Source organism: Erithacus rubecula (assembly GCF_903797595.1).
Source record: "Erithacus rubecula genome assembly, chromosome: 2".
Classification (NCBI taxonomy): domain Eukaryota; kingdom Metazoa; phylum Chordata; class Aves; order Passeriformes; family Muscicapidae; genus Erithacus; species Erithacus rubecula.
Window position 1 is genome coordinate 33,488,816 of NC_136685.1, and position 72,089 is coordinate 33,560,904.

Genomic DNA, 72,089 nt, shown 5'->3' on the forward strand with positions numbered 1-72,089 from the left:
TGTTTGATCCTTAGATAAACTGTAGACAGTTTTCACTATTTAAGTCACCATGAGTGATGTACTGTAGGCTTAGAGAGAAAAAAGGAGCCAAGAAAAAGAGGAGAGAAAAGAAAAAAGTCTGGAGAAAATATTTACTTGCATACTTTTCCTAGGAAAATAGAAATGTAGCTAATGAAACAGACTTGTTTAGATCCTCCGTAGCACTCCCCGAGGGATCTGCAGGAGATGCTTTCCACCTACTCCTAACCTCACTTCAGCAGTCATGGCTGGGGTTCTGAGGTGAGCCCTCGTGGGCAGGGGCTCTGCAGGCTTTTGCAGAAAGCTGTACTGGGGGGACTGACAGTGCCTTGGGGGCTGGAGGGTGGCAGTCGTGCCGACGTGGCAGCCACTGATGCTTGACAGGGCAGCTGCTCAGGGGGAATCCAGCTCAGGGAAACCCTGCCTGGGGGAGCCAGGAGCTGCAGGGAGCCACTGGGGATGGGCTGTCCACATCCAAACAGAGCTACAGCATGTGAGGGGGAGTCCAAAGCATAAATCAGTTTCAATTGTCCTGCCACCTGAGGTGCTGTTGGTGCCTTTCAAGGTGGGCAGTGCTCTTGGGCAAACCTTCACACCCCTTCCTCTGTTCCCTATTCCCAGAGGACACCCCTCAACAGCTACAGTTCAGATATAGGTGACTTGAAATCAAGAAGTCCACTGGAAAAGAAAACAGAAACTGGCACATGGCTTCTGCTCCAGAGGCAAGCAGAGATGTGTGTGACATGAGGATGGACATGGCCCCTTGGCTGCTCTCTACTGCACTCTGTCCAGGGAAGGGATCTCCTCCATGGTGTGGAGCACCCAGAGACAAAAGGGAGGAGACTTTCCCCACATCACACCTAGGAAAGAAGGTGGCCCAATGCTGTGGTTTTCTCCAGCCTAAACTCAGATGGACTATCTGGCGAGCAGGAAAGCTTGCTCGCTCCCAGTCCTAACCTCTGGTTCTGCTTGTGAAATCGGTCTGGGTAATCTCTTTGTGGTTTTTTGGATTTTTTTTACCTGATTGCTCTGGATACCACATTGGTTGAATGTCTCATACATCCTAAGTTTATATCAGATGCAAAAATCCCACTTGGGGGTTGGTTTTTTCCCATAATTAATATTTATTCTCCGAGGTCCCCATGCAAGCACCTTTCTTGGGTGCTTGGCAGATGCAGGGGCTCACTGCAGATGCCCACACAGGGGCGGACCAGGGGACATGAGGAAGCCTTTGGGAGGCCTGTTGATAAGTGTTTGTCAGTGGAACAGACAGCTCACTGTGGCTCCCATTTACAAGCTTCTTAAACTAGCTTCTAAACTAGCTTTTAACAAAGAAAATGTGTCAAAGTACCAATAAAACTGCTCTAATAAGCCCTCCATAGCAAACTCCTAATTGAAGCTCATAAAGAGAGCTCTAAACAGTATTTAAAGTGCAAAGAAAACATATTGGTCCTCAATGCAAACAAGTAGATGTGGTGCTGATGCTTTTTATTTGACCAACATGAAAGCTGCAGAACACAAAAATGTAGGTGTGGGATGTGTGTGGTTAGAAAGCTGATTATTGGACTAACAGGCAGGTTTAAAACCTCTCCTTCAACAATCAGGCAGTTCAGCTCCAGTGCATTCAACCTGCCCAGAAACTTGTACAAATGCCTATTTCACTTGTACCCTTTCCCACACACATGGATGTACCTGCAAATGCAGGACACAGCATGCACACATTTAATTGAGTATTTACTGATTTACTTTTGCATTTCAACTGCTGCAAATTCTGCTTCTCCTCTCAGTGCTCTTGTGCCACAGTTTAGGCTCCCAATATCAGCACAGAAATGGGAATTACTCTGCATGCCACTGAGGCCACAGTGACTCTTTGTGACTCCTGCTGAGGAGCTCCCCCATGAGCAACAATGGTAAGCCTCCTCCAAATCTACAGGTTTTTCTGTGGCCTAAGGGGCAAGAAGCACATAGAGATATTAAAGGGGAGGGAGAAAAGGAAAATATGTTTGAGAATGGTGTAGCTTGGGAGAGAACATAGCATTCATGGCATCCCATTTCTCCTCACTGCAACTCCTCCCCCATGAAGGAGCAAAATTAAAATACATTTTCCTCCTAGTTGTACATCCAGCTATGAGCTCTACAGAATGATATTCCCAACAGAAAATAATTTCTTCGTTCCTCCAGTTGCTGCAGCTCTTTTTTGCACTGAATGCAATAAAATTATGATCCAGAGTTGTCAAGTGTCCTGCTGGACAGGACACACCCAGGGTGTGTTTAACTTGGGATGTGCAGGTAGCACCAAAGCACCTCAGGGAGCTCCAGCTGTGCCTACAGCTTGCAGGGCCCTTGGCTTCCCTGGCTGGTGGTGGGAGCAGCCACATGTGGAGGGCAGCAGGGGTGGGAGTCAGGCTGGTGGGGGCAGGGAGAGTTAAAAATACCATGGGATGAAATTTTGGGATCAAAGGAGAGGAAATAATAGACTTTGAAGATGAGGAAGGAGGGATAAGGAAAACTCAGAAGACACTGTTAAAGTAAAAGTCTTTTGAAAAAGCACTCAAACCTCATTCAGCATATTTGGGCTGTGAGGCTGATACACCTGGTGGTGGCATCTCCTGATCTCTGCCTTCCTCAAGCTTTTTTCAAGGAAGAGCTGCATTAAAATCCATTGTGCTGCTGATGAAACACTTTGTGGTTTTGCCTCAAGTAATTCACTGGTTTCCACAAAAACTAAAGGCATTTTTTATAGGCAAAAGCTGTCATTTCACTGTGCTAAGCTGTTTCTGCCATAAAAAAGGTGTGATTTCACTTCCTGCACATGTGTGAAAATTTAGGATGTGTTCCAGTATAAAAGAACATGTTGCCACATGAAAAGCTGTGTTTTTAACAGCATTTGCAAAATCTCACCCTTGACCAAATCTGCCAGTTCTCACAGAATCTTGAAGACAAGACCATGACCTGGTTTTCTGTGAGTCTACAGAAGTGTAAAATACTGCAGTGATAGGAAAAACAAAGAAGAAGGAAAAGAAGAAATAAAAGAAGAAGAAAACAAAAAGATAAGAAGGTGAAAAGAAAAGAGAGATGAGAAAAAAGAAACTCCATATATGGAATATGGGACTTGACACAATTGTAAGTGTAGATTTACAAAGAACTTCAGTGGTATAAAGAGCTTCTGCCTGAGACAAGGCTGTTGTCCTGGAAGATTAAGACTCTCTTACCCTTCATTCAGCAGGAAGTGGGAGCCCTGAGAGCTCATGGGACTGTGGCATGCTAGAGGAGGAGGGAAGGACTTCTTCCCTGAGCCACACTGCCCACCAAAACAATGCCACAGACTTCCCATTGCACCCAGGACCTGGAGGATAGAGCAGCAGGTTCAAGTGAATGATGGAAGACAAACAACTCTGAAGGTTTCCCTAAAATCAGTCACATACTTTTTGTGAGGTTGGACTCAAAAGTCCCTCCATGTACTGAGAATCCACAGGCTAAATTAGACTGGGATGCATCACATGGAATAAGGTTAAGAGAAGAAATGGTTAATGAAAGCTCTCAGGCCATCAGTACATCCTATGAAATCATCATAACACCAAAATAATTTCTCATTTTCAGCTCCAAGTCTAAAAAAAATTAAAATACAAAAGGTAGATTAAATTATTTGACTACTGAAAACTGAACACCTCTGAAGCAGAGATTGGAATGCAGCTGTTGCTCCACATTGAGTTAAAAAAAAAAAAAAAAAGAAGAAAGAAAAAAGTAAAATGGGAATTTTAGACATTTATTTACTTCAAAGTAACCTTGCTCTGTGTGATACCCATGTTCTACATATGGCCTACAGGATATTCTTCAGTGTCTTGCTAGTACTCAGATGTACTCAATAATGCTTTATAATGCTTCACTGGAAATTATTTAAAACACTATAAAAGGGCCAAAGCACTCCAATCAAATCCACCAAAATCATCAAGAAATGCTCCTTTTCAGTTGCAATTGTGAGTCCTAATAAAAACTAAAGTCAATAGAGAGCCTTGGATCAAGCTGTTGATCCAGCTTTTCAAAACAGGTGCAGAACAGTGAGTTAGTCTAGGGCCAAAGTCAATTAGACCCACTCAGGCTTGGTCAATTAGTCATTCTTTTGATTTCTCAATCTATCAGAAAAGAAAAAAAAAAAGTACATTTTTACTCAATTCCTTAGCTACAGGGAAGGGGGATCCTCTCAGTATTGAAGCAGAAAAACTTGTCAGGAGTTCCTCTTTGTTTCTGTCTCACACATTATTAGGCTTTCTACAAGAGGACAGGTTTGCAGATGCTCAGATGGAATACTGAGGAACAGGTTCCTGAAAGGCACTGGGGGCAGAGCTTCAGGATATTAAAGGAGAGTAATCTGATGTTAAACCAGCATCAGCTGCATGTGAAATGGCACTGGGCTGGGCTCAGAGATGAGACACCTAAACCTGCACTCACTGCAGCCAGTGAGCTCACACCCTCAGCAAACACACCTGGAGAATGAGCTGCAATGGCTCCAATAAAAAAACCCCACAAAAAAACGTTGCATAAACAGGGTGAACTTTATAAATGAAAACGACACAGAGCATGAAGAGGTGGGTCCAAAGAAAAGGTACAGGATTGCCCTGCTGAGCTCCTCAGGATTCATGTCTTCAGGTACAGTCAAGAAAATCACCCAGCTTCCCTCCCCATCACTCCATTCCCCAAGCTGCCTGGCACAGCACTTTCCAGCTCCTCAGGAAAACTGTCTCTACCAAAGTAAAAGTAAATAACTTCAACTTTGCATGTTGAATATTCATTATTTTTAATGAAGTTGTATTTATCTTGCAAGGTAAGTACCAGTATCTGATTAGGGATTTATCCTGCTGTTGTTACATCAGTGGAAGTGCCCAAGCAGAGCTGCTGTTTTGGACTAACTAATTCTGCATGCTTAGATAAGGCCTTTAATAGATAATATCAATATAAATGTGTCTCCCAAAGTAGAGCTAAAGAAGATTCAAGGATTATTTATAGTAACGAACATAGAATTTTGCATTTGGACACAGTCTGCCTCACTGAAACCATTGGTGGAACTACAGAATAATTTCCTGTACCTTGGCATAGTAATCTGTACCCAAAACCACACAGAGCTGTAACCAGACCACAGCTATCCTTGTGGAGAACAAAGGATGGCATCAATACAATATTGAAGGCTTGAGCTGCTGGAGACAAGCCAAAGAACATAAATTAAGAAACATTTTACAGTCCAAATATGTTGGAAACTGTATGCAGAGCTGACCCTTTTTAGGGTGATTTGAAAAGCACATGGTTTTAGATTATTTTGGTGGATTAAGTATTTCACTGAACTGTCTGTCTTAGCAGGCTCTAATTAAATTTCAAAGAATAAAATTCTATCCTGTTTTTAAATATTTTAAATATTTGTGTATTGTGGGATAAATGAAACAACTCACAGAGTGAAAGCTTGATCCTACTGAAATCAATTTTCCTTTTGGAAATTCATGTTGACTTCTAGAATGGCAGAATTTCATCCTTGAGAAAATACCTCTATATTAAACAAACATGGTATGACTTTTCTTCCTATTAAAGGACTCTGGAGCTATAAAAAAACATAATACCTTATTTTGCAATAAATATAATTCATATGGGGTCCTTTAGAACAGAGGAGATGAAGCCACATTACCACAATAGGGTTTCCATATTCCTTCTCCGTACTGTCACACAGCATCTGTTGCACCTGACAGTCTCATCATTCAGTTTCTATCTCTGTGTGCCCCCAACCCTGACAGCCTCAATGTATAATACCTAATAAATCCTAATAAACTGCAGTTAGTGCATCAATTTTTGGATAAGCAAGAGCTGGTATAATTGCAGTGGGGTAGCTGCTAGTATAAATGTGCATCCTTCAAACCTATGTTTGTGTTTCTTCACTGACAGTGAATACCTTGCAATAAGCCAAAGAGAAAAGAGAGGAAGGCACAGGAAAGTGGTTAAACCACTTTGTAACAGAATTGGCCATGGCCCTGCTCCCCCTCCAGCTGTGCCCACCTCCCCTGCAGGATGTGGTGGGCTGGGTGAAGGGGGGGCTGGCTGCCAGCTGAAATGGGCTCCTTGTCCTCTCCCCCATAACATGGCAGTCACAGGGGCCAGCCTTCCACCAGAAAAACAAAAATACCACCTTCCCTACTGAGTCAGCAATCACCTGTACCCTTGTCACCTACCCTTTTCCACTCCAGAAAGAAATTTTATCAGGTCAGTTGTAATTTACCAGCAAATGAGAGGCCAGTGGGATTGTCTAACACCACTGCCTGAATTAATCTGCAGACATATTCCTTTACATTGAAGAAGTCTTGTATCTTCTGACTTGTGTGCCAAAAATGTGGCTGATCAGTTATCTCTCTGGGATAGCTTTGGAATAATACTATCAGGAAAGTAGTGGGTCTCCTGTGATCTGACCTGATGCCACAGGACTTGACTGCACAATTCCCACTGGCTTTGGTCAAACCCTCATGACCCTGCTGAGGTCAGAGAATCCACAGGCACATCTCTAGTGGTCCTAGGACCAGCTGTGCTATTGACTCTGGCATGTTTTTATGTTCAAATGCACATAAAGGCCAGAGCCACACAATAGCTTAAGTACACAACAATCCCACTATTTGATTCTGGAAGTCTGAGCCCAAAATTCATTTCCTGTGCACTGCACTTGACTGCTCATCCATCCCCTTGGAGACCATGAAGTCTACGTGCCCCAATATTTCCTGCAGTTGAAACCACTGGGCATCCAAGAGCCTGCTGCTAAAGGTAGTGGGGAGTAAGAACAGTCCCTGCTCTGCTACTAGGGAGCAAACCTGTGAAAGATTTCTCACCCATCTGTGCTGGGGCATGCAGATGTCTCCTCAAAACTGTAGTATGACTAGAAGGCAGGAATGTTTCTCACTAATGTGAGAGCCTGGCAGGCAGAGTGTGCAGTCCCCATGCCAGGGGCACACAAAGAGCTGCTAACTGGACTGAAGAGCTGAACCTGCAGCTCCTGAGTCCTCTCACCATTAGGGGCAGAGGTGGTCAAGCTTCTCATCTGAAAACAGAAAGGCTGTCTCCAGCACTGCTCCAGGAAAAATGTGGTGTTGCGTATTTCAATATTCAGCTGGAGCTTTTCAGTGCCCCCAGAAAATTGAACTGTGATGGAGAAAAATTAGTTAAAAGCAGCAACAATTTTCCAAAATCTGAGAGAAGGCAGATTGCTTCTTTTTCTACTACTCAAAATCCCAAATTGCTTATGAGCTTGTAATAGTGTATAAACTGGTGGCAGACACAGCTGTTAGCACGGTTAGGGCAGCTGCCACTTTGCAAATGTCCCCATTTGGGGGAGTTAGTGCAGAAAGATGTCCCCACCCCGATCTTACAGTTGTCCTGGAAGGTGGAATTAAAATAAGAAAGCAGTCTATGCCATTTGTAAAACAAATGTCTGTCTGTGCTGTTGCAAGCTGTAGTTCCACAGAGGATTTTACCAATATACACAATTCCTAACAGCTACCACACTGCACACTGACATTACAGCATCAGCAGCAGTCTCTGCACAGTCAGCCTCAGAAGCAGCAGAAGTGGGAACTCGCTTTTGCCAGCCCCTGGGGAGGGAGCTGTTCCATGAATGTTGTACATGTAGAAGTTGTTGATAAGCCCTCTTGCAACATCAATGCCTTTCCCATAGGCACTGGAGTAACCACTTCCTTTCTTCTAGTTTGCAGCTGCCTGTTTAACTCAAGACAGAGAGCAGAGATTAAGACCAGCTTAATAGGAGAGAACACCTGGAGCAAAGCCTGTTAGCAGCTCCTGCATCCCCAGGAACAGCTCTGTGAAATGAAAAAGCCGTGGCAAGGTCCATTCCTTTGACAGGGAACAGTGACATGATCCTAATTGCAGTGGGGAGTGGAGTGACCCTCCCAGTCTGCTCCACAGAGAGCCTGACCACTATAAATTTTTATTCTTGTGGCATTTTGCTTTCCTGTGCTCGGAAAGTTCTGCATTTGTTGACTCTGTGTCAGCTGATTAATTGGGTATTAGCAATGCTTTGGGTGAAATCCTGGTCCTGCCAAGCAGGAGGGGAATTACGCCAGTGAATAAACTCAGAGCTTTAAATTGAATTTCCAAACTTTTACTTCATATATGACAGACAGTATCACAGGATCTCAGGCTAATTCACAAATAGGAATGTACTTCCTAATTGTTGCACCCATCTATGGATATTCTGGATATATTTCACATATTAAAAAAGAAGAGGGATAATTTGAGGAATCATTTTCCTTGAATGCGAAGATTGTATGACAATGTGAAATGCAGTGTGGAAAAGTCCTTGGCTACCTTCTGTAGGAAGTATGTGTTATGTTATTTATTTTTCAGGGATATGAAAACAGAGCCTAGACCAGGGAGAGCCAGGCTGCTGCCTTGGTTTGTGCTTGAGTCAGACCTGGCGAGCGCAGAGGCGACTTGCTCAGTCTAATTCCAGTAGCCAAGCTGATGCACCCTGAGCTTCCTTTGGCAGTGAACTCATATTTTTCCTGCTCCCCTCTACGTGCAACTGTTCATTCCTGCATCCTGTTTGCCAGCCCTTACATGAAGAGGCAAGTATGCATGTGGGGACTCTGTGTGTTTTAGACTGAAAACAAAAATGACCTTCTCCTGGAAAAGATGTGTTGGGGTTTTTTTTTTAACCTGGATTGTTATTGTTATTTTGGTTACAGCATGGCTCCCCAGGCAGCCCCACTGCCAGGGCAACAAGTTGTGAATGGGGAGCAGAAGAGAGCAGCCAGGAACTGCTTTTGTTGCCTCTTTTTGCCAGAGAAAATGTATCCTGAACTGCCTGCAGGCGGGGAAACACCTCATCACTACCTTCTGCAGAGCAGGAACTGGGGATGAGGAGCTGCATATAGCAAAGGCAGAGATGATGTGGGATAAAACATCCCTGCCTTTCCTGAGCACAGAAAATACAGTGTGAGCCCTTACACTTCCTACCTCATTCAGGTATCCTCCAATTACAGCTTGAGGCAATTAAGTCATCTACCCCCAGTTTGCTCCTCCCCTGCCCAATTCACCTTTCTTTATACTTTTTGGGGCCTGAGGTTGTAGGGTGTCCTTGAATCTCAGGCCTAGAGGGATTGTTTTGCCTGACCAAAATGTGAAAACAGTTAACTAACACTCTATATGGAGTTTGGAGTTATACACTAATACAATACAGGATTTGAAAAATACAAAATCTAAAATCCTAAGGAATAAGCAGAGGGGACTGAGAAGCCACTTCAAAGGCAGAGAAGAGCACTGATGTTAGCCTGACAGGTTGCAAATGAATAATGTCAGTATTCCCAACAAGCCACTGCCAAGGGAAACCCTGGCCCACATTTGTTTTTTCAGCTTTCCTGATCAGAGCAACAAACACACCCCCTGCTAATAATATTGGTGGGGCTTTCTGTGAGAGTAAATCTCCCACTCAGAAAGGTGCAGTTGCTCAGGGTGGCATGGAAGGAGTAAAAACAGTCACCATGGAGCCCTTCAGCTCTACTCACTAGTTAAATCTCAGTGATGCAACGTTAGGCACAAGCCTAAAGGATAACTTAAAGATAGGTGCCCATAATACATTTATTTCTTTAGGTCAGATCTTCTATAAATCTTCATCACTCTAAGAATGACTACTCAGCTGGGCTCCAGAAATGTACACAGTTTCTACTAATTGCCTTCCTTCATTGCTTATTAGAAGTAATCACATCTACATTTTCAATCAATGACCTGTGATTTCATTTTGACCAGGGTTCTTCTTTCACCTGAGGATTTCTTTTTGCTGTTGTGTTCCAAGATAGCTTCCCCCTGGAGTTGGAAATTACAGGACTGTTCTTCCAATTACTGTGTGAACTTAGGTTTCTAAAATTCAAAAATGTTTGTACTCGATGAGTTTGACAGGCAAGCAAAACCTGGGGAAAAAAAAATTTAAAAAAATAATCAAAAAGAAAAAAAAAAGTGAAAGAACAGCAAGACAACAGTTTCATAAATTTGGAAAGACGGTTCCTTGCCAGTGTATTTTTATTAACTGTTATATAGGAAATGAGGCTCAAAGTATTGAAAAGATGGTGGGAGAGCAGGATCAGGTAAACAGATTGCAAAGCCACCCCAGACAAGTTTAAATTGGTCCACTGAAGAATCAGGCTTCACATGCCTGAGAATCAATAACCAAGAATCACCACTGGCTGCAAAAGTGCTCACAACTAACCAGGAATAACCAGTAATGGCCATTTGACTTCTTTTTTTTCTTATCACCATAAAACACTCTGAAAGAAACAAATAAAAAGATACATATGAGTTCATGGAGTTGGAAGTCTGCAAGATACAGGAGATATTGAAGGGTACAGCCACTGATAACAACACATTTGAAAGTGAAACAGGCCTGAGCTGGTTTGGGAGGCAGAAGCCATTGTGAAATCTTTCTTTCTGTTTGGGTTTTGTTACTATGGTTATAGGACTAGTTATATTAGTTGGTAATCTAATATCTTCCACAGAAACTGTTAATTTTCCAGTTAAATCTTCCCTTTGATTTCCTTGTAAACCATCCTTGGCCCTCCCAATCACACCCTAATAATCTTGCATCGTGTGCACATTAATCCTTTCTGTACTTACTCCACGGATTTTTCATTTGAAATTAGAAGTGATTATTTTGTTGCTCTGATTTGTCATTTTTCACCTGAAAAAAAAAATCTATATGATTTTTCTATATGCTATAAATAATAAAATATATTCTCAGATTGAATAACAGGGTTATTATTCAATCTTGGAACTTTTCTGCCATTCATAAAGCTTCAAGTTATACCCTGGTGGTTCCCCCTGTCAGTAGAAGACTGATTGAATTCTATGCAGTCAATCAGGGACCACATATTATTCAGGGTATTTCTATAAACAACATGAATGCCCTGAAATATAAAGCAGTGATAGAGTGATATAGGCAGTGATAGGATGTTAGTCATAATGAAGATGGTTATTTTTTATATATTTAATGAGACTGTGATGTGGCTTGTGTTTTTTCTTTTTTTATCCTGTTCTTCTTGGGAAAAAAAATCATGACCACATATAGAAATCATATCTTGTAGATAAAGGAAATGCTTCTCAGTTCATTATCAAGGAAGGAATTAGCAGAGAGGGGAAGAAAAGAATGAAGAAGGGAGGCAGGGAGGGAGGGAGGCAGGAAGGAAAAACTAGCAATTGAGATGGAATGAAGCTCTAGTTTTCTCTTACAAAAAAATCTCAGTAGAGTTACAAACAGGAGGGCCCTGAGTTGCCTGTATGTGGTTCAAGGTGACAAACATTCTTGCACATCTCTGCAGTTTTCACTGGCTGCTCTGTGTTGAGTGCCATATCAGCAGGCAGATTTCAGGGGCACCAATATATGTAATGATGGGCTATCATAGAGGGAACTATGTCAGATATTTCACAGAACCACAGGAAATGCTGAGTTGGGAGGGGTTTACAAGGATCATCAAATCCAGCTCCTGGCCCTGCACAGCACCATCCCCAAGAGTCACACCCTGTGCCTGGGAGCATTGTCCAAATGCTTCTTGAACTCTGCCAGGGTTGGTGCTGTGATCACTGCCCTGGAGAACCTGTTCAGTGCCAAACACCCTCTGGGAGAAGAACCCATCTCTAATATCCAACCTAAACCTGCCCTGACACAATTTCCAGCCATTCCCTTGGGTCCTGTCACTGGGCACCAAGGACAAGAGATCAGAGCCTGCCCCTTCTCTTCCCCTCAGGAGGAAATTGTAACTGCAATGAGGTCTCCCCTCAGCCTCTTGAAAGCATCAACATTGCTGTGATGCACAGTTGGGTCCATCACTGAAACTTCAAATGTCAGGGCCTGTAGATAAGCACCTCAATGATTCACCAGCCACATGGGTTTTCATCTGAAAGCCTTCCTTATTTTTATAGTGGCAAAGAAGACTCACAGTTGTGTTGGGGTAGGGCTGTTTTGAAGAGATTCACTGGAAGATTGTCAGATGATTCTTTGAAATATAATCTCAGACGTGTTTCTGGGAGCAGAACTATTGCACTCTTGGTACGTAGCAACCTAACTTCAATTGGTATTGTGATATAAAGACACATTCCTTTGTTTTTTTGTTAGTCTGCCCAGGAAAAAAAATCATGCTCTTTCTGTGGCCTTCAGAAGTGACCTGGTCCTTTTTCAGGATATAATAAAGGAAATAATTAAAGTCCTGGGAAAGGTTTGTTATGGAATCGCTGTTTCTCTAGAGCCAGATCAAGTAATAAAGTATTTTACTAGGATACAAAAGGCCCTGGTAATTTAAGAGAGGAGCAAACTTTTTTCCAATATAGTTTCAGATTATATCATCTCTCAGGAATCCTTTGTGACTGGTCTTCTATTTAAAGAGAAATAGCCCCAAACTAATAGGATACTTGACCCCCAATTATAAATTGTTCTACTGTCATAGTCAGTACTATTTTTTATTACTGCTCATGTTTTTTTAATTTCTCTTTCAAATAAATCTAGTCTTTCCACTGTTTTCACCAAACATGGGCCAAAAGAATCATTTTTTGATTCCAAATTCCGAAAACCTGATGTCTCAGGAGCTGGTTCCACAAACTCTTCCTCTGTGTTATTTTTAATCTTGGGAAAACGGATCTGTGACAACAGCCAAATCTTCTGTTTCCTGGGTAAGTATCCTCCCTCAATAGATCCCTACTCCTGCAGAGAACTTTCAAAACTTTTTACTTTCCTGTGTTTTGAAAAGGATTGCAGCAGATTTTTTGTTTATTTTTGAGCACTTTGTCAGACCTGTAGGATATGTCCCAAGGCATAGCTCTGCTATCACAAGGATACTTGTATTTATTTGTCTACCATTGCTGACCTTATTTATGAGAGAGGCAGAAAGAATAATGTCACAAGAAGTTTGTGAGCCCTCTGCCTGAGCCACCCATCCCCTGTAGCTCCCTCCCAGTCTCCCAATTGCACACACTTTCCATATGGCAACACAATCCAGGCCTTAAAATAGTATTTTGGGGAGGGGCTTGCCTTAAATGTAGTGATTTTTCCTAGCTCTTTGGCTTATTTCTTGCAGCATTACCAGTTCAAATCACCTGTTTGTTAGATTTTTGAGCCAATGATGTTATTAAAGTTGCAATCATGATGTGCACCTAAACCTAACAAAGCAGCACAGTCTAAATACCAGCTAGACCAGCTCCAGCTGCTGAATAGGATGAATACAGTGCATCACAGTCTTAATATAACAATTATTGCTTGTGGACCAGGTATTATTCTATGTAGTTCCCTTATTCAGCAACATAATTGTGTGTCCTGCATCATGAACCAGCTGCTTCTGTATCTCCAATACTCATAAAATGTCAAGGAATTTTTTCCCAAATCTTTTCTGTTATAAAGTATACATATTCGCTTAATTTTACCTATGGTTGCCTTCTTCACCAACAAAAGAAGATCTATGTTTCTAGTCACAGGTCTAAACTGAGGGCTGAACCAAGGCCTGTCCCCAGGCAGCTGGGGAAATGCTCATTTTGGATAAAACACACATTGAGCCTCCTCAAGAAAGATCAGAGAGTAAATTCTGTGTCCTGTAAACCAATTCTGAACCTGGACATCACCAAGTAAAGCAGCTCAGAGCATGCTGCCTTTGAAACCCAAACCCAAACCAACCAAAAAGCCAGAAATACCAAAACCAAGACTGTTTAAAACCAACTTTGTGTTGTTGTACCATGTCCAAAACTGAGAGCAGCCATTAGCTGGCCTGTCAAACAGACCTTTGTTTGGGCTGGGTTGTTCTGGTCAGTCTGGAGTGCTCTTCTGATATATTTGCATTTGATTACACCTCTTCCTTGTCCACAGAAGTTATCTGAGGTGAGATATTTAAAATTCCTATTAAGACTGCATATTTATATTAATACTCATATTCATAGAACTGTGCAGATTTAAATGAATTTATCAACATTTATGTCAGCTGGAAATAGATCCTTGTATTACCATGAACATTTCAGAGATGTCAGAGGTGAAGTCAGAAATGCTAAAACCTGTCTGAAGTTGCAGAACAAGACACACAACCAGAATTTTTAATAATGTTATGTATAAGTGGCAAAATAGTCAGTGTTGCCATTCTGTATCTCCCCTAATTTCAACAAGCATTTGGATAGCATCTGTGAGATGAAGAGCTATCTCTGCATCTGGCATTTGTTATAAATAATAAAAATACATTTGCAAGAGGCTATTAGAAATGATCAAGAAAAATCCCAAATCTCTTTCTAAATAAGAAAAATAAAGTCATAGTATTAAAACTTTTTAAAGAAGCAGAAATGTTTCAAGGGCAAAGTTTTCAAGTAAGTTTTTATTCTCTGAGATAGAATTATTCTGTGGGAAAACTCCTTTGTAAAGCCAAGATCCCCCGTTTTATCTTGGATGGGGAGATGTCAGGTCAAGTTCCTCATCTGAACCATTGCTCTATCCTACTAGACTACTAAGCTTCTTTTTAAAATGCCTATTGTTTTATTTTCTCCTCTCTCCCTTGAAAAAGAAAAAAAAAAAAAAAAAGAAGAAAGATCTCATATTCTTTCTGAACTGGAATGAAAACAAATTTTGAAACCACAACATTTTTCACAAAACAGAATTCTTGTTTTCTGGCCAGCCCTATTACTTATTATTATTGACCTTTCAGAGACTCCAGTTTGAAATTTTTAGCTAAGTTTCAGAGGGAATCAGTGCCAGAGCTGCAGTCAGCTCTTCAAAATCCCCAACTGCCCATTTTGTAGCTCTCTCACACCAAAGATGCCTCCCCTCCCCAGAAACAGCCCAGGAAGAAAAACCACTAATGATCCTCACCCTTGCAAAGAAAACCATCTGAGTTCTGCATTTGGGCAGCAAGAACTTCTTCTTGTCCTTTCCCATAATAACCTGCTCAGATATTTTTTAAACAGCTGTAACCGATGCCGTCCCCAATAAAATGAATGGAAGAGAGGAAAAACACACTCCACGGCACATTTGACAGTCAGACACCTAGGAGAGAGGTTGGTTCAGGCCCCAGGGGACACAGCATCAATGCTCTGCTGCTTGAAACTCCCCACTCTGACTAGAGTTGGAAAGTGTCATGTTTTTTACACCTTTCTCTCAGAAGTGCTCCCCTGAGAAAGATGCTGCTGTGATTAACATTAGGGAAGCTCAGGATGAGCATGACATCATTGTGATGTAATTCCTCCTGTCCCTGGGGCACTTGGGAAGCAGAATTTCCACATGCACTGCAGCACCCACAGGCACCTTCTGAGGCAGTGATGCTTTTAAAGCCTGTCTCTGGTCCTCTCACATCCTCAGGGTTGGCATGAGCATCCCAGCCAGATTTGCACTCCCCAGTTTATTAGCACACCGGGCTGGGACATACCCCCTAGCAGAGAATGTAAGGGACTGTGTTACTTGGCAAAGGACAATTTCTCTGAGAAACTAAAGATCTGAGGGTTTTTACAGAAAGTACTTTTTTTCCCCTTGAAGAAAGGTCAGAATTGAAGCTTTTGGAACAGCCTAACATGTTTCCCAGATCTGTCTGATGTGCGGTTCAGTTCCCATCTTGCTAACCACTAGTCCTCCTCCACCTCATCCTTTGTTGGAAGCTTAAGAACATCTTGTGCATGTATGCATAGCTAGAAAGATGCTGAAGCCTTCAAAATAGTCTGTTGACTTGGAAAGAAAAACGGCAGGCAGTGCTTTTTTTCTTGGATCATCTCCGTAACGAGGACATTTGATTAAAATGTTCTTGGCACCTCCCTTTAATTGCATCCAGCAAATAAAGTCTCTTTGAAAAAGTGTCATTTTCTTGTATCAGAACTCAGCATCTTTTAGAGAAAACATTGCTCCAGCAAAAATGGGTCAGTGAAATTCAGGGGTCATGCCCATTCCTGATGCAATTCAATTACCTGTACCAACAGTCAGGGGCTGAATTCAACCTATTAAAACATGTAGAACTAGATCACTCTTGGGCAAGAGCCCAGAAAATTTCAGCCCTGCCAACTGAAAGCAAAATCAGAGCATGATCTTGTTCTTACTGCATATACCTAAGCATCTGGTGAAAAATACTTGGGGCCCTCTTGAGCTGGCCTCAGGGAAGATAGACGTGGTGGGTTTTTTTAAACTTTTAAGGGAAGTATTTTCTGAACAACAGCAACAAAAAAAAAAACCAGCTAGAGACCCTGCCTGCAGACACTCTGAAGGAAGCTGAATCCTGGACATTCAGAACCAAATAGAGATCATGTACACATGGCCAGAACTCCACTGGTGTCCATCATTTACCTTAGGTTTGACTGTGTCTCTATAGGATCCCTGCATGTAAATGTGAGGCTCAAGACCTGGATGGTTTTAAGACATTTGCCACTTCTGTAAATGATACAGTCAGTAAGAGAGAGATTTCTTCTTTGTAGCAGAGTGGCTTTCATATCACTTTTGCTGTGTCATGCTTTTTAGTCAACTCAGAGAAGACACTACATGTCTGGCTTTATTTCATATTTGGCATGTCCTCCTTGCAAAAGAAAGGTAATTCCCTGTGACTCACCATAACTGTTTAGAAAACACAAAACATTTGTGTTTAAAAAAGACAAAACATTTCATTGAGCAATGGTCTGTTAAAAAGACTTATCCTCTGGAGAATAGCTTTTCCATGAAGAGAAGGTGGCCACTGGAGAGGAAAAGTAGGAGGAGAGGTGCTGAGCACTGTCAGATGTTGAAACCACAGACTGGTTATAAATCACAGAGATATCCTTGGCTGTGATGAGGCTTGGACTCAGAACAATTCCCAACAAGGGGTTCTAGATGCATGTTATTTCAGGATCTTATCTTGATTAATGGATGATGGCACTTCAGTGGATATTGCATTAGCCATTCTGCACTTTTACTGCTAATTGGCTGTAGGGTGAAGACAAATTGTCTCCTTTCCCCTCTGAACAGTGTCAAGATTAAACAGTGAAAGGACATGGAAAGAATAATTGCTTAAGGCTCTGGCGTGATGTTTTCTCCTGTACAAACATACAATTAGGCTGTCTTAACCTCCCAATGTAGCAATAAACACCACTTCACAAACTAATTTACAGGCAAAAGTCAGAGACAGGGCTGGAGCTGTGCTCTGCAAGGCGAGGGCCCTGTCATTCAGCCAAAGGGGCAGTTCCACTAATTTAAGCCAGCAAAAATCTTTGTATGCTTTCCTCCAACTCAAATGAGACTGAAATAAAGTCTATACATTTGAATCATTGAGCAAACTAGCTAATAAAATCTGCTTTTCTGACTGGTCATAAAAAAAGAATGTAATTGGTCATACTCAAGAAACTACTCAGAGCAGGGAAGCAAGGGGAGCAAGGTCTTAATAATATTGACTTTTCTAACACTTTGACATTTTTCTGCCTCCACCACTATCTGTCAGTCAGTAACACGTATGGACAGGAACTGCCAGCACACATTTCTTCAGCCAGGCTGATGCATGAGAGACAGTGCACTTTCATGCAGCCCATGCTGCCCTCCTCTCACTGAGGGGTCATTCAAACCACATTCAAAGACAGGACCAGCTTTTTATTTCCTAAATGCAAAGAGCAGTAGAAACTGTGAAATATGAATGGACAAACCATGGTGTGGGCTCAGAAGGAAAGCTACCCCAGGAGCTCTCTGGGCTGCAAGGGGTCCCACATCCATCCCTGTGTCACACTGGGCACCTCTTGCAGCTGCAGGCACTGCCTTGCCTGTATGGCCACTGAGCCACACACAACTCAGTAAGCACAGAACTCTAAAGAGATTCAAAAGTTTCCTGGACCCTAAAGCCTTCTGCCTGGTTTTACCAGACTTAGGTGAAAAGAGCCCCAAAGCCACCACAGCCTGAGGAGCTGCTCCAGTCTCCTGTCTAAACCTGGTGCTAAGACACAGGCATTGCCAAAAACCAAGTCATGTTGTTTTCCCAGCGAATTCAGATTGAAAGAGCAAAGTTGGATTATCTTGCCAGAGTTAGGCAGAGTTACTTTATTTGGCAATGATGGACCATCTGTACCAGATCAAATCTGTGCTAGACCAAGAACTCCACTATGCAAACTTTGAAAATGTAAATAATTCCAGTCGTTGCCTGTGAGCCCTGTGGCACAGATTCTCTTGAACCTGACTGGAATCATAGTGTCAGTGCTTACACTGGAAGGAATCCAGTGCATCTAATCCTTTGGATTCTGACTTGGGTGTGTTCTAGTTTTAGGTTTCAGTCCTGTCTCAGGTAGCAGATGGAGCTCCCCTCATCTCCACAGCATCTCCATGCTTGGATTCTGCCAAAACCCCAGGTGGAGCTGAAGCTCTTCTCCAGTCACACCTCTGGGTCACAACAGACTTCTGGGATGGTGTGTGGGGGCAGATGAGCATCCCCTTCCCAGAACTAGCACTTCTGGCCACTAACATTCATTCTCCAGGATTCTTCAGCCTAAGTGGGGAAGAACCTAAGGAATTTAGCTTCCTGTGAAGCTGAAAAAGTGGCTGGACTAAATTCTTTGGGTGTTAGGTTCTCTGTTTAGGATAAATGAATCATACACTGCATAAAGAAGGAACACAAAAATATTCCCTTCCTCAAGGGGATCCACTCTCTGGCTTAGGCAATGTGCATCACATGTTATTCACCACATTCATCACTGACTATTCACTGCAGTATCATCTCTTTTTTCATACACTCAGCCTGCACGATAGGTGTTTTTACTTTCCACGACAAGTCAGGACAATCGATGGTTTTGCCATTTGCAAAGCTGTAAAGTACTGACCTTTGTCAGCTCTCTTTGTGTCAGCTTCACAAAAGCATGGGAAGCTTTATTTCTTTCATTTATTTCCCCCCATAAGTTGTCAGTGTGGCCCACTGTCCATTGTTTTTTCTAATGTGTCCCCTAAGGGTAAATATGACTCCAGATGAAAATAGCATTTTGCTGAGGCTCCAAACTAGCCCTTTCTGTAAGGCTATGCCTGGTTTTGTCAGAAACAGTACCACTTTATTCAGTAAAGTATCTTTGAAAAGCAACTGCACCTCTGTATATTCAAAGGTGAGCCAGCTCTAGCTGTGCTGCTGAGACACTGCAGTCTTTCCATTCTTCCACAGCCTACAACAGTATAACAAATAATAAGGTTACCACAGGGTATGCAGCTGAGTGTGTAAAAAAAAAAAAACTAATCAGATATCTTTATTTCCCATAAACACTTACAGCTGCAGCTTCTCTGCCAAAAATAAAGGGTGGTTTTTCCAATGGGGTTGCTAAATTCAGCATCTCACTGGGAAATTTCAATGGAAAAGAGGGTAAAAGAGCATATAAGTAATGAAGGCAAATCCTAGGAGGAGTGGAAGACCTATCTCAAAGTAAAAGCTACCTGTACTACTCTGGACTGGGGTTTTACCATTGGGTAGGCAAACACTCATCCAGTAGCAAAGACATAACCTAAGAACAAAATTGTTTCCAAGAATTATAAAACTGATGCAGAGGTCTTTTATTCTGAAATATCAGTAAAGGTTGTAGGTGATGCCACATCATCAAGGTGGGACAGGCTAACTTACTGTTTTTTTCTTTTATAGACAACTCAAGTATTCTGGGAATAACTGTTCATCATCAGATTCCTGGGACTGCAGATTCACCCAAATCGCACTTGTGAGGGGTTTCAAGCTTTCATCTCTATTTGTGATAATCAGACATGTATTTTCTGTCTGTTCTCATAGCAAAATCCTCCTGATGGAGTCTGTATGAAAGGAGTATTTCATCTGTGCAGGTAAGCTAAGGACACAGTCAGCCAGAGAGAGCTAAGAGCTGAAAGACCTCTGGGAGGACACCCCAGTCACTCTTTTATTCCTGGTGCAGGTGCTGGACATACATATTTCTGAAGAATAGAGCAATATCCAAAGGGAAACCACAAAGAGACTCAACTCCCTTGTCTGCCTCCAGCACTCATCTCACCCCACCCAAATATCCCTCATCTGGCTGAAGCCATAATGCAGTTGTCTATATGAAATCATTGACTTTGAGTGTCTGCAGATTCTTCAAGGTCCTATGTTGAGCTGCTGTGGGAGATCCAGTCCCTCAGCTTCCACTGTCTTCCCAGGCTTTGAATTTGGGGGAACTGCAAATTATTCTGGGAATCTGCTTTGCCTGGAAGCACGTGCCCTCAGTCCCAGCAGGGTTAGCAAGCTGTTCACAGCCCACAGTTTCAAAAGCTTATGGGCCAAAAGTCAATGAGACTTTTTTCCTGAGTAATAAGGCTGGGTTATCCAATATCAACATGCAGCTATTTCTGCAAATGTGTGACAACATGCCACAAACCTACAGAGCAGTCTTCCCAAGAAATGCCACCAATGTATTAGGCTGTCTGCCATGATATTCTGGGCTTATGAACAGCAGCAAGGCAGCCTGGGATCAGCTCAAGAACTGAAACAAAAGAGGGGGTGTTCCTGTGAGAGGCATTCTTCTCCAAATTAAAACCCTGATATTTTATACTATGGAAGTCAGTCTTGGAAAATTGAGGATTCATCAAGGTAAGGAACAATTTAATAGTTTAATTATGAGCCCTTTAATGTCTTTTCATAATCAGTTAATAAATACCTTAACAATAAAATTGAATGTAAGCTTTTAATAGGCTGTGTTGGATTGAACCTAAACAAAAGAATTAGCAGCTCCAGGCATTGTGCAATAACTTCTCACTGCTTGGTGCCAGGAGAAACAAAGCATTTCAAGTACATTTTTTTGTACCTCACTATAATAAACGCTTGTAATATTCCCCAATTTCTGGAGTGTAAGATGCAGATCTTATTTATCACAGTATGTGACACATCTGGCACATGGATCAGGAAACAACTGTTTTACTTCATTTCTGTCATCACCTTCCAACAGATTTCTTTCACATTCCAATTTGGACGAGAGAACTTGGACTTTCTCTCCATAAGTTCTCCATTAACAGTTTCACAGCAATGAGCACTATTGGTTCGTTCTCCTTCCACAGCAATTAGTTACACCAAGCTGCATATTTTGACTTTTACTACAAGCAAACATGTAAAATCGCTGGTGCTTGCTTCTATCTGCTCCCAGTGCCTCCGAGGCAGGCAGAGCAGGGATGTTTGCTGGCTGCCATTGCCTCTCCTTAGTGCCCCTCTCAAGTGGCATCGCTGCCTGGGTGTGCCTTGCCGTTTTCTGTCACTGCTGTGAGCCTGTTTTATTTACTGTGGGGCTTTGCTGTGTCCCTGAGCACTTTTCCCAGCTGAAGGGAGTGCTCTGTCCTCTGCTGGAGCAGGGGCAGGCATATCAAACTCGCTGAGATGGGAGCTTTGCAGGCTGCACAAACGACTGTGCACTAATAAAGCTTGAAAAGCTTGAATTACACTGGAACCCACAAAAATTTTCAAATTAAAATTCCATATTTAGAGGCCCCCTGTGGGCCGTGATTTTATTTAGTTTAATCCCCTCTTGAGGCCAATTAGGTAGACACTCTTCTGCACATGCACACACTAGCACAAAAAAATAAATATATAAGACTAGTTAAAAAGGAGAGGGTAGTATATCACTCATCCATTCAAAGACTGAAATTCTTTTCCCTTCTGTTGTCCCTGAAAATAGCATGGCTGTCAGAAATCAATAAAAGTACATACAAACAGTACTCATTTTTTATTTCTGGGCTGTACTTTAACTTTCCCTTGCTTCTTTCTGCAACATCTAGTAAATTTTCACTGTCGCATACTGTTTCACCAAATGTATAATAAATGCAAAACCTCCAGTGTTACTGGCAGAGAAGGGCTGGATGCCTTGTTTCTTAGCCTGGGAAGTAAAGAGGTGCTGTGAAAATAAATTCCTCAGGCAACTGATTGAAATTTATCATCACTGCATAAAGTGCATGCAGAGAGTGGGATAAGGATGCACTCTACTCTCCCTAGCTGAATCCTATTAAGTGCAATAGGTTGGTTCCAGCAGGAAACCCAGAGAAAATCTGACTGCATGTGCAGAGATTGAATTCACCTATCCCCACAATTTTTTAGGGGTTTTTTTTTGCATAAACAGTTGGGAAGGATCCAGCTTTCTCACTGTCACTCTTCACCTCTGAAGTGCCAACTTTGTACCAAGTGGCAGACACCACATGCCCCATGTGAAAAAGGAGTTAATAAAATGCATGCGGAAAGTATAAAAGAAGGTCAGAGGTGATGTTTAAGTAATGAGGATTTCTCCAAGTGAGGAAAACAAAAGAACAAAGTTGTTATAACTGTTACAGCTGTCTACAGCAAGGGAAAATAACAACTTGTGCTTTCACTAACAAAGTAGGTTCAGAGTCCAAAATTGCATATTCTTTGATCATTGTCAGATATTTAGCAGTGAATGCACCTTTCCCAGAGGTAACACACTTGTGTTGAAGTGCCTGCAGGAGGAGGTCTGTCCTGCCTGGATGAAACAGCCACTACAGTGTGCTCTGGATTGAGCAGCCTCCTGGCATGGGTGGGGGGCTCAGGGCTAACATGAGCTATGGCTATGAGCTGCTGGCTTCCACCATGCCACAGGGAAAGCAACCCCTGGCATGGAAAAAGAAATGCCAGTTCGTGAAATTCAGCAGCTCAACTGAATTTTCAGGATAAGCATCTTTTGGATTATCCAAGGAACTGCATGAAGCCTGTGCTCAGATATAGCAGCTTAAGTCTTTGAGAACAACATAATGAAAGCAAGAGTTAAGGAAATGTGCCTGAAATAAATGCAATTTTATGGCACTTAAAAAGAGATTAGGGCAAAAAGTCTATTTTGTTTTACAGGAGCTCTCATCCTGTGCTCATTGCTATAGTGTTGGAGCAGCATTTCACTGCTCCCACATGTTGATTATTCTCTCATCTGCCACACAGGGGCAATGCATCTGCAACAACTGTCATGTCTGGGGAGGCTCCCACTTTGCCTTTTTAGAGAGATTACACAGAGACATGGAGGGGAGCACTTCCTGCTGTGTTTGGGATTTATGTTCGAGAAAGGTGCAAAAAAAGAAAGTTTATTAAACAAAAACAAAGAACGAACCCAAACAAAACCCAAAACCAACCAAATAAAAAACCCACTGAAGAAAATTCAACCTTTTCTTCTAGATCAAGGCTAAAACTGCATGGGAGAATCCTTATTCAATATACACATAAGGTAAAATACCCCACCTAAAGGGAATAATCTTAAAAGAATAAGGTTGTCACAACTTTGCAGATACTTTAAAGCATTCAACAGACATACAAAGAAAATGTATATACCCATTTCTGGATCTGATTCAAAGTCTGGGAAAAAAATGTCTCTTAGGCTCAAACTGAGATGGGCCAACCGAAGGAAGAAATTTTGCTGCAAAAAATTACCTTTGGGAACTCAGACTCTGCAGTGTAACACAATTTTACCCTGGTCTTTCAGCAAGCCATCATTGCAGAGTGCAAGAGGGAGGAGGAAAGGGTGGAAAAGGCTAACATGCCCACAGACACATACACCTCAAAGCTGGAGGAAAATCATGGAGTGAATTGTGGGTCTTCTCCTTTCCCCCATACAGAGCCAGCATCTGCCTCCCATCAGACACCTCCATGTGCACAGGGTTGGGTCTGGGGCAGTCCCCAGGCTCAGTTTGTGGGCTGAAAGAGGTAGATGCTGCTGTAGTGACATCAGTCAACAAATGCCACTATACCTGCACCAGATGAACAGGTTTTCTTAGATACTTGAGAGAAATTACACAACCCCTGTCTTTGTATGTAGGCATAAAGCACACACAATGTCAGGAGCATTAAACCCATCTGGCATAATGTTATGGCAACAATGCAATTGTATTTTATTCAAAAACACAGCAGACCTCACAGTGCCTGTTAGGACTGCAAGAACTCAGAGGTTGCAATTTACAGCCAAACACTGTGCTGGTGTGAGGGTCTGCCAGGGTGCCTGGAGTGCTGCATGGACACAGAGCTGCCACCCCTCTTGTGCTAAGGCAATACTGGAACACTCAGATTATTTGCCTGATATTTTCTGAGGGGCACCTAATGATGATTACAAAAGCAGTCTGTAGGACAACTAACTAGAAAAGATGTTCCATCTGTGAGTTAGGGAGGCAGATATTTCTTTTGTTCCATGGAGAATGTGTGCACTAAGTCCTTACCCATCCCCCTCCCATGGAGAAATGAGCAGGAAGCTGCATGCTGAAATTCATTGAGTTTCCTCTACCCTGCATGTGTTATTCCCCTGTAGGGGAGAATGGGGCCCTTTATACCTCCATAGCTCTGGGCTCTTTGAGTAATGAAGGGAACACATTTATTGGTACAAGGTTTGGTGTTTATTGATGCTACCCATTTTTCACCAGATTTAGCACTCTGTGGGGAAGGCACATGGACTTTCCAAAACACATTTTATAATCAAGCCATTTCAAGGTTTATGTGGTATAATACGTTTAACTGTTAAATTGTAAATAAAAGTCACTGCCCAATACTAAGCTTCCTTCAAGACATTACAGTCAGCTTCATCTTTAATTATCTGATTTATAAGCAACCCTGTTGCATGTGTTACATGCACGTGCTATTTGCCTGACAGATGTAGCATACAAAATTATCCTTCTAGAAGAGTTTGTGGGCTTAACAGCCCTCTGCCTCACTGCCCTGAAAAAGGGATGCCCTCAGCTGTGGGGATGTGCTGTGTCCCCATGCCTTCCCCAGCTGCTTCACTCCCTCTTGGGGCAGCACAGACCCCAAGGAAACCCCAAGCACAGGGGATTTACTGCCAGGGAGCAGCCAGGAATGCAGCACAGCTCTGGATACACGGAGGAAAGGTGTTCCAGGAGGCAAAACTACAATCATACCCCACCCTGCACCAGACATTTCCCAGACTGCACTCCTGTTATAAATCAGTGGGGAATTACCCTGCTGTGTGTAAAACTGTTGTGCTGTAGTTTAACAGAGGAGACCCTGCTGCCCAAGGCACACCCAGCAGAGCTCCCTGGTTCTCCTTGAGGCTGTGCAGGAGGGTCCATCCAACGAGGCATGAGCAGTGTTAACCATTCCCAAAATCCCACATCCAGTATTGATTTAGCAGTCTGGCCCTGGCAAACACTGCTAGCACAAGGAAGCTTACAGGAATTATTGCTCTGCCCTCATCTGTCTTTTGCCTGCCAGCTTGGCACTGCATGTTCAAAGACAGTCAGGTACCCCAACTATTTACCTTGTGTGTTATTTATTCTCACCAAAAAACAAACCTTCTAATGAAGAAATAAATTAATAAAAACATACTATCTCAGATTACAGCTGAGATACGAGTATCCTTTGAGTTTTAGCTAGTAAATCAAAAATCCCCAAAGATGATGAAATAGCTCTTTTTTTCCTGACAGCACACCCAGATCAAACAGTTCTCATGGCAAGACAGAAACCCGCAGTGGGAAGCTCTCCTTTGCAGAGATTCATTTGCTATCTGGTATTGATGTGCTACTTAATTTATACATCCACAGAGGAATGAGAACCTGAAGGCAATACAAACTTCATTCTGCACAGGTTCTTTTGAAGAAAAGAGTTTTAACTCCTCTTCTTCCTTGTAACTACTTCTGAAAATGGGCATCCCTGTCAAGTTCTTACTGTATTGTCATGGTATAAAAAAATTCCAGGTCATTTTAAGCCTAACAGCTTGTCAATAGGTTTGCACAATAAGCCTTACTCTCCAGCCCATTCCCACTGTTCACTTTGTTAGTTCAAAATCTGCAGATGTTCATTTAAAGAAATAAATAACTTGCTTGTAAACATGGTCTGTAGTCCTTATTCTTACTTATAAAATCAAAAACCCAATCAATGTAATGGGAAAGTGTTAAGGGGACAACCCAAAAAACCATAGAGAATGGTTTATATTTTGCCTTTTTTTTTTACCATTTTTGTATTGTTCAGAGGTTACAAATCCATGCATGTGAAGCTTACAGCACAGTACAAAGGATCCTGTAAAATGAGGAAAAGGATTCAGTAAAACAGTTGAAGATGTGTGAGGGTAGAGGATGGAGACTTCCACAAAGGCTCCACAGCATTCATAGAGAGTTTAATCTCATGCTGTTGTTTGGGGTAGTCTCTTTTTCCCCTAACCACACAGACAGAATTGGCATCTCTCCTTTTCTCATCTGGGAGCAAGGGCAGGTGTAACAATAAGAGTTGTCTCCCTCAGGGCTGATGAACCCCTTGGTAAGAAGAAAACACGAAAGATGTGCACTCTTTCCCATTGCAGGAACTGGATGTTGGTAGGATCAAGAGATACATCAGTAAGATCAAGGTATACATCCTTTCTCCTATCTTCTTACCCTTTATCCAGGTAAAAGGGACTGGACTTCAGATTGGTTGAAAAATCATACCACTGCAGGAACCTGGCTATCACCTGAGCATGAGCTCTTAATCCTGTGAATCATTCATCAGAAGTTGTGGAGCTTGCAAAGGCAAAGATCTCTGTAGCTTTCATTTTTCCCTGTGCTCAGTGACCATGCAAGTGGTGCCCATCTGGCCTCGAAACAATGCTGCTGTAGAAAAGCAACCTATAAACAGCATATTATGTTTCTTGCAAACTACAATTCAACAAACAGAAGATGCAATTCAATACAGAACTCAGCAGCAGATGAACAGTCAAGAACATGGATACTGTAATACAATTCTTTGTATTGTTGGCATCACAAAAACATGCATTGATCTTGCACAATTTGGTACCTTTACGTGTTCAGGATATCAGTAATCTTGGGTGCTGGGCAGAGGGCATCACTCCTACATGCCTGAAATCTCTGGATGGTGAGGACTCAGAGAGCAGGAAACCAAAGAGAAATCTCACAATCATATGAACTAGTGGCTCTCATTTGTCTCTCTTCTGCCAGCAGTATATTAAACTTCTGACCACAAACAAAATGTGTCAAGAATTGTATTTTTTTATTGTCCACCCTTCTCTTGGTCTTGAATGATCATTATTATTTGAAAGTCCAACATATGTTTGCATTAAAGTCTATCAGGAAATGGTATGATCTCCACCCATCTTCAGTGGGATTTCATGACTATTTATCGCCATGATTCTGCTTCCATTTCAGGGAGAGGTAGTTTTTCATTTACTTGAGCAAGAACAATGTTAGGTTTATACTGAGAGTTTTAAGGGAGAAAAAAAATAGCTGATTACAACAGGCTCCAGACAATAATAGTATCACTTTCTTATATTCAGAGCAGTAAAGTAAATATAAAACAAGCAACAAAAAACTGACAAAGAAAAGGGAGTTCATTCTAAGTTCAGTTCATTAGGAGTTACAGTTTGATACTGTTGATTTCCCTTGAGTTCAATGAAGACAAGCTCACAAATAATAATAATAATAATAATAAAAAACAATAACAACAAAAAACCACATAGCTATCATTTCCCAAAGTACATTCATGGAGAAAGGTAATGATGAGATCCCGCTTTATCTAGTCAGTGAGTAGCCCCAGTGATACAACTTCATCTCCTGAAGTCATCAAGCTGCTGACAATCATAATATAAAAAACTGCATGATTTTTTACTGCATGTAAAAAATCATAACATAAAACTGCATGATGCTGCAGTGATCCTTTTAATTAGCAGGTTATCAAGGGCAAGGGATCATCTTCACACACACACACTTAGCACACTGAGGAGTGGTTACTGTCTGAGATCAAATTTCCCACATGGAAATTCCTACATGCAAGAAGATGCCCGGAGTTCCTGCTCCATGGAGATCCTAGTACAGTTGGAGGAGCCTCAGCAGTGATTAATCTCATCCTTATCTTGGCACTGAGAGATCAGTCCCATTGTCTAACACAGCTGTCTAGTGTCACTTGAGACACTGCATGGTATCCAAGACATCCCCCTGGGGCTGGCAGATGTGACATGGGGATAACCATGTCTGTCTGAAGCAGAATCTGAAAGCTGACAGGATATCTCTGGGCAATTCAAACACCACAAAGTGCCTAAACTTAACCAACAGCTTTACTGGCCCCCATAAGAACACCTAACTGTAAATTATGAAGTTAAGGTATCTTATTCCTAAACTTTATTCCACCAGAATCAAATGGAAACACCACAGTTCAAAAAGTAAATAACCTTAGCAATACCCCATTTCTGAATGCATAATATTTGGTGCTTCCCTTCATCAGGCTATAGGCAAACAAGTAAAACAATCCAGCCACCTTGGCAGCCACCACTCATCAGGTGAGTGTCTTGTCCCAGTCAAAAAAAGTCTCAACAAACCTAGCTTCTCACAATATGCACTAAATACTTATTATTTGGGGAGTAAAAATAAATTTATATTACAGGAAAATAAATTATATAGCCGGTTTCAACAAAATCTTTTATACTCTCTACTTCTATCAGCAATCTGAGTCCACCTCATGACTGACCACAGATTCCTAATACCTTAGTGAAAAGAGCAGAATGTGTCAGCTCAGTTTCCAAAAGATTAATATAAACATAATCTGTGGGCAAGTTGGTGGCAGGTGCCAAGTACGATTTGCGTTGATTTGGAAATTTGGGGAAATTACTCTTGCTTCTACCATCACTGTTCCCTTCAAACCAAATTGGAAGTAGATTGCAGAGGTAGTTCTGCCATTCCTGGTTCACACACAAATGAAGGACTGGAATGTCTCATCATATCATAACACTGAAGAATATGTTGAATTTAAGAATAAATGCTGTGGGTATCCACAGGATTTAAAAGATACTGTCGTAAATAGTGTTGCAAATAGTCAACAGAACCCACCTTTGGCACACAAAGCCCTTGAGTGGCAAGTGGTTGGAGGCTGGGATGTGCTTCTGGGAGGTGTCACATAGGCTTCTCCTTACATGCTCAACTCCAGGTACCTGGTTTTGGTCTTGCTCAAAAGCTTAAGGATGCTTTTTGCATTTCATATTCACGAACACATGCAAAAGCCTGACACAATACTGGAGCATAAATGAAAATACAAGGCTATCTCAAGGAATAGAGTGAGGATTACTAGACCAAAGCTGTCAATATGTTTGAAAAAAAGACACCCACACTTGGAGAAAATGCATGTCTGACATAACTAGTTCATCTAAAATATACCATGAGCCAATACTCAAGGGCAATTGATGAAACAGGCAAGATTTTTTTCCTAGAAAGGGAAAATTATCTTTAAAGAAATATCAATATGTATGACAAAATTTTTGTAAATCTGATAAGCATTGCAGAAGACAAAGACTATCTGCAAAGTAAACCTATTCATCTTTAAATTTAATCACTACCCTAAGGACTCCATGCAGAATCAGATGTAAATTTAGTGGTGGTATGGATGGCATGAGTGAAATATGTTCCCAAGTGACATCTTGTAAATACACTTACATGAACTAAAATTTAATATATTATGGAGAAGAAAGTCTTTTGCACTTTAACAGCCTGATCCAAGCCCTGAAGACAAAAGAAATACGTCCGTTCACTTGTGTGAATGCTGGCCCAGGTTGATACAGAGAAAATAACAGCCCATATGTTTCTGATTCCACTGGTCTTTTGGTGGTGAAGAACAGACACTTCTTTGACTAAGGAAGTACTAGGACTCTCAAAGAGACCAGTCCCTGATTTACTCCATTCTGGGAGGAGAGTGTGACCTGCCCTTGAGTGCATGCTTGCTTAACTCCTTAACACATGGTAGTAAGTAAATCCTGCAGAAAAGCTGCTGAACTTGCACATGCAGTAACTTCTAAAGTAAACTCCATGGCTGCCAAAAAGTGTATGAGAAGTCAGAAATAACTTACAGTATGGCAGGTGTTACAGTGCAATAAGGGCATATCTTTGGTACATTATAAAACACAGACTGAAGTGGTTCCAGGATCTAAGAGTTATTATGATATAGACTGTGTAGTTGCTATTTAGATTAAATTCCTCCTACCATATCTTCAAACCAATTTTTTCCCCATTATTTGCTCCATTCACCACATTTAGGTGCCACCATCCTGGATTTCCTTCTCAGTGAAGGAAATCCCCACTTCTCAGCATGAAACTTGAAAAGTTTTCAGTCTTAGGAGAGCTGCTGAGCCTACATCTTAGAGCCAGGTAACCTAAGCCATGTGGAAATACAAACTGTTCACAACCTTCAAGACCTTCACAGTGGGCCAAGCTCAGGACCTGAGCCAACACCATTAATACCTCAAGCAGCAGACAGCACCAGTCAGTGGGGAAAGAGGAAGCCAAGGAAGTGGGGAGCATTGCCAAAGCACCAAAGAATCTGTGTGCATGAAAGCACCATTCTTGGAAAAGAGATGCTCACGTTAGTTCTGCACATCTCCATGGCAATGTTGATCCAGGAGATGCTGACTTTGTCCTGTGAGCAGGATGCTGCCTCTCTGTTAACCAGAGCTGTCTCCATGCTGCCCCTGACTGATGCACCTTGCTTCCCAGCCCACTGCAGCATCACTCCTGCACAGCAGCACAGACTCCACCAAGCTGGCATGGCTCAGTACCTGTGGAAAGCACATCTCTAGGTAGGGCATATGGTCTGCAGTCCTAAAAATCTAGTTTTTGGGGGAACTCTTGAGTCAATGCAGAGGGACTTCACAGTTCTAAAAATTTGACTTTTTGGCCCTTTTGAAAAATCTCACACTAGATCTTACAAAACTGGCAGTATTCACGAGAGTATAAATTGGGGCTTCAAAAAGAATTCTTCCAAGAAATAAAACCCAACCTTTCATCAAGCCAAGGCTGCATCCTGCAATAGCAAAATCAGGGCCACTTTTCCTCATCTCTAATGTAAAACAAGAGATTTGGAAAGAGCTGCAGGCAGGATTTTGCTTCACAGAGGAAATCCAAGATGGTGGCTGCAAAGTGACAAATTCCTGCTTGTGCTGTTTAATTTCTGCTGAACCAAATGAAGCTGTTTAACGAGCCTGGCATTAACATAAAGTGGCCTCTTACACCCAGATGGCCTCATGTTTTTTGGATCAGTAGCACAGGTATCATGAGAAACATTCTTCAGTTTCTGTAGAAGGTAGTAAGAACATGGAGGGATAAAGCAAAAGTTTTCTTCTTAAACATGGAACTAATCTCCATTTCATAGAAAAACAAATTTTTTCACTTATTGATAGCAAAATCGTAGCCCTTACTCAGAGGTTTGTTGCTTTGGTTTGTTTTATTCTCAAGGAAGCAGAACTGTTTCCTCTCCCACCACAACCCCAAATGAACACAAGGTGGTTACTCTACAGGGCTTGTTTGGGGAGAAAGGCTGTTTATTGAAGCCACTAAGGTTGTCATTCCTTCTATGTTCATTCCTTCCTTTTTCCTTCTCCTTGCTGGAGATTATTCCTTACTGGCACCTTTTTTCTGTCAGGAATCTGTTCTGTTTGGTCTCTCCTCACACTTTTTTCAGGTTGCATTGCAGCACATCATATGAGAGCTGAACCACAGAGCAGAGACACAACGAGCACTGGAGGGTGGCTCCCTTCTCATCCAGCATCTCAGCTTCATTTGGCTTGTGATGAGTAGCCACTGACTCCCTAAGAGAGAAGTGGACTCTCTTATGTTCCTTCTGCCCTACCCCCCTTTTAAAAACTTTCCACTGTGCCAAAAAAACCCCAAACTTTGAAAGGTATTTGGAAGCTTTTTGATTTCAACGTTTTTGAAGGTGTCAGGCTGGGACTTTCCCCAAAAGTAGCAATAGTTAAGTTAGCTAGCTATCATGTTTTAAATGTTTGTTATATTTTTTAAGAGGTTTTTTTCCTTTTTTCTGAAATGTGCCAGAAACATGGGGTTTCTGTTCTATACAGTGTTTCCCCTCACTTTTATTGTCCTGTTTTTAGTAGGAAGAGTGATTTAGGAAGACAAGAAAGAGGCAGAGCAAATAGTAAGCACAAATCCTTGATCTTCCCTTAAGAAAAAAAAAAAGAAGGCTCATTTGTTTCAGACTTTCTGTAACAAATAGCTAAAAGCATCATAAGTCCCATTCCAGCTGGGCAGCAGATATATCTCAAAGTGTGACACAGATATATCTCAAAGTGTGACAACCTGTTCAACCTTGTGGGACTTTAAGTTAGACACTAAAAGACAAGTGTTTGCCCTGTGCCTGCAAGCAGCTGCATACAGATGGTGACACACTGAACTCACCCAGGAGAGTTTGAACTGCAAAGAAAACAGTAAATCCATTTGGGAGCTTAAACACCTTTTTTTTTTTTTTTTTTTAATTCCTTCTAAATTTCACTCATCCTGGGAAATTTTTGCCCTTATTGAGCTTCACAAGTCAAATCAAGCAAGCAGGACACTGCTTATTTTTAACTCTAAGTGATGAAGGGTGGAGAAAGGATTTGTCATCACACTAAGTTCTGGGAAGGGCTTTTGGTCCCAAACATTGTAGTCAGTGGAGAGAGATGGCAATTCCCATCTCAAATTGCAGGTATGTGAAAGTACTCTTTGGGAAAGCTCCTTTCTCTCTCCATGATTTTGGAAAGAACCCAGGTGATGAAGACAGATATAGATAGACAACAGCTGTAGGAAAGAAAAAGCCTCTTTTTTGTTTTTTTGTTGTTCTTTTTTTTTTTTTTTTTGGTTTTTTTTTTTTTGTTTTTTTTTTTTTTTTTTGTCATTGCTGTACAGAGGAAAAAGCTCACAGACACACAGAATCTTCACTGGAAAGAGAACAAGAATTACATCCCATGAAACACAAAAGACTTCTGTGAGACCTGGAGTCAGACCCGTACTTAAATGTGCTAAAAGTGCATAAATAGTTGTATGTTTTACCCAGCAATATGCACAGCATCAGGTGCATAACTCAGCTTTGCGTTCATGCTACCACAGTGTTTTCAGAGTAAACTTGTGTCTTTGCACACCAGCCATATGTGTGTCAGGAAAATTGTGACTCAGTTTAGCTTGGTGTAACTTGCACTGAAAATATGTTTAGGTAACTATTGTAGGAGGAACACAGCCTTATATCCCAGGCCATGGCTAGGATTATGTGTCCATCTGACTTGGCAGCTCTGGGGCATTAACTGGCATAGCATATCAGGTTAGGTTAATAATCCACCACTTGGTTCTGCTTGAGCAGATCTGTGTGCCCAAGCTAGGGATCAGTTGACAGACCTGGAGACTCTGGGGAAAAGGATTTGTTGCTCTGTGATCAGCAGGATGGCACTTGCACCACAAGATGTTCAGACCTGGATCTGGCATGGGTCAGAAGCTACATCTGGAAAGGAGCAGTACAAGTCCAACTCTCCAGGGATGCCCATGGCAATGAAAGCAGGCTTGGATGACAAAATGACAGATACTGGCAACTTGGATGAGATATTGCCAGAATGGGAGAAAAACTTACAGGATATAAAAATACCTGCTTTTTTTAACAAGATGCCCCAAGAGACTGGGAAGACTTTCCCTCACTCCAAACAAGTTGGGAATTACCTAGTAGGCAAAATGATCAACAAGGGTTCCTTTGCCAAGGTGATGGAGGGACTGCACATCCCCACAGGGGAGAAGGTAAGCTCAGAACAAGAGGGTAGCATGCACTAGAAATTGCAAGTAACCTCACACTAATTTACTGCAGAAAATTTCAGACTGTTTAATCTGAAAACCACAATCTACTCAGTGAATTATCGTGTGAACCTTATCCTCATAAATTAACCTCATAAATTCAGTTTATTACTTATGTATAATCAATCACATGTGTGAATACATATTGAGTGCAACTATTTTCACAATTATAAAACAAAGATATCCTCCTGCTGAAAGAGAAAAGGAATGCTGGCATAAAAACAATTTCAAATCTGCTTTGCCTAATTAATCCTCATAGAGCAATTAGTGCCATCTGATCTTTAAACCTATGGACAACACCGAGTGAAAAGCCAACCATTCCAACAGCAAATATTTATATGGCAGGACACAGATAGCATCAGTTATCTCCAGCTCAGTTGGGCTAAAATAACACACCACAAGTCACAACTGTGGAAAGGTGGGCTACTCTCAAGTGACTTTTTGACTTGTATTTTTCTACTGTGGCTTCAGTAGCTATACTGTCTGGCTAGCTCCCCAAACTGCAAAGAGTCCAATCCCAGCCCATAAAAGCCAGTATCTGGTATGACTTTTAGACTAAGTCAAAAGAGAGCATGTTAGAAAAAAAAATTGTTACCTTTCAGATGCAGGTATAAGTCAACCATGAAGGGATTTTTGCATTGCAGAATATTTCATATATGCATCTTTATTAATGCAGTGGGAGTGGCAGGTATGACAGATTTCAGCCTTCTTGTTTTGGCCTTCACTAGAAATTAAAAACACATTCTTCCATCTTCCTCTGTGATTTTGATTATTAACACCATGTCAAAAAAAGCCACTCCCCCATGTCATCTTATTCCATGTCCTCCTGAAAACTAATCCTTGTCGCAAAGCTTGTTGCTAATTTGCAAACATCCTGCCATTTAGGTAGCCATAAAAGTCATTGACAAGAGGAAAGCCAAGCAGGATTACTATGTTTTAAAAAACATGAAGCGCGAGCCACGGATACACCGGATGATTAAGCACCCCAACGTTGTTCGGCTGTACGAGACCCTGGAGACTGACAGCTCCTATTACATGGTGATGGAGCTGTGCCTGGGTGGGGACCTCCTGGACAGAATTTGTGACAAAAAGAGGCTGGTGGAGCCCGAAGTAAGGAGATACACCAGGCAAATTCTGTCTGCGGTAGAGCACCTGCATTGCCAGGGGATTGTTCACAGGTAAGATGTCTCTCCTCTTTCAAACAGTAAGAAAAGGAAGCGTGCAAGAAATAGAGTGCTCTTCTTCACCATTTCTTTATCTTTCCATCATAAAAAGAAGGATTACAAGGAAGTCGATATTCTCTCAGCTCACATTAATAAAGCATTTTATTCTCAGTAGTGGTTAGTCCTGTTGTGAGTTGTTATGAACAACTTGGGCAGTAAAGTATAAAAGATAACTTATCCCAGGGACAAGAGCTGATGAGCACAACAAACCAATACATTCCCACAATTATCTCAGAATTAGTTCATGACAAATGTGTATCTAATTCAAATATTTCAGTGTGGCTATGCATGTAAATATTGTTGTCCTTTGGTTAGCCACAACATACTGAAATAACCATACGTCACTCAGAACAGAAATCCAAGGAACCACAGCCCACTGCTTGTGAAGAGGACATGTCCTGCAGATCTGGGTCTGTGACAGGTTGATGACTCTCCATCTTGGCTTTTGCATTATGAGGACAAATCATGACTTCAGTCACTGCTAGAGGAACCTGAGCAGCCCACCTAAGGAGAACTGATCTTCCCCTCTATCAGGGATCTTGGCAGATACGCCAAGAGCAGCAGGAGAAGCTGGAAGAATTCTTCCTTTCTTCTCCATTCTTCTTCTATTCTTCCAGTTTAACTGTAAGAATAGGCAAGATGCAGTTTTTCCCACCATTTTTCTGTTTTACTTAATGATTCACAATCAATCAGATTCCTAATTTTAAAGGGTAAATGCACTCACCAAGAAAGCCCACAGGACCTAAAAAGTAATCCAGTTGACTACATTGTTACAGCAACCATGAAACAAATACACTGTAAATGTGATGTCTCAGCATTTGCAAATGCTTTGTGACTCTAAATGTTTGCAGTCCAGCACTTCATTATATTGGATTTGTCAATTAATAAGGAATGGTCAAGAAAGAAGTAGTCAGTATCTGACCTAAAGAATTTAAACAAACAACAAAAACAAAAAAAAACCCCAGAAAACAAACCCGAGGGGCTTCACCCATTTAGTCAAGGCTGACCTCCCTGCCTTGCTGGTTCTCTAACTAATCTATTTCACAGCATTTCTCCAATGCTCACCCTCATAACATTTATGTTCTTCCCATGACGACATTCACCATTAATTTCTCGGGTCCTGTTCCCATCTTTTTGTTTGGAATAATTCTTCACATTGAGCTGGAGACTAGCCTGACTTCTTTATTTTATTGCTCTTCATGCTTTTCTGGAAAAGTTTTGTGAGAGTGAAGAATTTTGCTGCACACCCTGAGAATAGGCAGGTAAAAAGTGACGTGAGCTCCTCTGGTGACTTGATTTACTATCAAACTGCCCTTACTAAAGGAAAATTCATTCCTGGCTCTCCAACACTTTGTCACAGGGTTTATGAAGTTGCATGGTCTGGCAGGAGCCCAGTCACAGGTGTAGGTTCAGTCAGCAGTACTTCAACTCGTGACCTGCTGCTAGCTTTGAGATTCAGAGCTGTGGCCTTGACCTCTTACCAGAAGCAGATTAGGAAGGATCTGGAAGGGCTTCCCTGCTCAGCTCCAGCTGCAGTGATTTATTGCAACTCACTGCAAAAGTTAAACCAGCAAGGATAATTTTGGGTGTATCCTCTTCTGAGAAGAAGGCATCAATGTTTCCAGAAAGATGAGAGAAGGAGTAGGAAAGTTACCTTACAAATCCATTCTGGTTTTCCCATCTAAGCACTGAGCAAAGCTCAGCTCCTTGCATTGCTTTAACACAAGGAAAGGAGGGTACACAAGCTGCCTACTGGGAGCAGCTGCTGATCCATGGGGAGGATCCTGGTAGAATGACACCAGTTATGAATTCATGAGATGGATAATTGTGTGGCAATGCTTGGGTCTGTGCCAAGAATTGAGGTGTCTGCTGATTGTAGGGTCTATTGCCTAAGGTCATCACTTAGGAATGTGATAATTTAATTTACTTTTCTCAAAAGTGTCTTATGGGCATTACTGATTTTTAATCCTGCATGTGTCTCAGAAAAAACAATACTTTCTGCTGTTTTAGCAATATACTTGATTAGAAACTGGCCAAATTTGTAACTGTTTTTAGTCCAAATTGATATATTGTTTGTTGTCCAAATTGATATATCTCAGCAGAAATTCAACACTATGTTCAGACAGCTATTTGGTTTCTTAACCTTTGCTTCTCCAATTCATCACTAAAATCAGCACTGATGCAACAAATCCTTACAGGTTAAATTGAGTTCACATTTCAGAGTAAAGGTAATAACCTTTCTTGTCCATGCAAGAGCATGGGTGATCTTCTGTCACAGTTGCCAAAATGACCCAGAAGACAGAGCATTGACTCCCAGCATTTTACTGTGCCAGATATAAGAAGGCTCAGGCACAAGATCTGGCTCAACAGCTCCACAAGCTAACACTCATCAGCTGAGTTCTGCTTACTATCCCTGTGCCCGCCCTGGACATGGCCAAGTGGTGAGGTAATGCATCTGATCTTAGAAACCCCAAATTAAGACGTGTAAGCTAAATTCCATTGCCTTGCAATGGGATTGGGGTGGTGCATGCACAGTCAGCTACCAACCCTACAGCTGGTGCTTGAGAGGTGACAGTAACTAACTTGTTTGTACAGCTCCTAATTTTTCCTGGCTGTTTTTCCTGGATATTTTCCCTTCCCTCATATAAAAATGTCATATATCCCTTTGAATGCCTACTGAACCAAAGTCCTGGAGAAACATCACAAGCTGCCCTCTAGGCTCTCTCTCTCTCTGAAGTCCCCATGGGAATGAGGAGGAAAAAAATCATGGTGTTGCTTAAATTTACAGCATTCCTTGGAAAGTTTCCTTTGGAGGAAAAAAGGGAACATGATGTATCTTTCATGTAAGATAACTTCTGACATTATGTAAACTTTCATAGTGACCGTTATCAGGTTTTTCAGGCAAGAAAGTCTACATTTTTATTAACTCTGTGAGTAGTCAGCTCAGCCTATAGAATAGCGGTTGCAGCAATCCAGCATAACATTATTTAATGACAATGAGTAAAAGCCATCAGAGTGCACTGTGGGGTGCTAGATCTGATAGAAGTGTCACATTCACAGTAGCCTGAAACACAAATAATTTTAAAGTGCAGCATTTCAGTACGTAGGGTTATGACACAGACAGGCTATGAACAAACTTACCTTAAATCTGCCTCCCAGCTTTTGGGCACTGGCTAATTTGCCACTCCAGAAAACATGCTATTCAAATTAAAACTTATTAAAGAGATATCATTAAAACCATCCCCATTCCCATTCTCAGCCTGGGGCAGTGGAGGGTTTTGAATGCAATGCTGTCCCATCCAGAGCCATGGAGTTAAAAGGATGCTCCCCTAAACCACCCATCATGACCCCCTCCAGGCTGGATCCCCTGCAGCAATGCAGTGCTCTTCATGCAGCACCAGCACCAGTCCATCCAGCCCTTGTTCCTTGCTCCTATCACTCCTTCTGGCTTGCTCTCCAAGGTCTGACAAAAGCACTGCACACCTTCAGAGCAGATGGGAGGCAAACTCAGGACCTAGCAAAGCATCACAGGCTCTTTGACTGGCTCCCAGCTCTGAAATTACACATCCTCAATGATGAAAAATATTACAGTTATCACTTCAGGCACTCCACACAGTGAGGCATTATCTGACTTTTGCTTTTAATTTGGATATATGTAAATGCTCACACAAGTACCTGAGCCAGCATTTTTCTTTCAGCTTGAGTTACATCCTCCTTGATCCTGTTTACACAAATGTCAATGCATTTCATTAAAAAAAGAGTCTAAATCAGTAAACAGATGTTTCCTAAAATGAATATTTTTATTTTAAATGTATATTCATAAAATATAAAAATATTAAATATTCCCTGAAATAAAGATAGTGTCCATATTCCTGACCAAGAACTTCAGGAAGGAATAAGGATCTTGTTACAATTGTAGGCAGAGCTTTGCACAACTATTGTTTATAGTTTCAATTAAATTTTGCCAAAACCTATCTGCAAATGTTTAGCTGGGACATCAGGCATCCTAAGATTTGTTTTCTGTCTTAATTTCAGGGACCTAAAAATAGAAAATTTTCTTCTTGATGAGAACAACAACATCAAAATCATTGGTAGGTGCATTGTTATCTATGAGGTTTGTTTTCTGCTTTTTGTGTGTGTTTGCAGCTTCAGCTACTTTTCAAACACCATACTTGACAAGTGAGCTTGTGATTATTCAATAAACATATCTGAGCTTTTAGAATAAATTCAAGTTATGAAGTATAACTAAACAGCTTGTTTATTTAAACTTTAACTGAAACAAATTTTTAAGAGAGTAAGAAAAACAATTTTGCCTATTTTTTTCCCTTGTGTATTGCTGGTGAACCAAGGAACAATTACAGCTTTTATGTGTAGAAAACTGTTCCTAGCAGAAGTGATTTGTAGACCAAGAAATAAATCTTCTGGGGTGAAACACAGGTATGGATACATTAGTTTCTGTTGAGTCATTACTTCAGCTAGAGACCTCATCACTTGGTATGTGTTAGGGAAAAAAAAGAGAGACTGTTTTGGTCACTAACAGAAATATTGCTAGGGCTGTGAAGCAAGCATTTTTTAAAATGAGAGAATTTGCAGCAAGCAGTTAACACAGCTCAGAGAAACATTAATTTTATTCCATGGAAACCTCACAGAAAAATCCCCACAAGGGATGCTAAATCTCAGAGAAGCCACATGTTTAACCCAGTGTTTCCCAAACTTTTAAAAGCTTAACACCTCAGAAAAAAAAAGGCACCAACTCTTCACCCCTGTTTTATAGCCAGCCAGTCCTTCACAATCACACCTTTCTCTTTCGTGCCCCTTGCACACATGCACATGCACAAAGAAGCTCAGGTTAGCATTTCCCCCCACATTTACCATGGGCTAAAGCACAAAGGGCTGAGCCCAATGTCATAGCTTATTAAGCCATGCTAATGTGGCTGTGTTGTTAAGCTTGTGCAGTCAACAGAGGCAAACCAAAATAATTAAAACAAAATCAACCAAACCAGGTCCATGGCTGGTTAACTTCACTGTAAGTCCCCTTCTAATTCATGACATGTTTATTCAACCCAAATTGGCATCCACAGCTGAGACATCAATAGATGCTACCATTACCTGCTGGTTTCTCCTATTTTCAGATAATTGGTAAAGTTAAAGTAATTTGGAAAGAGACTGAAACTTCTTTGCCTTTGGCTTTGTGACCATCAGATTTTGGACTGAGCAATACTGCAAGGTTTGACGGTCTCTCCCAGGAGCTGTTACATACCCAGTGTGGAAGTCCAGCTTATGCTGCCCCAGAACTCCTTGCTCATAAGAAATATGGTCCAAAGGTAGATGTCTGGTCCATGTAAGTAGACCTAAAAATGTACTACTGAAATACTCTTAGCACTTATTATTTTAGATTAGACTGATATAAATAGGTTGGTGGCATTCAGTTGTGGAGCATTAAAGACAAAAACAGATGTATCAGGGAACGGTTGCCAGAAAAAAAAACAAAACAAAACAAAACAAAACAAAACAAAACAAAACAAAACACCAAAAAAAACCACCTGAGTATCTTGAAATGTGCCTCCTGTGGATTTCAAATAGCTCACAAGGCTTCTTAGAGTAATAGCACCTTTTGGTTTAGAAATGCCTCCTCCCATCTCACCCCACAAGGATATTGATTTAAAGGATATGATCTTATGTTTCTGAAACACGTTGTCTAAAGAAGCTGTGGATGCCCCATCCCTGGAAGTGTTCAAGGCCAGGCTGGATGAGGCTCTGAGCAACCTGGTCCAGGGGAAATTATCCCTGCCCATGACAGAGGGTTGGAACTAGAATATGTTTAAGTCACTTCCAACCCAAACCATTTTATGATTGTGTTTAGCACACAATGCTGCATTTGATCTTCATTCAGGACACCTGCAAAAAGGAAAGGAAAGCCTGGATGTACACAACTGCTCTGAACTGGGATGGCACACCTGACTATTTATGAGGATATAGAGTCTCCTTGAGGAGTTCTCAGCAGTGAAGGGGACTGTGTAAAGAACAGAAAAGACTAAAAAGTGTGTTCACAAAGGACAAAGTTTTAATTTGCTCTACAGGAATCTTGTTCAGGTGCCTAAAATAGAAGTTTTCCTATACTATATTCCTTTATTCCTATATAGGAATTTATATAAGAATATAAAGTACATTATTCCTCTCAAGACCTGTTCTGACAGACATACTATATATTTGGGGGTTTATCTAACCATGATTCCTATTCTCAGCTTCTTCTAAATTTACAAGGTATGAATGGTACAAAAAGTTAAGAATGAAGTTAAAAGTTAAACTACTTCAATGTATGTCTGGTTTTCAAGAGTGCTGCTCTGAAACACAGCACAGATTAATCAGGTCTAGAGGATGCTGTCAGCACTTAAATAGGATGGTATTGATTTCACATTTCAGATATCGAAATGAGGGCAAAGAGGTAACCTTAGAACCATTTACTGAGTTCACTCTGTTAATAAACAGCAAATAACAGGTCAAGGTATATTTAAAATGCCTATATGGCCCTCTGTGTGTTTAACACAGACAGATTCTGCACCTCAGGCATAAAGCATATTAAAAATTTAAACTGGAATTTTTCACCTTATCATACTGGGAAAGGGAATTCTGATGGACTAAAATATTTGTTGAAAAGATAAGTTACTTCTATTGTCATAAAATAGGTAAAGGACTACAAACTGATAGGGCTCTAGAATCAAAATATTTCAGTGTAGTGTGGAAAGACAGATTTTATGCAGCAGAACCAACAAGGAGTCATTACAAGAACCAGAAAGCCAGTCAGTCAAAAACACACTCACAAACCCAGTACAGCCAAGGCTCCTGAGATGCAACAGTGAACTGCAGTGCCTGTTTGCCTAATCATGACTCCTGTGCAGAAGATTTTAAAGGTTCTTTGGAGACTGCAAAGTGATTGGCTTCCATGCAACAGCTGAATTGATGAAACAGCTGCTGTATTCAAACAAATCCAGATAGCTCAATAGGACAGAGGAGAAGCAGTTTGCTATGGCTAATAAACTTTCACATTTATCGTGCAACAGATTCCATCTACAATTAACTACCAAGTGTGTTAGTGTTTACTAGCTATAACCGTGTGTAATGTTTTAAAAGAGATTTTAGATGGCAGCTCCATCACGTTTTTCAATTGTTAGAACACATTAATAAAAATCATAGTTGAGCACACCACAGATTTTTTTTCACAGATATCATCTGCACTAGTGTAACAACAAGCCAATTAAATCAGAATTGCCACAAGTCAATTAAATTAGAATTGCCTGAATTTCTAACATTATCATCTCTGCTGAGCTCAGTAGAGAAAAAGTGAAGGAGAGTTGGAGGGAGGTCTGAGCAATCTGATCTAGAGAAAGGTGTCACTGCCCTCAGCACAGGGATTGGAACTGCATGACCTTTAAGATTCCTTCCAACCCATTCTATGGTTCAGTGATTCATTCTGTGGTGAAGAACAGTGCTGCTGTGGTGGTGCAGTTCAGCTGGAGCAAGGAAGTACCATGGAGAGTGTCCACAAACTCAGGACAGCTAAACAAGTTTTCCAAAGGTTGGTGCTTTTCCAGACTGAAGGCAAACCTTCACAAAGTTTGCTGATTGCTGCTAGCAGGCTGTTAGTCTTTTGCAAGAGTTAAAGTTTTTAGTCTTCAGCCAACAGCAAGCTGTTACCAAACTAAAGCCTTCTAGGCACAAGTCACACCTAATTTAGCAATCTGAGCAAAGCAAGAAGAACTGAATTACTATTTGGAACAAGATCTATTGCATCAGTCCCAGTTCCATGTTGTCACTCAGCCTCCAAACCAAAATGCTTTATTCTGATGGGCTGGGTACATTACACTGTCACTCCAATTAGCTTATTTTTAAAATAAACAGCAGGTCTCCACTTTCAACACTGCAGGCTTTCCCATCACTCACTGCACACTATTTTATGCACACTTCCCACAACATTCTTTTCTAGATAAAATGGCATTTACACAAAGAAAAAAATAAAATGCATAAGATGTGTATTCAGTACAAATTTCTGCTTAGAGGTAATTTGTAACCTCATTTGTGATGCTGAAAGCAGCTCTCTGCAAACTGACTCATAGTTTTGTGAGATTTTTAAATAAGTGTTTATCAGCATTATATGGAGCTCTGATGTTTGTCTTTTCTTTTGACAGAGGTGTGAGCATGTTTGCTATGTTAACTGGCACATTACCCTTCACAGTGGAACCTTTTAATATCAAGCAATTACATCAAAAGATGCTAATTGGAGAAATCAGTCCTATTCCATCAGATATTTCCCCTGGTAAAGCATTTCAGTTTTTATAAAGAATACCAATGCAAAAAAGTTTTAATGTAATATAATTATGTGAATTTAGCAATAACACAGTCTTCTGGAGATTAAGATGTACCTTTTCCAGTTGCCTTGTTTGCATTTAGAATTAACTTTTTGAGGCTGTGGCAATATCACTTTATCCCAGACTACAAGAAAAACAACATTGTTGTCTTTTCAAAAGACCATTATTCTTGGTTCTTATTTACAGAGGGAATAAAAAGTACATTGCACTTACATAAATGGAGGAGCTCTGCAATAAATGAGAACACTGCCATATTTAGTATGTCCCATGCTGTGTGTCACAGCCAGGCATTCTTTCCTGTTTTTCCCACAAATAAGTTATCTAAACCTTAGATATTTTCTTCCTGGAGACCTTATCTTTTGGCTGCTGACAGACACTACAACACTGAGATTATTGAAGACACAGGAGGGCTATTTTTGTGGAGAATCTGTTCATATTTTTCATGAGAAAAAGCTGAAATGTAGCATTTTTCAATTAATTTTACTGACAATCTTTATTAAGGTACAGTCAATGAAGTATTTTTGGGACAACTAAGAAGGACAGTTCTCTAAAATTCTAGCCTGAATTACAACCTGTGTCTCTCTAAACCCCAGAATTCACATTGAAGTGCATGTGCTCTTAGCCAGCAATGCAAGGTTAACTTCCTCAAAGTTCAAAATTCTTCTGCTTTACAATGATTCTTATATCATTCTGGCTTTAGTCTCTATTTTCTCTCCACCTGGAGATGGAGTAGCATCCTCTCTGTTGACCATCCCAGGCTCAGGCCCCTTGTCACATCTGTTAGGGTGGAAAGCTGGAAAGCAGAGCAGAGTGAGGTTTTGTCCAGCTCTCTACCAGCAAGAGTTCAGATCTCCCCATGGTTTTGAGCAGCATGGCTATGATGTGAGGCAAGAATGATTCTAGTAACCAAGATTAGCTTCAGCAGCTGCCTGCAGCCAGGCACTGGGAAGCAGCAGACTGTTCCAGACCAAGCTAGCTGCATCTAGTCTGGAGAATTAAGATAATGTGATGATTCCATTTCTTTTTCACCCCTAGTAAATGGAATAAGGATATCTACCATAGCTGTCAAGAATGTCTGTGCATTGGTCTCTTATTTCTCTTTTTTTGGAGATCAGTTGCCAGATAGCAGCTTCATTTTTGTAGAATCCCTCCATAGCTACAGTTATTTTATTTCTAATTTTTCTTATTTATGATATTGTTATAGTTTCTACTAATAAATGCATTATCTCTGCTTTTCTACAAAGCCCACACAGTTAGTGGATGATTGTGGATAACTCCATTGTTCCTTTCCCACTGGGAATTCACTGAGAGAGCAGTAATAAACTGGCTTTGCATACTTTAGATCTAAATTCTTCTGAAGGAGATTACAAGTGAAAGGAGCAGTATGTTCCCAGTTTAATGCTCACTTGCCATTTTATTCATTTCAAAACTTCCCTAAGGAATACAGAAGAATTCAGTAAAGTTTTCCCAAGAAGAAATAAATAAATAAATAAATAAAAATTTAAAAAAGAGAGGGGCTTTATGCAGTGTTGGAGCTGAGTGATTGACATACAGGAATGTTTGAGCTCTCTCTGTCCCAACTCCAGGGAGCCAAAGCACAGCACATCATGTGAGCACAGGAGAGAGTTTTATCCATGCATTTGGCTTCTCTGTGTGGGGAACAGAACTCCTGAGTAGTCAGCTGGCACAGGAGTGCCCCTTCTCAGGGGCCTGATCAAATGCTGAGCGAGCATGATGCTGAGATTACAGCTGGTGCCATAGGCTGCATTCACTGGGGTCAATCAAGCAAATTGGGAACTGAGTTCCAGTACTGTATCTACAGCAGCATCCAAAGGTCCCTAGCAGGCATCCCAGCATGGTTTGGCCACTGCTGCCTACCCTGTCCTTGGGGGAAAAGGGTCACCCTATGGGACCACAGCAGACTCAAAAAAAGCCCTAGAGACTGAATTTTAGCTGAGGGTCTTACAGTGTGGAGAAGTAGAGCAAACACCACATTTCTGAAGCAGGAAAAATATGCAGTGGTCAGATAGTGAAATATTACTAGCAAACAAGCCATTTTGTTGGAATACTGCACAGGAGCTGTACACTTCATGCAGTCTCTACTTGAGCCCGACCCTGCTAAGAGGCCTGGAGTCAAAGAAGCAATAAAAGACAAATGGTTGAATGAAGGTTTCACCAGGACAGTACTGAATGCTGCTGCCTATGAGAACAGGTAACAATTTTGCTATCTGTCTTCTACCTTGGGATTTCAGGATTGGAAATTTGGGAGGAAAGTGGTTTTAGGATTTCTTTTTTTTTGTTGTTGTTTCTTTGTTTTAGAAGATTTGTGTTATCTTGTATGTGCTGTTCCAAAATGACAGTTTTACTTCAGAAAACACTGCATCAACACTTCTCACTGTGAGTAAATTTTACTTAAGAGGAAACATCCTTATAGAATTCTTTATATCCATTGTATCAATAATTTTGTTCCTAACATGCTTCACAGCTGCCACTAATTGCAGTGTGCTTCTAATCCTATCCTACAAAACTAGGTCTCTCATGCCCACCTGAGGAAATATTTTTATATTACCCCAAAGTTATTGTTATTCTAATAATTTTTATTCTCATCCATCTTTGTAACTAGTTTTTAACTAGTCTCCATTTTTTTTCTCAGCAAGGCACTTTATGGTTTAAGATTATTATAAAAGTTTAAAGTAGATATGTTCAACATAACACTTCATAAATATTGCCAACTCTCAAGATGTTATTCATCTTTCATATTGGGAGGCTGCAAAGCACACTTTTCATGTCTTTAAATGCCTAAATTCAGTGATGGACTTTTTACATCATACTCACTGCTGAAACTAGCTAGTAATGGGTCACATATTTTATTTCTAAACTGTTCTGTAAAGGTCAGTATTTCACACTAACTGAAAAAGATAATCACTTGTCCTGTGTAATCTGCACCATCTGTATTGATGTCTAGAGGACTCTTAGCAGGTTTTCCTGCCATGGTGATCCTCTACCAGTCACAGCCAGAACTGTTAGAAATCTCTGTGCAATTTCTGTGAGAATTCTCCACTGCTCCTGCCTTTGCCCTCCTTCCTTCCCTCACCTGTCTGTTCTCATTCATACTGAAGTTTGAAAAAATGTCTCAGGACTCTTATAATCAAAGGATGATTTCTATAATGCCTTTGCTATACTTTACTACTCACAGAAGCCCCTGAGTAAAACAATTATCCTTGTAACAAAACATGTTTTATTTCACAATCAGATTTATATGAAAATTAGAATCCTACTGTACATTCTTTAGTTCTCTTTTGTCCTTCAAGATTTTCCTGCCTTTGATACTTTTCTGTCTTCTTATGTACATGCACACACACTATCTCCCTTTTGATTCATTTGAGGCTACTGGACTGAGAACTGAAATACATATTTGATTAAAATGAGAAAATGCTGTTTTCCATATTTTAATTTTTCAAGCTTAATCCTGGTGGGTGTCTTTTCAGAGTAATCAATTATATCAACAATAGGATGTTTAATGATGCAGTAACAGAGCCTCAGCCCAGCAGTGAAGTTAGCATAGCCAGACAAGAAGATTATTGCACAACTGTGGATCACAATTTGCCTGTAAAATTAACTTAGCCAACTCCAGCTGCATCACAAGAAATGTATTGTCTGCTTACTGTAAATTCTGACATTGTACCTGGTCACATCATTTGTATTAAAATACTTTTTCCTAATATTTCAGATTTTGCCCCTGTGGATTGAATTCTGTTGTTTTAAACTACATGACACACATTATGGAGTTCAGTCTTTCAGAAGTTATCAACAGTTTAATAAATAACAGACCCTCTCCTGCCATGTCTTCTTATTGCTTGTTGCTTAAGAAACTGCTCAGGTACCAGAAAGACTGCAAAAGAGCTCAGGTAAGATGTTGTGGCCATAGGAGGCATAAAGGGCTCCCTGGATTTTTATGAGGAGCAATGCAGCAGCTATGCAGCACACATTAAAAAGGTGATTATCCAAGAAATGGGGAAAATTTCATCAAAAAAAAATTATTAAATTGCAGATCCAAGTGCAGTCTCAAAGCTACAGTCAGGCATTCTCCAAGGTGATTGATTTATGAGTTTTTTATTCCCAGAGATAAATATACTTTTTTTATGACTAATGAATTTTTAAAATGAGCTGCCGGTTGTAATGGGATTGAGAATTGTTTTGTTTTATTATATGTTTTACATATAAGATTACTTTTCCATTGGGAAAAGGAGCATTAGCATCTCAGTGACCTTGCCATCTCTTTCCTTTCTGACTGGTCTGTGAGGGTTTAATCCAAAGTCTGGGGAGGTGAGTGGGAAGCTGTGAAAGTTGTAAAATCTTTTCCCAGCATCTTTTTTTTTTTTTTTTTTTTTTTTTTTTTTTTTTTTTTAATATTTTACCCTTGTATCTTATTCTCACACTTCAGCTCCAGCTCATTTGGGGACATGAAGTGAGATCAGAGGGGACAAACATTTAAAAAATAAATTTAAAAAATTATGGCAATCATTGGTAAGGCCACAATTAGTCAAAAAGGCTGTAAGCTTTTCTTTTACAACCGTCTCCACTAAGGGGTTCACAGCTCAGCCATAAAAATTTTGCTTCAGGCAGAAACTAGGCAGACAGGAAGCCAAATTCCAGCTTCTAACACACAAGTGCAATGGGAAAAGTTTCAGCTACAAAAACACACACATTAGCGATTAGCCTCCCATTCAAAGCCTTCACCCTGGAGAAGCTGTATTTTGAGAAGGTCCAGTTGACTCCTCTAGAAATTATTCAGATGAGCTTGAGCAGATCCAGATCTCCATGCCAGCACACAGCCCCAAGGTCGCAGCAGTCTGTGCAGTGTCTGCAGACAGAGCCATAATTCAAAAATATGAGTTGGAGAGTGTGTGTGTGTGCATGCTTAGGGAGAGGAGGCTTTTCTTCACATATGTGATGTTTTTCATATTACAATTTTAAGTAGGATCTGCTAAATCATAAGTCAGTCAAAAAGACCTATATTGTGAAGGCTATTGACCAGCTTTCTAATACCTCTGGATATCAAGCTGATTTACAGCCAGCAGAGATGCAACCTTCCAGGCAAGTGGCAGTGCTTCGTGTCGTGGATGACCTCTTTCACTACCTGAGTGGGAGAGGGAAGTGATCATGTACATAAAGTTGCAAGCTGATTAGAGGTCTGTGATCCTTCCTGCCACTCCTGACATCCAAAATGCCCTCTAGGCAGAGACTCAAACTGAATTCAAGCTCAAACCCTTAAAATAGCTATAATTGTAAGTTAATAACACTAAAAAAATATTGTTTTGAAGTCCTAGTAAATACATTTCCCAGGCAGAATGAAACTTTTGGTAGAGCAAGGAGGAAAAGAGGGGAAGTTTAACAAAGGAGTGATTGACATTTTCTTTCTCTGTGTTGACATTTTTTCAGTTAAAGGTTTAAACCCAAACCAGTACTGACGCAAAATAATCTGACCAGCTTCCAGCACAAAACAGTGATGACTTTCACAAAATCACAGCATCACAGACGGGCTGAAGTTGGCAGAGATCTCTGGAAACCATCTGATCAAACCCCCATGCTTAAGCAGGGCCACCTACAGATGGTTACCCAGAACCATATCTGGGCAGTTTTTATTGTCTCCAAAGATGACCACCAGCATCCCTGGGCAAATTGTGGCAGTGCTTGGTCACCCTCACAGTGAAAAATTGTTTATTGATGTTCAGAGGGAAACTCTTGTGTGTTTTTCAGCCTCTCAATCATCTCTGTGGCCCAGAACTCTCTGCAATATGTCCATGTCTCTCTTACTGAGCAGTGCAGAACCAGATGCAGCGTTCCAGATGTGGCCTCACCAGTGCTGAGCAGAGGGGCAGCATCACCTTCACTGACCTGCTGGCAACACTGGCAACTCCTGTTGCAGCTCAGGGTGCCATCAGCCACATTGCTGATTCATGGCCAAAGTGGTGTTGACCAGGACCTCCAGCTGCTTTCCAGCCTGATCGCCCCAGCTCATGCTGGTGCCTGGGAACAGGACTTTACACTTCCCTTGCTGAACTAAATCCAGCAGGGACACCTCTTAAGCACGTGGACTGGATTTGCACCCTGGGGTCTATTCAATTGTGTAATATCACAACTCCCCATTTCCACACCTTCCCCATAACTCCCAGGGGTGTAGAACTTTCTTCTGCATCACAAAACCATGCTGGTACACAAATTTTCTTAAATTTGCAAACAGATTCTCCCTTTGATGATTGGACAAGAAAATGACTCACTTTTAGTAGGACATGTTTGCTGAGAACTTAAAATACAGGAACAAGATAAATGTCTAAATTTGGAAGAGTGGATTCTACCACAAATAATACCTTCCAATATCTCTTACTAAGACATACAAATTAGGAAATTAGAACAGACCAGCTTCTACCATCTTTTCATGTCATTAAAAGTTTGTTGCCCTTTATCCATCAGCACAATGTTTGTAAATGCTACCTTTAAACTCATGGACACAAAGCCTGCTACTAGCACAGTTTAGAGATCATTCTGTTATCTAAGCCTGTTGGTAAACTCATTATTTTTTCTCTAGATAATCACTCTACATAACTTGTTTCTTATTTTTGTCCCTCTATTCCCTCTTACATTCTCCTCTATTATGGAAATTAATTTTTCTCCCTTGCTAGTAGTAAGGCTCTGCAAGTTTTTGCAGTTAGTAATGATCTCTTTATTGTTTCTTATTCAAGTCTTTTGCATAATTAACCTGTGCAATCAGTCCTCCTCAGGTGCTTTATTAAATCATGGCTATCAGTGCTACCACTTTATACCAGTTTCACCAACATTCAATAATATTTGTATTTACCAGCAATTCGGTTGGTAAATTTGGGAAAAACAGGGAAGAAAGAGAGGAAGGCTGGCTCAGAAATCAAGCTGGGCATTCTTACTCAATCAATGCTCTTATTTTTCCAGTATCCTCTGGCCTGTTCTTCAGCTAAAGCTACTTTATGCACATCCTTGCACAATGGCAAAACTTAGCCCTAAGCATATGGGAAGTATATAGGGAAAAGAAAAGAATGCATCCCTTGGATGCCAGGGCGGAGCCCCACACGCGTGGCATGACGTTTTTGGGCAGAGGCAGAGCCAAGAGCAGCCCCAGCCTCCCTGGAGACTGGCCCATGCCGTGCAAGGAGGCAGCTGGCAGGGCATTATCTTGGGGGAGGATTCTCTGCTTTGGTCCAAGAGAGGCCAAATTCAACCACCTCTTTGGCAGGCTGCAATGCACTTCTTCGACCACCCAGCCACAGAGAGCTGAAACTGAGGAAGAGGAGCAAAGATTGCTGACTGAATGCAAGCGGGAAATTTCCCACTTTTTATTCATCTTCTTGTTGAAATCCTGATGTTACTAGGGCTTAATTACAACAGCATGGGTATTTGATATTTGTGTCATAAATTATGCCAAGGATATTTCAAAATGCATAGATAGATGTTCTCTATATTCTGCATAAAGCCAAGTATTTGCTATTTATTACTAGCAGTGTGTGATCCATCTTTAAATCACATTATTTCATTTCAGCTCTCCAGATCTTGCAAAGGCATGCAGCTGCTTTAACTTTAAGGATATGGATAGTTTCACTGAGCTCAACAAGACAGCTTGTGTGTGTAAAATTAAAGCACAAAAATTAGAATTTGCATATAGATCAAATCTAAATTATAGAAACAGACAAGTAAAAATTAAGAGTCACAGGTAAAATGAAATAACCTGAAAACGAATTGCCATTTATTTACACTATTTCTTTCTAGGACCATAAAGACTATTGCATATTTCTGTCTGCCTATGAAAAGAGATATTTACAGGCAGCTAATATCTATAAAAGAGCAAAATTATAGTAAAATAATACTCTGGTATTTTGGAACAAAATAGAAACCTACTTTCCTCTCAGTGACTTGTATTAAAAGTTGGCATCCAGCTCTTCTGAATATTCTGTCCAAAAAGAACAAAACATATCAAATATCACCACAAAAAGAAAAGTTCTTGCGTTCATGATAAAGCCTATGAATAACAAGCAATAAAATATTCTACCAACACAATCAGCCCAAACATTGCTTAGAATTCAAATGCATATTCACAAAACAGTACATTCAACCCACTCCAGGCAGCAGAATATGATTTTTCACACAATACCAAGGAACATACAATTTCCAGGGGAAAAATTTACAGAAGAAATTCTAATCTAAAACTGAAAAAAAGAGTCTGTTGAAATTACTTTTCATGTACAAGCCCCCTGCATTTGAAAAACCAGTATGATATGAGTAATTGTATTTGCACCATCTCCTTGTACACAGAAGTTAGCAGTTGAACATGCAAATAATAGTTTTGTTGGATGCAAACAGATGTGATTCTCATTTTTCTGGCTGCAATTAGAAAAGTCTGTTGAAAGCTTTACCCTTAAAGAAGCATAAGATCCTTTCCATGTTCAAATTTAAGCCATAAGTCATTGGATAAACTTAAAACACAGCCTGTCCTTTTATGCATCGTAGTTTCTCCAAGCAATGTATTTACATTTTATGTGTTCTGCTGTGGAATAGGGAGCCTTAATGATTACAATTTGCCATCCAGAACTTTATAGCTAGTCCTTGCAGAAAATAGCATTTCTGCCAAAAAGCTTCCTGCCCAGGTGCTTAACCAATTAGCTCTTAAGAGGTCTGGCAGTAAAACCAGTCATGGCAAGTTTTCTGATATACTGTATATAAGGTGACAGCTTGCAAAATGTAAGATGAAAATTTGTTTTCTTAACTAGCAGTGTGTAAAATCCTGGGAGACTATTTGATTGCATAGCCTAAAATACTTATGACATCTCAAATTCCCAATTGATCTAATGTGGTTTTAGCAATATGTTGTCAACTTAAACGTGTTTTGTTTCTTTTTCTAAATACTCTTAAAATAATTTCCCTAATTGTGATTGTGTACTAGAAATATATAGGAAGGATGGAGTGACCCCACAAATTGGAGGTTTGAGGCCTTTCAAAATTTTCCAAACATTTTTGCTAACTCACAAAGTGCGTTCAAGGTATCAAAAATGCCTTTTCTCCACAGGTTACACCCAGCTTTAAAAAAAAAATTGTTAGAGTAAAAACATATTTTTCACAAGGGGAGTACTTTGAAATGCAAAGATTAGAAGAATACCATGAAAAATATAAGCACACCATAGTAAACTTAATTACCTCTCTGATTCTGGAAGCAAGAAGTTTGTATTATATGGGTATGGCAGTAAAAAACACAAAAGTCACTAGAGATAATCATTGAGGTGGTAGCCATGTGACAACAAAGTGAGTCTGTCAGAGATGATATGGAGAGCAGCAAAAAAACCTTAGTCTTGGACTGGAATATCCATGTGGGTAGTTGCCTTGGTTTCAGAAACTACATTTCAGAAATTTCAGTTTCAGTAGTGCCAGACCTGCCTGGAGATGTTCTATGACAGAAGCAGCACACAAAGGACTCAGCTCATCACAGAGCTTAGTTTAGTAGGAAGGGTAAAGACTTGTGTGAAAACAAGATTTCCCATTACACCTTATGGTGTGATTTCTTGTAAATAATCAAGGCCAAGTAGCATGGTGCTCTGAGATACCTGATCTAGAGAATGGTGAATGGGGATTGGAATAAAATTGGAATAAAATTAATTTTTTTCAGGAAGAAGCTCTGGCATAGGGTCTGTTCAGACGAAATGTTGATGTGTGTATCTAAGGCTTATATGAGAACAAGATTTCCCATTACACCTTATAGTGATTTCATTTAAAATTTAGGTGCTTTTTTTATTCCCTTCAAATCAAATGGTGTCTGGTCATTTTACAGGGGGAACATGAAGCAGAAAAACACAATATTGATCCTGATAAAGAGCTGAGCAAAGAATCAGAAACTAACATTTCCCAGAAGGCTGAAATGGACACTGTGGAAAACCTCAGATATTATGGCAGTAGGGCATTTTCCACTGCACTAACCCTGGCAATGCAAAATGCTATTCAAGAAGATGAGATTACAATTGCATTGGGAAACCGAGAAAATTTGTCAAAAGGTACTGTTCTGGAATAAGTCTCAGCATATTGGTTCAAAAGGGTAAAAAGATATCTGTCTGAGGAAAAAAAGGGAACAAAATTCCTGAAAATGCTACAGAAATATCTTTGCATTTTGTTTTGAAATTCCGGGTATTTTGAGCAATTGTTTCCCAGGCCCAAATCTGGTGATAGATTTCATTTTGATCAGGTGAAATAATCAGCACTCCACAGATACTGATCACAAGTAGCTTTTCTACATCCATGTGTAAGTTATTTCCTCCAAGAGCAACTCTGGAATGGTACTAGTATCTCTAAGGACTTCCAAGAACAGACATTTATTGGTACAAAAGGGCATTTTTCTACATTCCCAGGATGAATGTGAGCATGGTGCAAGTGTCACAACTTCACTATACTCAGTGAGGGGTTGTACTCATATCATGATATCATTTTCCACAGTCTCAAAATATAGAAGACACACAGCACTGGATAATCAAACTCCATATCCTAATTTACTTCTGCTCCAGTTATTGCACCCCCACAGCTATTTACATATGTGCCATGTTTAAACCAGTGTGATAAAAATCCCCAGAAGCATAAATGTATATGATGCCCAAAGAAGCTGTGGATGCCCCAGTCCTGTAAATATTCAAGGTCAAGTAGGATGGAGCTCTGAGATACCTGATCTAGAGAATGGTGAATGGGGATTGGAATAAAATCTTTAAGGTTCCTTCCAACCCAGACTATTCAATGATTCTTTAGTTCTATAGTACTCAATAAAACTAAGCCAGACAATTTTATGCAGAGAGACTCATTTAAGACTGTTCACCCACCCAAAAAACTGACAATTGCCTGTCTGCAGATCACCATCTGCCTGAAATCATCAGTGCAAAATTTCATTGTGTCAAGATCTAGTTTTATTTATGCCTTTACAAATGCTGATTTTTATTACAGGATGAAGTTGATTTGATAACATGTTTTCTTGAAAATACTGTTCCAGCAGAAGCTGATCTGATTTGTTCTATATTCTATTTAGTTTCCAAGTTTGCAGGTGAAGAGTTGGTCTGCTGTGGGCCTCCTAAGTCGTTAAGAAAAAGTATTCCATGTGAGTATCCCACTTATCAGCAACTTTTGGACTCTCAGAACAATCAGAATGATTTTGAAGACTTGACAGAGACCAGAAAACCATGTCTTAATGAGAAATCCGCATCAGCAAATAAGCAGTCTCCCTTTTCAAATGTTCAAGCAATGATGAGTACAAGCAAAGTACCTCCACGGTCCCTGATGGAAAACAGAATTATTACCAGAAGTCCTTTTCCTCGTCTGGACATGAGGTTTAAAGACCTTCTAAAGGCTGTATGTGACAATATTCACATCCCAACACAGAGGCAACTTGACAAAGACAGCGCTGATCTCCTGGTGATCGACTCTCCCCAGCTGCCACCTTTCCCCAGGCTGCAACATGCTACCCTGAGAGAAACCCTACCTAGAAAGATTTCCTTGCTGGGGACAACACAGGAACATACAGACATCTGCCCTCTTGTTACAGCCAATGGTTCAAAAACACCAGCTTTCCCCACACCCCAACAGAAAAAGTTTACTGTAAGAAGTATGAGGCAATTTAAAGAAAGCCCAACTAATTTTTTCAACAAGAAAATTAAGAAAAACTTTATTCAGCTCAGACACATACCTACAACTACAGACGTAAATCTTCCAGTTTTATGCCCACCATACCAAACCAGGTCAGGAAAAAAACCAAAATCACTAAGATTAAACTTTGCATAAATAAAACATCCACAAAGCATGAGAAGAAAAAAGGGTGAAGGAGGAGGTAAGAAACAAAGGCTGACAGAAAGACAGGGCAAGAAAATGAAAGTGGGAGAGATTAATTTGATCTTAAAATGAGAATCCTTCAAACACAGAAGAATCCTATTATTCAAGCTGTGTATCCTCTGCTATCAACCAAACACCATGCTACAAATTTTGAGGAGCACACCAAAGACACAGAAAAAACAGATGCACTGTAACAGAAGAAAATCACATATATTTAGGCACAAAAGTGGACACTGAGAAGACATGATTTAAAATATTTTGCATCAATACATATATTGTCCTGAACTTGTGTTACTTGTATTTATGTATTTCATTAGGGAAATAAACCCAGGCAAGCAATTTTCATTAAGCTGTGAACATCATGCAGAGGGTAAAAAACCAGCAACAATGAGGGAATAAACAATTGGCAGGGGAATTGCTGTGACACAAAAATAGTCATGTCACTGATATTTGTTTGTTTCTTTGCTTATTAGTTCTAACTGTGTGTATTCCAATTAATGGAGACCATACAACCTAACTCCCCTGAAAGAGAGTTAGTTGTATTTTCTATGTAAATTTAACAACTCAATCAGTATTGCCTATTTGTAACTGTTTGCCTTTGCAATGTTCATGCCTTACTATTGAAAACATGGACTTGCTTTCAGTTTCAATGTGTTGTGGTTCTCAGGTTGTCATAGTACTAAGCTTTAAGCCTGTTTCTGTCCTCAAACAAGTTTTTTATTAGTTTAAATCCCTTAAGTTCAATGGATTTGAACTTGACTGACATTAACAGAGGTGAGAATACAATGGGAATCTTCATATTTGCTGCTCCGCAGGCTCCACATAAAAGATGTGCAAAGGTTTTTTCTCAGAAAATCTGCTTTCCTAATAATTTAGGAAATGTTTATGCCTTGAATATGTTTTAAGATTTGCATCACCCTTAAACAATATTTTTCTGTGAACATACATTTTGAAACAAATGGATTCAGCTGTAAGTTCACATTTCAATCCGGTATTTCCCTTCACAATACTGAAATGCTTCATTTTGGACATAAATCATAGAATTTTCTAGTAGGTGAGCTTGGCTGGCTGCCAGGTGCCCACCAAATCCACCCTATCATTTCCCCATCTCAACTGGATAGAGTAGGGAAAGTATAATGAAAGTCTGGGCTGAGATAAGGGCAAGGAGAGATCACTCATCAGTTACCATCATGGGCAAAACAGAGTCAGCTAAGGGAAATTAGTTTAGTTTATTACCAATCAAATCAGAGTAGGCTAATGAGAAATAAAAATACATTTAAAACACCTTCTCCCCACCTCTCTCTTCTTTCTGGGCTCAATTTCACACCCAGTTTTTTTCTACCTACTCCCCCACAGGGCTGCAGGAGGACAAGGACTGACGGTTGTGGTCAGTTTATCACATTGTCTGCTGCTCCCTCCTACTCAGACAGAAGATCCTTCATGTTCTTCCACTGCTCCAGATTGTTAAACAGGTTTTTCCCCCCATCTTAAGTCTGTTATTCCAGAGGCACATCCACCACCCCTGATGGGCTCAGCCTTGACCAGCTGTGGGTCCATCCTGGAGCCAGCTGACATTGGCTGTGTCAGACATGGGAAAGTTCTGACACTTTCTCACAGAAGCCACCCCTGCAGCTTCCTGCTACCAAAATCTTGCCATACACATTCAATATAGGTTTCTTATTTCTAGGACTCTTTCACTAAAAGGCTAGGAAATATCCCTTCTCCTGCCATCCATCCCTTTAAAAAAAACAACAGTTTCCCAAAGAGACAGTTTCTGAGCATTTATCTGTTTCATTACATCAATAGCAATTCCTTGTACAAAATAACTTCACGTAGATTTGCTGCTGGCACAACACTGGATCTGTCTTCAGGTCCTTCAAGTCAGTGTCTCTAAGTGGATACTGCTATTTTCACAGTCTGCAGATGCAATCACAGGAGATTCCCAGACCTCAATTTCATAGGTTTTCCATTCACACATAGGAAATGGCACCTTTTACTTCTATCCTGTTTCTGAGTCATATTAATAAGTCCAACTGCTTTATGTATTACCAGTTTCAACTGTTCTGTTTATCAAATCATAACTGTTTTCATGTCAGCAAAAGAATTTCAAACCACAGGAAATTCTGAGGATGAGCTACAAATATACACTTAGAGCTATCAGGAAGCAGAATCAAACCTGCAGTTGGCAAAATATGAAAAGAATGTCACTGCTTTCATGCTCAACTTTTAATTTCACTGTTCTTTAAAGGCATAAGTGAACAAGATTAATAATTCAGACAGTAAAGAAAAGTCTTTGAAAATGCCTGAATAATTCAGAAGTTCTAAGGTTTATATAGCCTTTGTCATACTGATCCATCCACCCTGGATAAGACTCTGAAGAGAGACTATCCAATTCTCTCACAACCCTCTCATATTACAGTTTATGAACAACAAAACTCTGCACATCAGAAGGTCACAAAGAGAGAAAAGCAGCTCATGTTCACCAGTGGTCTATACCAGCAAGATGATGAGAAATGGCAAATAGGAGCATCATAAACACAGTGTTAAAACTACAAGACCTGACCTGCAGCCCAAGAAAATCCACTACTTTGACTTACCCAGGTTCTAATCATAAAGTATGTGAAAGCTTTAAGAAATTCAGAAAATATTCATCATATACAAACCATTTTAAAATAAATCAAGGTTTCCCAAACAGAGAGTGAGCCTGAGAAATATATAAATATATATTTCTTTTTATAAAACAGTACTTAGAATTTTTATGTCTCCTATAAGTAATATGCATTTGCCTCATCCATCTAACTAAAATGAAAATCTTTCAATATCATAATGAAAAAAACTTTATATGCATCTTCCTCTCTTTCCCCTCTTTTCACTTATGGTCAATATTTTGGGTCACAGATCATATAATGGATAATAAAGAAAAATGTAAGTTGATGAACTTAAGAAACCTTGTCTTCTTAAGAATAAATATTTGAGATTTCTGCTAGAACTCCTGGCATAAAACTTTCCAGAATGAGAGTCATCCACCATTCGCCTGGCTGTAGTTCTTGGGCTCCAGTCCCTTATAAACACATATTTTGTGGCTAATCCTTTAGAGAGAAAGCCAAAGGATGCTTTCAGAAAAGAGTTATTTTCAGCTAGGAAGCTGGAAACTTCCTAAACTCTCTGTTAGAGAGTTTAAGGTATCTACCACCACCCAGGAGAGTGGGCTGAGGGGCAAAGGGATTAAATAGAGCTAAACACCACAAGGCATACTCAGGTTGAGATTTTGAGGAGCAAGGAGGTCCTGCAGTGACCTTGCTTGCTCAGCATGAAACAGAGGAGACATCTCTGACTAAGGTGGCTGTCCAGACTCTTTTGTAGTTGCCTGAGATTATGAACATCTGGAAAAGAGGGAAAGTAAACGTGATTTGGAGGTCCTTAAGCAGACTCTTCAAAGGTCATCCTTCAACAGCACTGCCATAAGGATGATTTGATCCAGTATCTGGGGCTTTGAGTTTCCACAGACTGAGGAATTCATGTCATCTCATGAGCACTTTAAATGGCAGGACTCTTTCCTGACCTCTGCAGAAGCACAACAGCAGCATAAGTCATTATCTGGAGCATATATCAAAGGTTCAGAAAGGTAAAAAGGAGGATCAAATAGGTCCTTAAACCTAATCAGCTGCTGCTAGGCAGGCAGATATTTCACTTGGAAGACCTGTATTAGTAATGGTAACAGCCTTCTAAGGCGAGTAAGACTGAAAACAACTTTTTACAAATCCTTTCTTAGAAAGTAAGTCCTCTGTAAACCAGAATGAAAGTGCTCCTCTAGACAAAAGAAGGCTTTGAGTATCAAACCCATCCATTGTAACAGCTCAAAGCAATGAAAGCATGAGGGACTATGTTGCAAAAGTCTTTTCTAAGCTAATAAATACTTAACTCACATCAGCAGCTTCTACAGAACACTTAAATGGGACCAGAATGGAAAGCCAGTGTTCCCCTAGCAAAGAAGCTCTTTGGTTCAGGCTGTCATAGTGTCTTTTCTGTGCAGTTCTGGATAGAAGTTGACATGGGCATGGCAGTATTTCAAAATACTGAGAGGTCTCATTCACAGAACACAGTCTGTACATCTGCCAGACATCCATTCTTGGCCAGCCTACACCCTTTCCTAGAAGGACTGTGAATTCCCACATCATGGAGACCCTGCTCTTCCTAGGAATTTCTACTTCCTGCTTCCCATTTGCTTTGGTAGCTCAGCATTTCTTCTGTCACTAAACTGAAAAACTACTCCCCAGGACGATTGACATCTAATTATTCACACACATTTACAGGCCTTTACACACAGGGTAACATAGAGAGGTGCAGAGGATATGCTGTTATATGATGATGTGAAAGATCAAGCAACACATTGTGTTTGTTCATAATGCCTCCCTTTTATTAACACAAGGCCATCCCTTTCCTCAGGTATAGAGACAGACAAGTCATAGAGATGATACAGTCTTGTTATTACAACCTTCTAGAGAAAGAAATCATGTTCTAGTCACTTCACTATTTTCATCAGGAGTCATTGACCCAATCCTGCAGCTGAGAAGAAAAATTATGTTTCAGAAAACCCACCACAAACTGTTGGAAACCCTGTAAGTGTCCCCGGCTCCAATATGCTTTTCTTCAAATAAGTTAATTATCTTCCTTCCACAAAAAAAGCCAGCAAGCATCCCTTGAGTTCCCAAAGACAATCATTTGAGAACAATGGGCATTTGATAGACCTCTGTGCTCATTAACTATATAGTAAAGATGGAAAAAATTCCCATAAAGCCTGAAAAATATTTAGCAGTGACTGAAAGTCAGTAAAATCATGACTGTGATATAGATATTATGTTATCCTGATAGCTGTCAGTATGTGAAGCTATCAGCTATCAAACAGCTGAGCTCAAAAGTACAGCCTCCAACTACAGATCATATATTACACATCTCTATGCAATACCAGAAAGAATTCACACTCTGCCACTGCTGCTGTCTCTGCAGGGATCTCTCTGCTTCTATGTCTAATTCTGCTTTTGCCCTGTGGATATGACACAAGAAATGCCAAGCACAGATTTCAATGCATAAGTGTATTATGTGGCATGGTAAGAGAAGTACCTCGTTATACCCCAGTTTGGAAGTATTAACCAAAATTTGCTTCCCAATAATGAAAAGCTGGGACTTTGACCCTTCTACAGAGGCAAGGAGAGCAAACCATGACTCTAGGCTTAACCAGTTGTATTGAGCTTAGCACCACTGCAGTGACTGAGCACATTTGTTATATTTTCTGCCCTTGTAGCCTGTGCTCTCTACAGATATTTTAACTTTGATTCACTTGTGAAAAGGAGCACCTGCCCTCTCCATTCTCACTTTTGCTTCAGTGTCTACCCTTGACTCAGAATTTGCCTGTTGGAAAAGCCAAGTTCAGTTCTGTGCCTGAAATAAAAATATAACTTGCCTCCAAATGGCACAAAGCTGCTTAAAAATGTTAATCTCCCTTATTTTTATGATGTGTTTAATATTAAACGTTCCCATATGGGTACAACACAGCAAATTATGTCCTTCCATTTAAATAGCCTGTTTACTTTAAAATCTGAAACTAGCTACAAATTTAAACCCTTTTTGTTTTTGTCCACCTGGAAAAAATTATTAAATTCTTAAGTCTGCATTGTAATAGGAGCAAACACTGAAGAGTATGATTTCTTAAGTTTCAATATCTATTTTAAAATAGTTTTGCATGTAAGCTTTTAATTTAGATTTAATAAGAGTCTAATTGCATTTTTTTAAATACCAGTTGATTATTGAAGACATATTTCTGTAGGATTAACTTACAATTTAGAGTTTTAAAATATTGTTTTAAATAATAATTTAGTATTTTTTGATTTATGATACTAAATTTAAATATAGTTAATGTAAAATAATTACAGAATTATTGCAAGAAATAAACTTATTGAAGATTAAGATTTTATGAGAACTGCACATCTCCTGTGTAATTATTCCATGTCATTCAGTGTCTTCAGAAAGCTGTGGGCAATTAATGTAAAAAGAGTGCTTAGTTATAATTTAACATATTGTGCAATTAAAGACAATGAAAAGTTTTGCAATTTTCCATATAGTTCAGAAGCAGGAAGAAAATGTATTAGAGTGTTAAACGAAATGAGCTGTGCAGTTTCAATTCTCAGGTCTGTCTCTGCTGCTTTTTGCCACTTCAGCAGTGCAAAAGAGCAGAGACCCAGCAGTCTTGGTCTCCTGATGGTCTTTCCTCAGGGGAAATACTGGGTAATTCAAAGCAGGAATAGTGGCTGGGCTGCATGCCACCTTCTCTTCTTCAGCTGGAGGGTGCAGTATCAATACCACATTCCTCTCTTGCTGCCAGATGTACTCTTCAGGGTCACAAGTAGCCAAGATTAATTTATAATAGCTTTACAGCAGCCTAAAGATCTATAAAGTAATTTTTGCCTCGCTAATCTGGCACTGCCTGCTATGGAGGATCTGGGCCTTTAAGCACAGTAAAGTCTTAATTAACTGTTGTCTTGGGCTAAGTGTAGGCTTTAGACCTGGATTGAAAAGACATTAAAGTCACCTGGAACCCGTTCCTCACCCTCACTGGAAGCTGCACAGACCCTCAGCGTGTTGTGTGCTCCGTGGAAACACTGCTCTTTTGGCAGGCAAGCATCTCCTGGAATAGTTATTACTATGGATATTATGGAAGGACTGCACTAGCAGAGAGGGTAATGAGATAATCTCTTCCTTCTTTTTCACCAATTTATTTTTACCTTCTCACAAATCATATTTCTTTTCCCACTCGCTATTGTCATGACACACCTCACTATACCCCCTCAAGTAGTATCTAGAACATTCTCTTTAGGAGTTTCAAGGTAGAAACTGTCTTTTACTCTGTAAAAGTGTCTTTGTAATGTAAGTGTCTTTTACTCTGTAAAACTGTCTTTTACTCTGTAAAACTCAGGTTAATTCACATTTTGATTTTTGTTAAATTTATGTCTAAAACACAATCTAAATCAGACATCCAAAAGCACACCCAACATTCAAGAGGCACTGAGCATGGGAAGAACAAATAAACATAATATCTGCCTTTACTCCTATGAGTAAAACTGCCTCAAAAAAAACCAACATTGCAGAACAGCAGCAGAAGAATTACTTCTCTTAAGTACTTCTAAATATGTTAGAGGCACCTTCTGTACCACCTTCCATTAGTGCTAGTTCATAAGACTAATTTAATGTTTGACATCTTTATTTGACTTAATACCCCTTCATGTCAAAAATAAAACTTACAAAATTCCTGTATGTGATAAGTAAGTCAAGCACACGTCCCTCTGCACACCATCAGGAACCTGCAAAGAGCTGGAAAACTTCTGCTGATCCACACCATCTCAGGCTCAGTAACTGCTTGAGACGGCACTGATGATGGAGCTGTGTTCCCCTGCCATGAATCACTCTTCAAATAATTAAAACCATTATTCAAGTCAGTACACAACAAAGCATAAAAGCCTGGAACCCCAGTTTTTGATGCTTGATCAAAGCCCTTGCTGCTTGTGCAATGTGGTGGCTCTAGCCTGCCGGGCTGCTGAAGGCAGCTATCAACCACTGCAAATATGCCAGCAGTCCACTGCAGGTTGGTAGTGGTAACAATCACTCACAAAACAAGGGTTTATTTGGAGCTGAAATACGATTGATGTCATTGTTTGCTAGGCTTTTGAAAATTAATGAAGACTAAGCTAATCAGCCTGCTCTGTCTTTATATTTATTGAAGAGAAATACGTCCAGTTAGGAAAAGATTAATGTGAATGTGGGATGTTGCTCAATGGAGTAAGGGACTGAGTGACAACAGGCATGAAAAAGGCAGAGGTTCTTCATCTCTTTTTTTTCTCCTCATTTTTCACTAGGCAGATGTGTCCCAGGCATTGCAATCCCCAAAGGCTACCAGCACAGTCTATGGGAATGACGTGGAATCTGCAGTAGAGGAAGGCAGGATAACTTCAGCAAACTGAGCTCATCAACCCGTGGGAGCAGATCAGCTGCATCAAAGGGTGCTGAGGGAGCTGTCTGACATCATTCTAGAAAGAGATGTCATCTTTGAAAGGTCACTGCACTCAGGGGAGGCTCCTGATGCTGGAAAAGGTCAACATCACACCCATCTTCAGAAGGGGCAAGCAGGGTGACTCAAGTCAAACTCATCTCAACCCGTGAGCACATTATAGAGCAAATTCTCTGGAAAGCCACTGCTGATCACATGAAAAGAAAGAAGGTGATCTAGCAAGGGCAAATCATGCTCAACCAATGCCACCGATTTCCATGAGGAACTGACGAGCTCCGTGGGTAATGGAAGAGCAAAAGATACTGCACATTTTGACTTCAGCAAGGCTGATACTGTCCAGTCTTTACTAATAAGTGAAGACAGCCTATTTGCAGGTAATACCAGACAACATGCAGGAGCACAGGCTGCAGTTCAGAGGGACCAGGACAAGCTGAAGGAATTGCTCTGATAGGAACTCAAGAGGACTAAGGCAAAGACAAAGTCCTCTATCTGTGAGAGAATAGCTCCAGGCAGCAAAAAGAGCTGGGGCTCAAGCATCTGGAAAAGCTTGGCAGAAAAGAACTGGGGCATCCTGATGGACAATATGCTGAATGCAAATTGGTTCTGTCCCTTTGCAGCAAAGAAGACCAACTGAACTGTGTTGGCAAGAATTGATACTGCTTCTGCACGTCAAAATGTTTGCCTCCATTTGCCCTTGTGAGACTGCACCTGGAGCAGGGCACCCAGTTTTAGGCTGCTCAGTACCACAAAGACATGGACATGCTGGGGTGAGCCCAGTGGAGGGCCAGAAGGATGAGCAGGACACCAATGCCCAGGATGCACAAAAGAGGCTGCCTGAACTGGGTGTGTTCAGCTTTCAGAACAGAAGGCTCAGGTGGACCTTACTGTTGCCTGTTACTAGCTCAGGAAAGGGAGTAAGAAAAACAGAGGGACCCTCCCCTCAGAGGTGCACAGGCACAAAATAAGATGTAAGAGAAGCCACTTGAACCTCAGTTGAATCAGAAATTCTAATCACATAAAAGGATAAAACTTTTTACTACAGGCTGATCAAATACTGGAAACCCTTTTCCAGAAGATTTTCAAAAACTAGGCTGAGCAACTGGCCTGGTTTTGAGCCAAGAACTGGATTAGATGAACTCCAGAGTTTGCTTCTAACCTGCACCACTCTGTGGCTCTGTTTTAGGAAAAGACAGGCACTGATGCATTTGCTCCCTGGGGTTGCCCATTATTTTTCCTTCAATACAAATGGAGATGAAGCTGACTAGGTGAGGTGTACAGTACCCACATTTAGATGGGATCAGTTAAAAGAGAGAAACATCACATTTAGAACAAAAAGCTTCAGTAAAACAGAGACACTGTAGAGCATTATTGTTTAGTAAAGTACATCCTGCTACATACAGTTATCCTTGAAAATGTTCCTAGTTGAAGGCTTCCAGGCTTTAACTCTTAGTTACACTCAAGATAGAAAAATTAATTGTGCCTTGGGCTTACAAAACCAGAAACGTATTTGAAGAATATAACAGATTATTATACACTTTATATGCATGTACAAAATCCACAATATAGAGAAACATGCATCCTTAGTTGTGGGTTTCAAACAATTTGAGCAGCATAAACCAATTTTCTCTACAGTCTAAGTGTCATCCTTAAAAACTAGAAATTCCATCACTAATATGACTGAATCTCAATTTAAATAAGAAAGGCTCATATTAGAAACAGGACACTTTAAGTAAGAAAATCTCGATTCTGGAGTTTTCTTTCCTCACTTTTTCCCCACAGTCTAATTTTATTGCTTCTTAGGTCTGTTATACATCAGTATCCCTTTCTTCAAAATATCCCACAGTGAGGCTGACTGGAAAAGGGCTGTGGGAAAATTTCAGTGTATATGATTAAAGCAGACTACTAAGGTGTGCCTTTTAGTTTACTTGGTAAACTGCATTACTTTTTCTAATTTAAATATATATTCAGGTTTGATTTGGGGAAGTAAGCAGAATTTTTGTCTACCAACACTACAACTTAGTCTTGAAGATCCATGTTGCCTTCTAGTGGTGTCCATCACTTTCCATTGACTGTAGATAACTTCCTGAAGAACTTTTCCCATGATTTAGACATTTCAGCTGAGTGCTTAAACTGAGGTAGTATAACCCACATCCTACAAGGTTATGTGGCAAGTATTGTTATTTTTCTGTTGTAGAGTTGTGCAATGGGGCCATTTTATTTGATTTCCTTTGTTGTTATTTTTAAAAGGAACATCAGAGAGGATATTGGATCACACTCTTGACATATTTGATGACCTTATTCCCACTCGATAGGGGCAAATTCCAAAAAAATTACTCTTTACCTATTGCACCCTTCTCTGAGGCATGAAGCATTTCTTGTATGTTTTCTGGGAACAAAATCTGGAAAAAAATTCCCAAGCTCATCCCCAGAGAGTATATTAATATTAGTTCATTTATGAGCAGCAAAGCAACAGGGTATGGCACATAATTATTTGAACATCTGATTTCTGCAATAACCACACCTCAAAAGTGAGAAACTGAACACCTACTTTAAAACTATGCATACTTATTCATCAAATGAGTCTGGTAAGAATGACCCATGTGCATGTCTGTACTACATTTCCTGTGAACAGTAATACTTACATGGAAAGTGGAATACTTCTGAGACTTTCAAAAGATGTGCTATATTTTGCTTTGAATATCTAATTTGGCCTAATTCCCAGACCACTAAACACTTTTAGACTTGGGGTAGCATTTTGTCTATGATGTCTCCCTGCATTTCCTGACACTAGCAAGAATGTGGAATTGAAGTATCAATAAAGCTACATAACACTTGCAATGTACTTATCCTTCATTCCCCCCAAATAATTTAGTATTCTAAGTATAACTTAAATAGAAAGAGCTTCTTACAGTACTTCCATAGTAGTTTTGCAGCATTTGCATCTTGCCCTGCTGTGTTTATCTGTAAGAACATTTTTTTACTGATAGTATTTTGCAAGTGAAGTTTAGTTAGTCCAGAGGAAACTTGGGGTACACATGTAAGGAGCTTGCTAAGATTACTGTGTCTTTTTCCTAATTACTAAGGATCAGACAAAGTATCCGCATGGGTTAGAAAAGGATACAAAAGAGGCTCTTTCAGGTCCCAGGTTTATTTCATGGCGGTGGTGTGGCAGGAAAGAGACAGATTCTCTCCGGGAGCAGGGTATTCAGGAGAAGGTAATGGGAGTGGCCTTGGATGGCAGCCAATGGGGTAAGGACACAGGGGGTAATACAGGAACTTCAGGTGGGCTACAAGGTCACAGGGGAAGGTCACAGGACAGGAAGAGGGACAGGGAGCCAGGGACCAATTGGAAGAGACGGACCGAGGTTTGCTGAATCATTCTTTATACCTCATTACAACAGGAGCTGGCACAAAAAATTATACCACAGTTTTTTATTTTTCAAACAAACTCAGTCTATATAAATCACAGACCTTTGGATGCAGCAAATTAACACAGCACTACTACAACCAGCTTTATCAGCAGCTGTGTCTCTGGCATGGGTAAAACCTTTCTTGTTGAATTAATAGCACTTCTCCTTTCAACATCTCCCTCCAGACAATCTCAAGAGCACTGATTATGGCTGCTCAAATATTTTGTGACTAGAGAAGTAGATTAATAATGATAGGACACATAGCAATGATACTTCTTTCATGTCTTTCTTTTTTTTTTTTTTAATTTATTTTTTATTTGGTAGTTTGTTGCAAGGAACAGGTGGACCCAGGTCTCAGCCCCATATTTCAACAGCTTTGTCATTTCAAGTAGAAAAAAGACAACTTTTAATCACACATCAGTATTATGCAAGTTGGAAAATACAAAAAGCCTTCTAGTGGGATTACTTTGTAAATACTGGAATTGATTTACTGTAGGAATTACAGCCTCTTTAGTAGACATGCATAATAATAGGAAAGAGAAACTCCTCAGGAGCAACAGAGCTATACTGCATCCTACCTCTAGCCAGGATAATGGATGAGGTGATGTCTCAGATCCTTCCTTATTTTCTGGATTCATTAAAACTACCAACTCAGTGTATGTGAATACTACATCTCTTTCCTATGTGCCACATGAAAACATTTGCTCCATTTAGATCTCCTTCTCTGGCATTGCAGTGTCACATTTAGTCCTTATTTGCAGTTGGTTGTTATGCAATTCTGTGATCATTCCATTACAGCATCTCTTCTAAAATTTCTAAATGCCATAAATTTATTAATTCAGGCTTTCAAACAGTCCAAAATGTTGTTCTCATTTAACCAGAATTAAAGACATGTTACAAAGCACCAAATTAACAGATGTCAGAGAGCAGCCCAAATTGAAGTTCATAGCTAGCTGTGTATTGGTCACAGATACTGCACCAGTGAATGGTAAATGATTCATCTTCCCTCTGGGGGAATTATATGCAGGAATCACTGCACAATTCTGGATATTTTAATACCAGAAAAAAAACCAGTAGAAAGATGGGCATTTTGGGAAAAAAAAAAAAAAGCCATAAAAATAATTGAACAGCTGGGGAATTTGATTTATGAAGAGACATTAAAGAAATGATGTTTAATTGTCTGCACAATGTCCAAAAGCCATATGTTAAACCCTTCACGTATCTGATGAGGGTAAACAGCAAGCAAGGGAATAATTAACTAGGCTAGAGCAAGAAGGTGCAACTAAAAATACAGAAAATTAATATATTAGGGGAAATTCTTAACAATAAGCTTTGCTAATTACAGATAAGTGCCTGAAGAAAAGCAACAAGAGTCCCATTTTTTCCTTGTAACTTAGACAGTAAACCAAACAAATCACTGAAAAAAATTAAATATCTATTTGGGGCTGGCTGGCAATAGAACTAGCTATTATTGTTTGATATAATCTTCCTTTGTGGTATTTATAAATCAAAATGCAAAAGACAAGTGGTCACTCAATGAATTTAAATAGCCATTTACCTCAATTAACCCTACTTTTCCAAAATGTTAGAGCAAACAAAATAACACCCTTATGCAAACTAAACTCATAAACACTTTCTGAAGATATTTTCTGTCAGATATTTTCAAAATAATAAAACCAATAGCACTGCACATTTAAAACAAATGAACAAACAAAATTGTTCCTGCAACATTGTTTAGGACACAAAGTTGGAACTACTAACAGAAAGCATCTTCTGCATTTGTAATCCAGAATTCAAGGAGTCTTCTTTTCCTCTGCAGCTTCAGAAATGTTCTTTTGTACTTCTCCTTTGCTACTCTGTCTTGCTGTTGTAAGAAGATAAGTTTGTTCCTTGTCAAAAGGCTGGAATTCTCATTTATTTGCAAAAGAGGAACTTGATATTCCCACTCTTCTTACACAAAGCCATATCATTATTGACTAATTCCTCTTAGTCCTGCTCCTGTGTTTTAAAGATGGATAAGAAGGTGCAAAAGATAAAAATGTACTCTAGGTGAGCTCCAGGGAAAATTTGCCTCAATAAAAAACCTGGTTTGGAAATAATTAGACTCAAGCTCAGCCATATAAAGGACATAAGAAACAGGATGGGTTGGAAGAAACGGTTTGGGTTGGAAGGGACTTTTGAAGGTCATCTAGTTCCAACCCCCCTGTAATAAAGTGGGACATTTTTTACTAGAACCAGGTTGATCAGAGTTCTATCCACCCTGGTCTTGAATATTTTCAGGGATAGGGCAAGTACCACCTCTCTGGGCAACTTGTTCCAGTGCATCACTACTCTCCCTGTAAAAAATATCTTCCCTATATCTACTCTAAATTGACCTTTATTCAATTTAAAGCAATTCCACCTCGTGCTATTACCACAGGCCCTTGTAAAGTCTCTCTCCAGCTCTCTTGTAGCCCCCCTTTAGGTACTGGAAGGGGCTTTAGGGTCTCCCCTGAGAGAGGGGAAGTCAAAGGTCTCACAGAAGTGCTTGGGGGGATTGTCTTTCATGCTAGTCAGTCAATACTCAACAATGCAGGAAAGGAGATTTTACCAAGAGCTGTCTCATTTGAGACCATAAAAGCCCAGTAGTAAACAAGGGCCCCTAGAGCTAGGAGTCAGGGTCCACAGCCAAAAGAGGGAGCAAGTCAAAGGAACTTTGCTGACATGCTGGTACAGCCTAGAGCATGTGTTCACACCTTCAGCTAAGAGTTACAACACCACAATGCAAAATGCTTATAAGAGTATCTAATATAAAAAGTGAAACCCCTTTTTCCAAAAAACAATTTGAACATAGTTTGAGAATTGTTGCCTCAGTCTACTTACTAAGATTATAGCTACCAACATTCTCCATTCAAAGTATTTCTAAAAAGTAGAGATTGTTTTTTCAAATTGAAGTATCTTGGGTAATTCACAGTGCTCTTATTATTTAGCTTTTATTTTCTTACTTTCCAGGCCATCTCAGAAGGAATTAATCTGGAAAGTAAAAGCAGGAAAAGTGAGAAAAAAAAGGAAGAAGAAAGATGTGAGAGAGAAAATGAAAATTGTTCATGGAAAATATATTTCAACATATCACAAAAAGCTAAAAAATGTGGAGAAGTCTCATCAGGATCCACTGAGGGCCTTTCAGTTTAGTAGCTCATCTCCTGGTGAAACTACTGGCAGAAATCTACCAAAAACTTCAGCAGAGCAACTAGCCAACAAAGGAGCAAACAGGTGGAAATTCATGACTGAGAGTGAGAATCCATCCTGCCAAGCTGGCATCACAGCCGTGACTGCTGCTCCAGCTCCCTGCAGGGTTTGTGCCCACATCCGTAAAAGAAGTTATGCACTTAGCAGGGATCAGTGGAAATGAAGCACCTACATCATGGTTAGTCACCTAAATACCTTTGCAGATCCAGGTCTTATTTCAGCAAAGGGCACATCATGGAAATTGAGATTTGTCACATTACCAGTGACAGACATTTCTAATGAAGGTCCCAGACTTAGCAGCTTTATTTGGAAATGTGTACAGCAGCAGCTACTTTTCTGAGCAAATGTGCACATTTACACTTGGTTCCCAGGGAAACAATTAGAAGAACACTGAAATATGGAAAGATTTTTGCTGTATCAGGTGTTTCCATAATAGAAAGTTTGTCCATAAACATAGTCCTTTAAAAAAAAAATTAAAAATAAACCAAAATAAAGGAAGTGTGACTCAAGGGAAGAAGCATCCAGGGCAGAACAGAAAGTAAGCTGACAGCCCTGTGAACCCACAACAGCCCCCAAAGAAGATGTGTCTGCCAGCAGAGCCAGCTGCAGCCAAAGAACTCAGCCACACAGCCAGACACGGCTGCTGGAAAAACACATTCCAGGTCCTACACTCTGCTGCCAAGTCCACCCTGTGATTACAGCCACGGGCTGTGGAGAACCCAGAGGAAGAAGGTGAAAAGGAATAGGATCAACATTGCCTACAGGGAGAAGAGGCAGTGCCAAGGCAACACAAAAATTACTGGTTAGTCTGATTTTACTTTGTTCTTGCCCTACTTTAATGGAGAGCCTAGCTACGCTCTTTCAAAGTTTAAAGGAGACTTTGTCATTTTTGGCAACAAGTCTAGCTTTCATAGCAAACATGATAATGGCCTTGCATTACGAGGACTTATGGCCCAATGGATTCCAAAGTGTTTTACAAACTTCAGCTGACACATGGCCAAGGTATACAGGGACCTCTCCATCCAGCACTGAAATGTGCTCAGCCCCTAAGACAACCTGTCACAAATGCTTAGCAAAGCACAGAAGCTCTTCACAGTATTTTAGGCCAGGATGTGGTGAGTGCTTTGAGCTACTGAATCTGAAAGGGAAGGGGGAACATAATTATGTGAGCAGATACTCACATGCACTCACTTGCACTCCTTCTGCTCTACACCTGCTCCTAAACTCTTGCCACAGTGCCTTTAAGTGTCACAGTTTGATGGACTTTCTTTTCCAAAGTCTCTTTGGGTAATGTCCTCAGCTACACAGCTGGATTCTCCTTCCCTTCTGACTGGTTCATCTACCAGTGGTTACCCTGCACAAACATGTCCCAGTACAGTTCCCAGCCAGATTAAACTTTTTCTGGGACAGAAATATATAAAGGCCAATAAAATTCAGGCCCAATGTCTACCTGTCAGCATGAACACTCAGCCACAATTTGATTTCTTTCTCTAATTTTATAACAAAATGATAGTTTTCACTCTAAGATCTCTATTAAGCACGTAAATCTTGTGGCCTTTTCAAAGTCAAGAACATCAAATTATTCAATCCTTTAAAAAACAGTTTGTATAGCTAAGAAGATTTGTGCAACATCTAGCAAGTTTGATGGATTTTGAAAGGTGAAAAAATATCTAATGCAGATTTTCAGACACAGAAACAACAGAATCACAGATATTCTAAAAAAAGTAAAATCAAACACACTTTTAAACTTCACCTCTGAGACGGGATATAGGCATATATTTCTCTTCAAGGAATGTTAGGGAAAAATATTTCTAATTCCAGTTGGTTTCAACCTTTTTTTCCCTCTCTCTTTAAGTATTTTCTCTGGTAAGAGAGATGATTTTTGGAGTTGTCACTCATCCTGCATCCAAATCTGGCCCATCCAGTGCCACCATGGACTCGTGTCAGGATAATCATTGTAAGAATATCAAACTCTGATTTTTTTTAAATTTATTTTTAGCTTTTGAAAACAGATGGTATTTTCCAAAGGTAAAATATTTTTGGTCATGTGTGAGAAAGAAATATTAACTGTCACTGACTGAAAATTTCATCCTAATACTGAGCAGATGGTCCCACCCCTTTCAGTTCACCTGAATGTGTCACAAAGTCCCACATTGTGCATCCAAGAACAGACTCAGGCCTTCTTCATATGGTAGATGTACTTTCACTCCACAAGAACAGGTAGGAAATCTGTAACAGTCTAGAAGAGGTGATAAAAATATGACAAAATTGACTACATTTGCCTTGGGCAACTTCTACGAATCAGGTGCATGCTCGCCTTGGGAAACTGCTTTCAGAAGCCCATACACATTAGAAGACCTGAAATAAATCTATTTATTATACTTCTTAACTATGTCATTA

At 40.3% G+C, this 72,089-nt stretch overlaps 1 protein-coding gene across 1 annotated transcript; it reads left to right on the plus strand.

The window, feature by feature from the left end:
* Positions 1 to 33,305: 33,305 nt before the first annotated feature.
* On the plus strand, positions 33,306 to 55,357 carry LOC306812407 (hormonally up-regulated neu tumor-associated kinase-like). Its single transcript, XM_079326980.1, has 9 exons — positions 33,306 to 33,472; positions 34,412 to 34,704; positions 38,785 to 38,840; positions 39,952 to 40,090; positions 42,936 to 43,063; positions 45,192 to 45,327; positions 46,846 to 47,023; positions 52,963 to 53,182; positions 54,196 to 55,357. The coding sequence occupies exons 1-9, from the start codon at positions 33,344 to 33,346 to the stop codon at positions 54,942 to 54,944; spliced, it is 2,028 nt and encodes a 675-aa protein (XP_079183106.1). The 5' UTR covers positions 33,306 to 33,343; the 3' UTR covers positions 54,945 to 55,357.
* Positions 55,358 to 72,089: the final 16,732 nt, after the last annotated feature.

What these genes read in the sequence shown, in the direction of transcription:
- LOC306812407 (XM_079326980.1), top strand. Translation starts at nt 33,344, where the DNA reads ATGCCCCAAGAGACTGGGAAGACTTTCCCTCACTCCAAACAAGTTGGG. An exon ending in TGCCAGGGGATTGTTCACAG is followed by an intron (nt 34,705 to 38,784) that starts GTAAGATGTCTC and finishes TCTTAATTTCAG; the next exon opens with GGACCTAAAAATAGAAAATT. An exon ending in CAACAACATCAAAATCATTG is followed by an intron (nt 38,841 to 39,951) that starts GTAGGTGCATTG and finishes TGTGACCATCAG; the next exon opens with ATTTTGGACTGAGCAATACT.